General features: G+C 29.7%; 5 protein-coding genes across 6 annotated transcripts; 2 read left to right on the forward strand and 3 right to left on the reverse strand.

Moving 5' to 3' along the window:
- Nucleotides 1-4,289: 4,289 nt before the first annotated feature.
- On the reverse strand, nt 4,290-9,470 carry LOC137830277 (probable leucine-rich repeat receptor-like protein kinase At2g33170). The gene is made up of 3 exons (XM_068637527.1): nt 8,810-9,470; nt 5,482-8,446; nt 4,290-4,923 (listed from the first exon to the last, which is right to left on the reverse strand). Exons 2-3 carry the CDS (start codon nt 8,429-8,431, stop codon nt 4,538-4,540), a joined length of 3,336 nt encoding a protein of 1,111 aa, XP_068493628.1. The 5' UTR covers nt 8,432-8,446; nt 8,810-9,470; the 3' UTR covers nt 4,290-4,537.
- Nucleotides 9,471-20,498: 11,028 nt separating this feature from the next.
- LOC137829423 (glycine-rich cell wall structural protein 1-like) lies at nt 20,499-21,359 on the reverse strand. Its single transcript, XM_068636224.1, has one exon. It carries the CDS (start codon nt 21,357-21,359, stop codon nt 20,499-20,501), a length of 861 nt encoding a protein of 286 aa, XP_068492325.1.
- A 15,906-nt stretch (nt 21,360-37,265) lies between these two features.
- On the forward strand, nt 37,266-44,574 carry LOC137830280 (serine/threonine-protein kinase D6PK-like). The gene is made up of 3 exons (XM_068637531.1): nt 37,266-37,556; nt 38,769-40,754; nt 43,126-44,574. The coding sequence occupies exons 2-3, from the start codon at nt 39,010-39,012 to the stop codon at nt 43,973-43,975; spliced, it is 2,595 nt and encodes an 864-aa protein (XP_068493632.1). The 5' UTR covers nt 37,266-37,556; nt 38,769-39,009; the 3' UTR covers nt 43,976-44,574.
- A 1,687-nt stretch (nt 44,575-46,261) lies between these two features.
- On the forward strand, nt 46,262-49,929 carry LOC137830279 (tyrosine-protein phosphatase RLPH2-like). The gene is made up of 4 exons (XM_068637530.1): nt 46,262-47,010; nt 49,040-49,107; nt 49,270-49,446; nt 49,595-49,929. Exons 1-4 carry the CDS (start codon nt 46,488-46,490, stop codon nt 49,763-49,765), a joined length of 939 nt encoding a protein of 312 aa, XP_068493631.1. The 5' UTR covers nt 46,262-46,487; the 3' UTR covers nt 49,766-49,929.
- Nucleotides 49,930-52,457: 2,528 nt separating this feature from the next.
- Nucleotides 52,458-55,518, reverse strand: LOC137830278 (growth-regulating factor 3-like). 2 transcript variants are annotated; one of them, XM_068637528.1, is made up of 4 exons: nt 55,189-55,518; nt 54,880-55,047; nt 54,029-54,269; nt 52,458-53,017 (listed from the first exon to the last, which is right to left on the reverse strand). In XM_068637528.1, the coding sequence occupies exons 1-4, from the start codon at nt 55,391-55,393 to the stop codon at nt 52,654-52,656; spliced, it is 978 nt and encodes a 325-aa protein (XP_068493629.1). In that variant the 5' UTR covers nt 55,394-55,518; the 3' UTR covers nt 52,458-52,653. The 2 variants fall into 2 exon arrangements, with proteins under 2 accessions (XP_068493629.1, XP_068493630.1); XM_068637529.1 differs by having other exon boundaries at nt 52,458-53,204; nt 55,189-55,509.
- Nucleotides 55,519-72,089: the final 16,571 nt, after the last annotated feature.

Raw genomic sequence — 72,089 nt, forward strand, 5'->3', positions numbered from 1 at the left:
GCGATGGATAACATATTATGGATGGTCCGATAACGGCCCGATAGTGGGTAGCCTAATAAACCCAACAAATATTTGTTAGGATAGACTTTAGATCACTCTAATACCATATTACGAACTTTAAACCTAATTAAACTTCATAAAACTGACACATAGATGAGGGTTGCACCCACTTATATACAATAAAATATTATTGCTTATATAAAAAAAATATACAATGAAATATTATTGATGTGAGATGTACAATATTCATAGTTTTTTAATCTTACATATTTGATGTATGCGTTAAGTATGTAACTGTCTACCGACAGGTAAAAATATCATTACACCATATTACAAAATCACGTTATTTTATTTTTTACTTTTTCATGGCAAGTCAGCAGCATGTTAGACATTAAACTAATTAATACTGTGTGGAAAATAAAACTATAATAGTAAAATAAAAAATATTATGACATGAGTAAAATATTTTGTCGGTGAAGGACAAAACAGACTAAATTATTTAAACGATTATTTCGTTAAGAGGTAAATATAAAATATGAATTTTTTTTATTTGAATTATTCTAATGAAAGTGGTCCACGAAGTTTTGTTTTAAAATAAGTTGCTTTTGCTTCAATCGATAGTGTATTGACCAAAACACATAAAATAAAGTATCTGAGAAATAAATAATAAAGCCTCCGAAAATTAATATTGAATAAAGGACACCCACATGCACCAAACTTAACTTTCACTGATAGATGCATGGAATTCTATATTATGGCAACCCAAGTACATACATATCAATGCAAATAAATAAATAAATAAATATATATATATATATATATAACATTTAGGGCTAATTCTCCCAATAACACTTCTGATATGCATCCTTATAAAAAAAATAAAAATTTATCTTTAATTTTTTATATCCATATCTACTAGACAGTTTTAGATATATAAATCTAAAATGAGATATGTCTTTTAGATATGATTATTCACAATTTTATTTCTATACACATAAATATCTTTTAGATGTTAAGATCTGATTTTTTTTTTCTCATTCAAAATGTAAAAATCCAGAAAAAATAACAAAGATAATTTAAAATTTTAAAAAAATAATAATAGGTACATATCACAATTGATCTAAGAAGAATTAGTCTATATTGAGTAGTTTTCCCCCCTTGATTTAGTTGGCCATGAGAGGCCGGTATCAAGTTTCTAAAAGCAATCAATTTTTAAATTTTCAAAATTGTTTTTAGTTCAAGAATTAAAAAATCTGGAATAAACTTTTGGGATTTGGAAATAAAATTCTAGAATAGAATTTAAAAATCAAAATTTCATTTAAAAAATAATTTTGGAATATAAAAAATATATTTTGAAAAAAAAAATCTAGAAGGAAAAATGTTTCAAAAGTGCAAATCCATAAAATATTTTAATCCATATTCTCTCTTATTTAAAAACTAAAAATGATATTTTTATCATTTCAAGAGATCATGTGCGTATTCAACATGGGATGCAATAAGCAATTACCCTACTTTGATGTATTCCTGAGCTCAATTAGGCGTAAAAGGCTATTTTCTAAAAGGTAGTATGACTTTTGAATTATTGGATAGTAACAAAAAAAAATCAGTTGGTTTTAATTAATAAAAATAGAACTTGGCGGATCCCAATAGAAAAAAAAAAGCAATTCCAATTTTGTAATGGGTATTTTCTTATATTAAAGGATTTTCGAAAATCAAAGTTACTTAGTAAAAATAGTATTGTACAATAATATGAAAGAAAACATATTAAAAATATCAAATTAATTATTAATAAAAATGAAAATGAATGTTATATTATAATTAATTAATTAATTTAAATTTTATTATAATTAATAAAATATTTATATTATTATTATTAACTTGTTAATTTGAATTTTAAGTTTAAAAGTATTATTAATAATATGAGTTAATTTTACTTTACAATTATTCATTCTATATTAATAAATTTAAATAAAAAGTATTAATTTAATTATTTTATGTAATAAAAATTAAAATCACTTTTTCATTTCTCTTATTGGTTTCTTACTCTATCATCTCATTTTGTGGAACACTTACATGTGTTACCTTTTCTCTCATTCAATCTTCCATTGCTTCTTTCATCAATATTTGATTGATCGATGAATGATCAATTGTTCGTCATTGACATCAATCAAGGTTAGTGTATTTTATTCTTTCATATATTTAATTTACTTTGTTGTTTAACAACACTTAATCAAAATATGGATGGTTGAATTTTCTCTAACAATTTCTTCTTTCTATTGGACTTTAAGAGTATCTCAAATCTTAAGGCTGTGTTTGTTTCAAAGCGCTGAAAGGCAAAGAAACACTATTTACAGTGAAATGAAGATGAATCCACGTAATAAAAATGAAAATGCATCGAAAAAAAATTTGCTTGCAAAACTTTCTTCGTAAATATGCGAAGAAAGTTGTATATTTAACTTTAATTTTCTCTTTTACCCTTTTTATTTTAAACTAAAATTATTTTAATTTTTATTTAAAATATAATTAAAATTGAAATATAAAAAATATAATCAAAATTATAAAAAAAATAATTATTATAAAAACATAATTAATCATATTATATATAATAAATTATAAATATAAATAATAAAGATAAAAATAAATATATTTTTTAATAATTAAAAAATAAATTTATATAATAATTATATTAATTAAAAAAGGAAAGATAAAAATAATGAAAAATAATTTTTTATCAAATATTTAAATAATATTTTAATTAAAAATAATTATAATTTATAAATAAATATATCAAAATAATTTTTAACCATTTTTAAATATAAGGATAAATATGTAAACTTACATTTTTATCAATTAAAAAATATATAATTCCAGTCACATCATTCACAAACTTTCATAAACTTTTCCTACACTTTCTACTCTATTTACCTTAATCCAAACACCCTAACTTTCTTTACACTTTCCCTTCAAATCATCTCAAATCCACTCTCTCTTTTCCACTCCCTAATCCAAACAAAACATAAGAGAAATTGTTTTGATGATGATATTTAATGATGAAGATGCTAAACTTGTTTAGAATGTTTCAAGTTTTCATTGTACGTGGTTGAATATTTCACATAAGGTATTCATAAGATTTTTTTAATCGACAAAACCATTACTAAAATGAATTAGAAGAAAATATGTTTTAAAGGATTTTATCACCTTATTAGTCAGATGAGATTTAAAATAAGTTAGTTGATTATTTCTTTAATAATTGATTAAACTAGAGAATTAAAAAATCATTTCTGAAAATATTAATCGATTAAAATATTTCACAATCGAATAAATATATGAATGAGCAACCGTTTTGAATTCTTAGAAAATGTATAACTTAATTACGGTATATAAACTTTTACAAATTTTAATAATGAAAAAAGGATAAAGAGTTAAAGTGACACAATAAATATACTTTGGAAAAAGTGTCAAACTAGATAAAGTGTATTTTACACTAAAATTTATCCCAAATATAATATTATTAGCATCAATCATAAAATAATTGAAAAGTTGAATATTTGGTAGGAAGCATTACAATTGTAAAATTATATATAAGACATAAAATAAAATGATAAGTAAGACTACGCAACTATTCCTTCCACCAACTATATGGTTAGATCTATGATTTGATATTATAATAATTTAAATCTAACCTCATATACATGAAGACACATTAATTAAGATACATAAGTGTGCATATGGATAAACCACTAATTACATTAAAATATAGAATAAATAGAATAAAGTTTTTTTTTACACTTTAAACCTTAAAATATATGCTCTTTTTTATATATAAGCATGATACTTGCGAGATAACTTTTGTAGATTTTTTTTCTCAATCACATTATTTTCTTCTATGCACAAAACTTTGTTTAAGAAACCCAAATCCAATACTCTTCTACCAACTGCATGTTTAGTAAAATATATTTTTTGAAGATTAGCATTTCTTTCATAGTGAATAACAGCTTGTATTCATTATAAAATTATAGCAATTTGATGATAGAAACACAGTTTTAAAATTGAAATGCAAAGATCCATCAGAATAATTAATATAAAAACAGCAGCTTTCAACAAATATCTAAAAATGTTATAAGTGGTCCCAATTCAATCAAAGAAGATGAACTAAAATATGTTAAATGCAAATTAATTTAATTGTTCACCAATCAATGAAAGTTGCAGCATGTTATATGAACATCTAAAATATTTATTATCTGTCCTTTCCTTGACCATATAATCTTCATGATGCACATTCCATGACAATTTTCAACTGTACAATCCAGTTACTAATATGACATATATACTGAATTCCAAAAGAAAATACAGAGACGTGGAATCAAATATAAAGAATGCTATAAGGTAAAAGAGTTAAGCCTAATGCCATAATGAAGTGAAACAATGTACAAGAATCATCTCCTATTTTTTCCTGTGGAAAGCAAAAATGAGCAGAAAAAAATTTCATGTTCTGTTAACAAAATGTCATAGAGATGTTGTTTGTTGCATACTTTCTTCACAAGCCATCTTTGGAAGGAAGATCATGGTATGTTTGAGTGAGTGTCAAGTTTCCTTCTCTCTCATTGGACTCAATAAGCATCTTCACAACATCCCTCATTGATGGCCTCTTTGAAGGAGACACACTTGTGCATACTAAAGCAAGCTTCAAAACAGTGAGCATGTGATTCACTGTGGTTTGGTCTTCCAGATCTACACGAGTATCAAGTATCTCCGGTGTCAGAGAATTGTTGTGATCCTTGATATAGTTCCTCACCCATGAGACAAGATCTCCTCCTTGTTCTAGTGGCTGAACTGGTGTTCTTCCAGTGAGCAATTCCAAGAGCACAACACCATAACTGTAGATGTCACACTTTTCTGTGACCTTCATGGTATATGCATATTCTGCCACACAGGATAAAAATGGTTCACAAAACAGTATTTGATAACTAGTCAAATTTAGTCCTAGGTATTCAATAAATGGAAGAACAAAAATAAAAAAAGGAGACATCAAGTGGTGGTAATGTCCCAAATGACATGAACAAAATCCATGTGGTATAAAATTCTTTTTAATAAACACTTAACCATGAAGATAAATTTAGGTTTGTCTCATAAATGAGGATGAAAAAGTTTCAAGGATGAGATTTATTAGTAAGCTGATAAAGTCAGAGCCAGTAAACTGATTGTAACAATATCAGATAGTCTCTATAGAAACATAAAAAATTATAGTCAGAAAAAGTAATTTGAAAACTGATTAATGCACAAAACTCACTTTCTTCAATAAGGAAACTAAAAAGTAAACATTGTTTGAGCATGGAGTTTAATAACAAATCATATAATAAGCTACAAGACCCTACTCGCAATAATATGATCTACCTTGATAAACTAGACTATCTATGTCAAAACAAGATACAAAATGAAGTTTATAATACATTAGCTAACTACAACAGAATAGGACATTACCAGGAGCAATATAGCCATAAGATCCAGCAACAGCAGACATTGATTTTGACTGGGGCATGTCAATCACTTTTGCCAAACCAAAATCACCAACATGAGCCTCAAAATTTTCATCCAGTAGAATGTTGTTAGATTTTATATCGCGGTGGATAATCTTTGGTTTACAGTCATGATGCAAGTAAGCAAGACCCTCAGCAGCTCCAAGAGCAATCATGAACCGAGTTGACCACTCCAAACTAGATGCAGAACCATGCAATAGTTCACCTAAGCTACCTCTTTCCATGTACTCATATAGCAGGAGATTGGAACCCTGGTGGTAGCAAAAGCCATACAGTTTCACTATGTTCCGATGCCTTATTCTTCCCAGAGTTGATATTTCAGCTCTGAAGCTATTCTCAATGTTGTTCCCTTCCCTGTTTGATGCTAACTTCTTAACAGCAATGGTCTCACCAGATTTCATCACTGCCTTATAAACGGTTCCACATGCTCCCTTACCAATAACATAGCTTTCATGAAATCTTTTTGTAGCTTCAACTAGATCATGGAATGTCAAACCTTCCTTTGGAGGGAAATAGATATCTGAATCTGGGGAGGGAGCCTCAGTGCCTCCAAAGGAATCAATTGATTCCCGAGGACGTCTCATAAAATATAAAATAACTAAGATGAAAATGAGTGAAATACCTCCAACAGAAGCTGCAATGATCATGACTATTTTAGCTCGAGGAGCATCAAAACTTTTCCCTGAAGTATCAGAGTGAGAAGCAGAATTGGTGCTGCAGTCACCGAGAGGTGCACCACAGAGGCCATTCTTACCACCAATATAGCTGCTCAAAGCCATACTTCGGAAAATTTTAGTGGAAGGAATAGGCCCAGAGAGGTTATTGAATGAGAAATTGCATCCCAACAAGCTTGATAGCTCTTCAAATGTGCTGGGAATTTCACCATCCAAATGGTTGTTATTGAGATAGAGATATTCAAGCATGTTGAGACTGCCAAGCTGAACTGGTATTTTTCCCGAAAGGTTATTGTAACTGAGATCCATTGCAATTTGCAAGCTTGAAAGATAACCTAACTGAGGAGGTATTTCGCCGAAAAAATAGTTGCCATCCATCAACAACCAGTTCAAATGAGACAGATTGCCTAATGCTGCAGGAATACATCCAGACAGCCTATTGTTTGAAACCTTGAGAATCTCCAAGTGCTGAAGTGTTCCAATCTCATCAGGCAAGGAACCAGAAAAGTTATTCTGGCTGAGATCAAGCCTTTGTAGCCTTTGACACGAAAAAATTTCAGGTGGGATTGTTCCAGTGAAAAGATTTGACGAAACATTAAAGGTCACCAATTGAGAGAGATTACCTATTTCCTTAGGCAACTCCAATGTGAAGTAATTGTTGGCAATATGAAGCCTTTGCAGTCTGTGGCAGTTCCCAATATCATCAGGGAGTGTACCACTGAACCTGTTTTCATTCAAATCAATGGCAGTCAAGTTCTCCAGCTTACACAATTCTAAAGGGAAGCTTCCAGTAAGCCTGTTTCCAAGTATCAACAACTGTGCCAATGATTTACAGTTTAGTATACCTGTTGGTATATTTCCATAAAGATGATTAGCTGCAAGATTCAACAACATCAAACTGGAATTTCGGCACAGATGAAGAGGTATTCTTCCTGTCAAGTTGTTGTCAGAAAAGTCAACAACCCAAAGGGGACTATGAAGTCCAAGTCCCGGGGGAATAATACCACTCAGGGAGTTGTCAAAAAGTTGCAACTGCTTCATTTTAGTCAAATATTGGAAGCCAAATGGAATTGGCCCTGTGAGATTATTTATTGACAGGTCTAGCTTTGACAGGTTTTTCAAGCTACTTAACTCATTTGGTATAACACCAGTTAGATGGTTCTCAAAGAGAAAAAGCAAACTTAGATCACTTATTTTACCAAACTCTGAAGGGATACTACCTACTAAAGAGTTCTCTGAGAAATCAATGTCTAAACATGAAGTAAGATTTCCAATTTCCCCTGGAATGGTTCCGTTCAACTTGTTTCTGTAAACATACAGCCACCTCAAGGATTTGAGGTTGCCAATTTCCTTAGGTAAAGGTCCAATAAGATAATTCCCATATATAGCAATGTTCTCAAGACTGCTACAATTCCCAATCTCTTTAGGAATAGGTCCTGACAGCTGGTTTCCCCATAAAACCAATTCTTTCAAGCTGGCAAGCATCCCAATCTCCCTTGGTATTTCCCCTCCTATCTGATTTTGTGCAAGACCTAGACGCATTAATCTCTTACATCCACCAATTTCCTTTGGCAAGTTACCAGTAATGTTATTTGCCCCAGCTCTGAAATTTACAAGATTCTTAAGATTTCCAATGGAACGAGGCAGGGGTCCCTCAAGAAAGTTGCTATAGGCTACTAGCTCAACCATTGAAGACAAGTTCCCAAACTCATGTGGAATCAAACCAGTGAGTTTGTTGTTGTAAATATTCAAACTTCTCAAAACAGACAGCTTACCCAATTCAGCCGGAATAGTGCCCTCAAACTGATTATTGTTCAAATAAAGATATTCCAAATTCAAGCAATCACCAATCTCCTTGGGGATATTTCCAGTCAACCCATTGTAGGCAAGATTGAGATAAGTCAGATGGGTCAGACCCCCAATGCCAGAAGCATTTAGAGTTCCAGAAAGATCCATTGAAGTCAAATTAAGAGATGCAACCACTGGATTGTTATACTTATCATAAGTGCAATTTACACCTTTCCATCCACATGGGGTTTCATCAGTACGCTTCCAATTTTCCAAAACATTAGATTTATCATGAAGTCCATTCTTAAGCTCTAGCAAGATTTGCCCCTCAGTGTTCAACCCCTCACTGCTACAAAGAAGTGAAGTCAATAGCAGCAAAAGAAAAGAATACCCTATTGCCAAAGCTCTCCCCTCCTTAATATCGCCGGCCATCTTACTATTCAAGACCTGCACAAGTAAGCCATCAATCAATCACTTTAACAACAGACAAAAAAAAAATCTGTCATAAATGAAATCAATTACTGTCATTTGAAAAAGGCTACTTTGTTCAGAAATGAAATAGTCCAAATGTTTTGGAAAATTCTTGCTTCTATTGGAGCATTTGTACAAACCAGAAAATTTTTGGTAACTCGTATAATTAACAAAATCTCAAAATTCAAACTTGGAGTAGGTCCAATTAACTTAAAGTCGTATACCACAATAACAGATCACCATTGCCAGGTTCAAAGGAAAAAACAAAGACACACATGTATATTACACAGAAAGCCACCTCAAAATGGTTAAAACAATAGCACACGAAGAAAAACACACCTTTCATTCAAAGACCGCCATCACTCATAAAAAAAGAGATGTTAACAAAAGCAGCAGGTCCAGCACTTGGGATCAACAACTCCTTGTGAAGGAAAATTGCGAAGAACCATGAAGAAGTTAATAAAACTTTAGCCAAAAATAGGATAGACCCACGTGGCCTTTGGACATGAAAAGTGGGGATCTTCGATCTGAAAGAGAAAAGGCCAAGATTTCGAGGAGAAAAATCCAAACCCGATTTTGTTTTCAGGGACCGAGGAAGAAGCAAGACTAAAGGTTCAATGAATCAGTGAATGAATATCCATCCTCCTGGGGTGGCACTATTTGTGGCTTTTCTCTGCTGGGTGGGGTTTGGCACAAGGGAATGAAAGAATGAGTGAGAAGGATCAACCTTTTTTTGGGGGTGAAGTTTTAATGGCCGACAAAGCATGCTTTCACCTTTCACTTATTTGGATCATTTTCATTGTCTCTCTCTAACACCAAAAGGGTCTTTCTTTGATGTTCTTCTTGTCTTTGTTGTTGATATTGTTAATGTTTGATGATACCCTTTTCAAGTGTGATACAGGAAGAGGAAAGAGAAGAAAGTTTTATAAAACTTTTCTTGACAGAATTTTGGTAGTTTTGTGTTTGTTTCCTTTGTTTTTTTTTTCCTTGTGATGGTGATGGCTATGGGAAAGTTCCTTTGTGGGTTAGTAGGTGCTGAAATCCTTGTAGCTGTAGTAGTACTATCGACGAATAATGTTTTGCCACGTGGGTTCTCAGTAAATCTTCTGACTCGCCATATCTATTTAAGGCTGTTCTAAGATTTATCTATCAGGTCACTATGAGAAAATGAAATTTTTCATTTTATTAATACAGAAAAGGTAAACAAGATTGGTGAGGGTGAGAGTTATGAATAATTTATAAAATAAAGTGTAACATAGGAAAGTAATCATTTTGATAATTTTTTGAGTTGTATATTTAGAAATAAATATATAAAATAAAGAATAAATTTATAAATAAATGATATGAAAAAATATTAAAATAATAGTATTCAGAGTTGTAATGTAATTGTATATAAAATATGAGTTGTCAATGTATTATTATCCAACAAAATAAGGTCTTGATTTTATTGTTTTATTTTTATCGAGTTAGGATTATTGGATAGAATGAAAGAAAAAGAAGAGTTAGTGAGTATGACGAAGTTCTAAAAGCTAATTTAAGAATATAATTGCTTAAACTTTTGGAAAAAATTAATTATTATGGAAAAGTGATGCATAATCAATTACACTTTCTTTTGGATCTATATTCATCTGAATGGGAAAAGGTCATTGAAAATCTTGTTTGGATTATTGGTATGCGATGATTTATGAACATTCATTTGTAAGAAATGTATGAGCATGTTTCCTCTTCTAGTTGTGAAGAAAGTTAAAGAAACAGACACGGCAAATGTGAAAAAATTTAATTTACCCTCATTTTATTTCATTGTGTGTGTTTAATGTGTTCTTTAGGTTGTAGAGATTCTTGCACCATGCATGTCGCATTCCTGAATGTATTCATAGGAATCCTTTGACTGGGTTGTTCAGTATTTGAATTCATGATTAAAAACTCATTAATGCATAAGCGTGTTGCTCTTTAGTTCTTTAGTCGATGCTTTGAGGATTTAGCTTGAGCTATTGTCTTCGATTTGGTTGAGAGTTGGTGTTGTGTTGTGTTGGTTGTGTGTGTTTTCGTTGATTGCTTGGTGCGAGTTGAGTTTTGTTGATGTTGGTTTGGGTTTGATTAAGTGTTTTCGTTTAGTGGTTGGTGTGAGTGGAGTTCCTATTGGTAGTGTGTGAAGTACAACGTGGAGGTAGTCACGGTGGTTTCGTAGTCCTTTCATGGTGGTTTGATGCTGATTTGGTGGTATTGATGCATTGAGGTAAGATGTGATGGATAAAAAAGAAGCACCAAGGTGAAGGTAATTGATTATGAAGAGGCATAACCAATTATTAACTACAACCTAATCGATTAATACATTCACAAAATCAATTATCACACCTGCATAATCGATTATTCATTAGCCATACTTAGTCATATGACTCTTTTTTTTCATAGGATAATTAGTTATCCTTCCATATAATCAATTATGGCATTTTTTTTCTTTTGTGATTTTCTTCTGCATTGCAGCATATGGTTGTATGTTATGAAATATTTTGAACCAATTTTTTGGTTAATTGCAAGGAGAAGGAAATTTGAGGTTGACAAAGTTATTCATGGCATAAATTTTGGCAACTAGTACTCGTGAGGAATTTGTTAGTGTATTTTGAAAACCAAATTGTTCCTCCAATTTCTAATATTAGTAGCATCAGTGGTTTGGGTTGACTGTATGTGTCATTTTAAAAAGATCAAAAGTATATGTATTAAAAATAAAAGTTATGTATTATTGTATGGAATTTTTTATTAATATTTTGATTATTATTTGTTGGTGTAAATTTATATATGAATGGAAGCATTATTATTATTGTTGCATTTTAAATTTTTTCTGTAAACAATTTGATGTAAAAGTTTGTTTTGCTAAAATTTGAAGTATGGTTATGCATTTTTTATGATGTAGGGGTTGAGTTCAAATAAGGTATTGGATTGTATTGTTATTGATGTTCTTCGCTTGATTGTTTTCTTGTTATTGAATGACAATTAAACCTTCGCATAGGTTGGACTAGCTTAGATGAAGGTTGTAGTGTGGACCTTGTATTGTAATCCTAACCATTAATTATTAACCTTAAGACTAATCATAATCCTAAACCATATCACTAACCCTAACCTTTATTCTTAGACCATATACATTAATCCTAACTATAACCTTAACCACAATCCTAAAATTAACCTTAAACTTAACCATAACTTTAACCTTAATTCATAAACCATATACCTTAATCCTAACTCTAACTCTAACCCCAATCATAACTCTAATGTTAACACTAACCTTAACCTTATCTTATTCCAAAACCCTGACTATAACCTTGATTTGTAAACCCTAGCACACAACACTAATCTTATCCCTATCCATATCCCTAACCCCTAAACAATAACCCTAACTCTAACCTTTTTGCATATCCCTAACCTTAATACCTAAACCTTAGACCATAAGTATAACCATAACTCTAATCCTTACCCTAATCATAATACTAACCTTAAATCTGGAAGCCTAACATTAAACCATAAGTGTATATTGTTTTTAAGTATTTAATATAAAATGAGATTAAATAAGTTTTGTAAACAAAATATTGAATTGATGGATGTTTTTACCTTAATTCATATTGTCTTGTTGTATCATTCAAAGACATTTTCTACATGGATAATGGTACTCATTGGTATGTGTATTTCGACGACATAAATACGGATAACATGAATATCATGGATAATGATGTTAGTGGTGTAGACTTGAACCTAATTTCACACCTATAACAATAAATAAAATTATAGACAAAGATTATAGCATTGCCGATTCTTTGTATTGTTTCTTATGTATTGAATGTATTGCGTCTGTTAAGTGATACGACTTCCTCTATTACGGAGTTTGTACCCAAAAAAAAAGAGCGAAGTCGACAAAAATTGATGTCATGCTTGGTCAACATTGAACAATATCGGGACATTATTCACATTGGGCCCGAAGCCTTCATTAACTTATGTCAACAACTAAGGGGAATTGGGATTGTTAAAGATGCATTTTGGTCACCTATGGAGGAACAAGTTGCTAAATTTCTCCACTACATAATGTTAAGAATCAAAGTGTTTCATTCTTCTTTCATTGCTTCGAAAAAACAATGTCCTGTCACTTTCATAATGTGTTGAATGCAGTTTTGATATTAAAGGGACCTTATATCTTAAACAACAATCGATTTTAGCCATACTTTAAGGTAACAATGTGACAAATTGAGGTTTCACTTGTCATACATGATGTTTGAGTTTGTTGTTATTTTTAATTGTGATTTTTGTAAACCCTTAGGAATGTTTAGGTGTCCTAAATGACACTCATGTACGTGTGAATGTCTCACGATCATAGGCTCCTCGTTTTCGAGGCAGAAAAGATTGGTCAACTCAAAATGTATTTGGAGCTTGTGATTTATACATGAATTCACATATGTTCTAGCTGGGGGGGAAGGAACAAACCTTGATTCAAAAAAATTGAAGGATACTTTTGTATGAGAGGATGCATTGGTCATGCCTGAAGGTTAGTTTAAAATGTTTTAGTGCGCAATTTTCAATTGGGATGTAGTACTTAGAACTAATTAATATCAATTCAATCATTGTAGGAAAATATTACCTTGGGGATGTTGGCTAAACTAAAAATAATAAAATTGTATAGTGGCTCAGATACCATCTCAAAGAATACTTTCGAAGAGGTCCATAAAATGCTCGTGAGTTGTTTAATCTTTGTCATTCATCACTAAAAAGTATAATTGAAAAAACATTTGGTGTGATAAAAAAAAATGATTCCAATTATAGCTAGTGGAACCGAGCTGCATTACTCGTTTGAGAAAAAAAATAGTTTTAGCATGTTGTATTTTTCATAAATTTCTTCGCGGTGTGGACAATGATTAATCATTAGTTGATGAAGTTGATCGTGAGTTGATGGAGCAAGATCTAAATGTCTCGCTATCCCAAGTTTGTGAGGATGATTATAAGCTCGACTCACACGTTAAGGACATTATAACTAATGAAATGTGGATAGATTATGAACACAATCTTATGTAATAATTTGTATTATGAATGAAAATTTATCTTGCTTTCATGTTCAATTTCGTAAACAATATATATATCTTGTTTTATCATCACTAGATGGGTTGTGTTTGCAATAGGTTTCAACATGAATTGAGGAAAAAATGTTGTCCACAAGTCATCAACAAATATTCGTGAGTTCACAAAACAGATCGTGGAGATGGATCTACAACTAATGACAACAATCGTGGACAAGACACAACTGGGCCATGATCAATGGAAGTTGAGCGACCCAAGCTTATAGTAACATTATTGACGCTCTCTGTCAATATGGATTGGTGGATATTTCTAAAAATAATTTTAAAAATAGAAAAACAAATTTGAAGGATAGATGATGCGAGGTCCACGATCTATTTAATGAGTTAAGCAGATTTGCCTAGAACGAAACAACTAAACATTTCGAGGTTGAAGATGAAGTTTGTGATATCTTAATCCGAGTAACGTATGCAACATAACATAAATACTTCTATCATCCAATATTAACAACATACGCACACCTTCATTTTACAAACAAAGTCTTGTATCGTTAAATGATAAGTTAATCACATTAAACACTATGATTTGATGGAGGAACTATGGAGAGCTGATCGAACCACAGAACAAAGGGTCAGAACAACCCGCAAAGTCGAACGCCAAATCTGCACCCAACATTTCACTATGGACCCAAATGATCATAACATAGAATACATACCAATACCAAAAGAACATCAATTTGATACTACACCAGAACAAGCTCCTAGGTCATTACCGCAAATGGATTCATACAACTCCAACCCAACTAATTCAGCATCATCTAGTAGTACTTCTTCATCATGAGATTCAAAACAAAAAGTCTCATGATTGATTTCATCGACACCTAATTCAACAAGTTAAATACGAACCTTTTATTCATAACCATATATACCTAAATCGAAATCTTAATCATATATACTTAAATATCTAATTATTTACTAATTGTGATATTTTTTCGTAGTTATGTGAAATCTATTGAATTTATTTATAAAGAATAAGTCTAATCTCATTTAAAAATCTAGTTAATCATATTTAATTAGGTTTCTCCTTTCATTAACCTTTTTCATTAAAATAATTGGAGTTCATAATTTTACACAAGAGTTCTAATTTTATAGTATACTTAAGATCTAAAGTATCTCTTACTTTTGTCGTCTTCTATACCACATATATTATGTAAAAATATTAACTGACTTTATAGATAAATAATCATTCTAATCTTCATAAGAAAAATTCTGGGAGTAATTTTAATATTTTTTTTTCTAATCACATTTTTTGATCAGCACTCTAATTTAAATACTCTTTTAACATGTTCTAATTTAGTATGATATTGATAAATGTGCCGCCCCTTTATTTGTATAATCATTACCTTTAACACTATGGTGAGTGTAAGCCACAAAATGAATGTATATTATATAACAAAGACTACTACCCCTTTCTATTAAAGGAGAGAAAAATAAAAAAGCACAAGCCATAGCACATAGGGTTTGGAAGGAAAATGGACCCTACCAAATATCTAGCAAAGGCCCTACTAATCTGAAAGACACATACTTGTGGTGGTGTGTTGGGTGAGATAGTTGCTTAAGCCAATTTCCATCCAAATTCTTTGTGTCCCAATCAAAGGACCCAATATATTTTGTGGGTGTTTCCTTCTCACTTTCCATCATGCAATCTTGAAAAGGTTGACCCTTTGGTCCCACAAAGAGATGCTCCATAAGCAATTGGAGCACATGTGAGGACATCACTTTCTAATAACTTTATTGTGTGTGCCTCATAGGATGAATGAATTTGTGCACTTCAATTGTGCATGCTTCTCTGGGGTTAGGCTTCGTTCCACTTAAAACCCTTCACACCATGGAATACCACTCTGCCTAAATGGATACATCACACTGCATGATGTTTCTCCTTTTGAAATTCTGGGCTCTAAACGCCAAAAATTTCAACACTATTAGCCAAATTTGATATCTTCGTAATCGTACCAAGGTTTAGATAAGGATTCTAGGTGGAAATTGTGATTCCATGAAGTTGGACATTTGGAAGTATAGTGATTCCATGCACATTTTTCAAATTTTTGCAGACATCAAAGCAAATTACAATAAAAGTGTTTAGAATTGTAAAAACATACGTAAATAGTTTAAACAGATTAATTGAAATTATAAATGATTATGTAGAATATGAATTTAAAATTTAAAACGAAGGGAAGTTAATAATTATGTAGAAGAAAAGGTCCAACATATGATGGAGTGCGAGACATCTATAAATAAGAGTTTTTACTTTGTAAAACTCACCTTGGATTGAATTATATATCACTAAAAAAAATCAACAACTAAATTTAGAAACAAAATTTAAATAGTCACTATATTGATTAAATTAAATATTATTTTAGATACTATAAAATTATTGGTATTTAAAATAATTTTTATTATTAATAAAAAATTATAAAATAATTTCTAAATTAGTATTTAAATTAATTACCAAAGTTTTAGTTACTAATATTTTATATTCTAAATTAATCTCTAAAAGACTAATAGAGACTAATTTAGAATATAAAGTAGTTAGTAGTTAAAACCTTGGTAAGTAATGGTTAGGTATCAATTTAGAAACTACTTTAGAAGACCAATAATTTTTTAATTTATAAAAAAGTCTCTAATTTAATCAATATAGTGTTAATTACTTTGGTCTCTAAAATCAATTTCTATTTAATGATCTTCTTATAGTATATGAATTGCTTTAGGCTTTGTTTGGATTGAGAAGTGGAAAGTTGAGGGTGTGGGAGAGGTAGAGTGAGGGTGTAAGAAGAAAGTGTGAAAAAAGTGAGTAAGTTTGGATTAGGTTATGTTAGAGTGGATGTGTGAAAAAAGTTTATTGAGATAAGTGAGTGATGTGATGGTTGTAAGAGTATTTTAAATTATTTTAAATAGTGTGTTACAAATTTACCCTTATATATAAAAGAAGAATAAATATTTATTAATTTTGTGCATAGTTAATTAAAATAATTTAAAGTTTCATTTATAAATAAAAGAAAAAATATATAAAATTCAAAGAAATAATTAAATATAATTTTAAATGTAAGTATAATTTTATTATTTTCATTTTATTAATTTAAATTAATTTTGTTACTTAAGTTAATTTTTTTAGATAATTTTAATATTCTTTATGATTCTTTAAATTATGTTATATATATATATATATATACACACAAAATTATTATTAATAATAATTTCCATTATTGATATTATTGTATGAAGGGTACCATGGTCTTTTCATCTCATTTCACTATCTTTTCTCTTCAATTATGAGAAGATCCTAAATACCCTCAACTTTCCATTCACCCTCAACCTCCCCCTCTCATATAAGCACAAAAGGTGACACACATTCACCCTCACCCTCAACCTCCATCACCCCCAAAAAGCAAACACACACTTAAAGTTTTCTTTGATTGTCTTAGGTCATACTTGTGAGTAATATTCTCCTATTTCTTTAAAGATCTTTCTTTGAAATAGAAGCAACCTGGTAGCCCTTTTAGACGAAACACTTTGTTGTAAGAAGACGATTTTACCTCATAGTCACCTTCTTACACAAAGTGTTTTATTGTAAAAAGACAACTTTACCTCATAGTCGCCTCTTTAGAGTAATTTAATTTCAAAAATGTCATCGCATTTTGAAAGATAGTGTCTAGTCGTAAAAGCATTGTGAATGTAGTGTTGAAAATAGTCCTTTTTGCACTAGTGTTAGTTACGAATTATTTAAATTCTAAAGTTGATATATAATAGATACCAATTTAGAAACTATTTATCAATAATAGAAACTAATTTAGATATCAATAATATTTTTAGTTTCTAAAATAGTATCTAATTTAGTCAAAATAGCAACTAATTTTTTTTGTCTCTAAAATAGATTTCTATTTAATGATTTTCTTGTAGTGTTTGGTAAATAATACTTGTTTAGCCAAGAGTGACTTGATAAAGAATACTCGATTAGTTATGAGTGACTTAGTAAAGAATATTCGTTTAACTAAGAATGGCTTGATATAGAATACTTGGTCGAGCCAGGATTGGCTTGGGAAAGAATATTCTTTAACATGTCAGTCAAGAGTGGTTTTGATTCAAAAGAATACTTGTTGATCCAGGAGTAGCTTAAGAAAGAATACCTAGTAAGTCAAGAGTTGCTTGGGGAAAAGAGATTAGCTAGGAGTGAATGTGAACCCAAAGAATACTTAAAGTGTACTTAGTCTAGTGGAACTTAGTCTAGTGAAACTTATACTATAATATGAATATATAATAGTGTGTTTACAATTTATTATAAAAAAATACTTAGGTCCGACTACTACATTTGATGAGTATTAAAACCTAAACAATCTATGCATTTCAGAAAGACAAAAAAACTTTATTAAATAAAAAAACATAAAGCCTTATCGAAATTTGTGTAAATGTTATGAATTAGGAATTGAGGGGGGTTTCTTCCTGCACCTCTATGTTTTTCTTCCTACACCTCATACTTCAAAAAATACTCAAATTACCTTTTGACATTTTTCATTGAACATTTTTTATTTAATTATTGATTGTGGAATTTGGAGACTTCCCTGCTATAGAATCGACAATAAATTTTTGTTCTAAAATACATTCCAGAATAAAAAAAAATTATTTCGGAATATAGAATCTAAAATGGATAATGTTAGAATTTTTGGGAATATGAAGGTGCATGAATTTTTTTTTCACATTTTGAATATGTGAATTATGTGAGTTAGCCTACTCACTCTATACTTGGCCCATGTGAATTACAAGTTATGCGGGTAGGCTTAAATAAGCCAATGGATTATTTAAAACTCTAGTTTATACTTTTACTTGCTTAACTTTAGAGTGGTTCTGTAAAAGGTTTGGGATACCCCTTAAGTGTCTCTAATTATTCTATTAATTTATTGCTGATAAAAAAAAAAGTCAATGGATTATAAATATCCTGTGTTTTTTATCGAATCACATGTTGACACACACGACTCGTCTACCATAACCCGTCTCGCATTACCAGCCCATGAGTCATCTACCGTAAAAAAAAATAATACAGAAAAATTTTAAAAGAACAAAAGGCAAGCATGAAATAAGATAGGGACTAAAAGAATTACTAAAAATTTAATTCAGCGTAATAAAAAATGCAAGTTCTTGTTTTTATTGTCTGCGTCTACTATATACATATTAATCTATATTCGCAATTATTATTTCGTCTATGAAATAAAAATGATTTAATTAACATATACAGGTTTTATTATTTCGTCTGTAAAAGAAAAAGTTTTATTATTTTGGAGAGGAATAAGCAGTGACATGTGATGCAACTGAATGTTTTTAATTTTAATTTTTTTTAATTTACAATGTAATTTCAAAAATACATTACAACTTGTTAATATTTCTCTTATTGCCGAAAAAAAAATACTCTCCCGTTACTTTTTGTCCATGCTTTTGGTGGAAACTGAATTAATGTACGTGTCACACAATCATACTTATATTAATATGTAAAAAATTTACAAAAGTGTGTAAATTCATGTTAATGAGACGAAAAAGTATCTAATTAACTTTTTATTACATTAGAATATAAAGATTGTTTGAAATAACTATAACTAGTTTTGAGCCCATATATGATCCATACATGTTTATTTTTCATAATTAAATTTACAATAAAATAAATCGTCTTGAATGTATAAATTATAATCTAATTAAATTTCTTAATAAATAAATAATTTGAAATATGTAAATTATATTTGATATTTATGAAAAAACAAATACATATATATATATACAAAGTTATTTTGAACCATTCATTGTAAAATTTAAAAGTTTATTTAAAAGTAAAAGAGAAAAGAGGTGATCCACGTGGTGAAAACATTTCTGGTGAAGAAAAACTTATGAAAACTGCTTTGATTCAATAATAACTCAAAAAAATACTTTCACTCAAACATATCTACCGTAACTTTTATACATAGAGGATATACCAAAAACTTATTTATTTTTTTGTTACAATATAACAAAAAATTGTATATACTTTCAGGTGCATAAACTATATTATAACTCAAATTAGTAACAACTATTTTTTTACATATAAGTTATAATTTATATTTATGATAAACAGTATTATTTTAGTTGAATTATATTTCTATTATACAATTAAGTTATGATAAACAAAATTATAAACATCTCTCATATGTAGAACCACTTCGATCTTCATTTATGAATAGACTTAAATATGTTGTTTGTAGATAGTGTTAAACAGTTTACAGTTAGACTAAGATTATTAACATACGTACAAGTTAAGAAGTCAATAAACAAACAAAATAGTCTTCAATTTGTGAACTTGATATTGCATTTTATTCTAGTTTTCAAATTAAATTTATCGTTAAATATTTACTTAAGAATAAACATTGATGTGAAACAAGTCGTGAACTCGGTTCCAAAATTGGTTTAACTTATTTTTGTCCTTAGTAATAATAAAAAGACTAGTTGAGCTTTTAATTTTGAACTAGATTGATTTTTTATGTTGAGGGGAGATTAAAAAAATCAAAACCTGATGACCAAAGTGATGAAATTCTCAAGAGACAAATAAAATACTGTATTATTTATTAGTGTACACTCCAAAGGAACGTACTAAACTGGCCTGCCAAAAATTACAACACATTCCAACTTGAGCAGTTTTACAGTAAAAGAAAAGGAAAGAAAGAAGAACAAATGGAAAAAGCATTGAAAACACAACAAAAAGTTACAAAAACTAAGAACAACAATAGTGATGAATACAAGAAACCTCAAAACAGTAAAATAAGGAAACGATACAAGAACTTGAAACTGACGAATGACATTACATGCAAATAAAATGGCAAGACTTTCCAAAAACATAACATGCAAATACTAGCAGCCGTACATTAACCAGAACTTCCATGCAATTGCAAAGCCCTAGAATGATCTCATGGATTACTGCAATGCTGAAAGACACCAGCACCAATACCACAACCCAAACCAGCCACTCCAGCCCCAGCTCCACCTAATCCTCCACCACCACCACCCAAACCACCAGCACCTCCTGCACCACCTACACCACCTACACCTCCTACACCCCCTAAACCTCCCACACCACCTAAGCCTCCACCTGCACCACCACCTAAGCCTCCACCTGCACCACCACCTAAGCCTCCAACACCACCAGCACCACCTAAGCCTCCAACACCGCCAGCACCACCTAAACCTCCCGCACCACCTAAACCTCCACCACCACCTAAACCGCCACCACCACCACCTGCACCTCCAACTCCACCACCAATGCCATGGAAGCCACCAATTCCAGCACCACCTGCACCTCCAACTCCACCACCAATGCCATGGAAGCCACCAATTCCAGCACCACCACCAACGCCATGGAAGCCACCAATTCCAGCACCACCACCAATGCCACCAAACTTCCCAATCCCTCCACCTATCCTACCAAACTTTCCAATCCCTCCACCAGCCGCACCACCGATTCCACCGAACTTGCCTATCCCTCCACCGACCCCACCACCGACCCCGCCAAACTTGCCTATCCCCCCTCCTGTCCCACCAATAAAACCACCCATCCCAGCAAATCCACCAACCCCACCAACCAAAAAGTTCTTCTTCTCACCCACACTCTCACCCTGGCTCCTTCTTGGAGACTCTGCATGTACTGCACTTGCATGCACACCCAGAGTTTGTTCTCCATTTTCACCACCACCCTTTGGCACATCACGTGCAGCACTTGCATGCAATGTAACTAGTACAAGCAACACAAGCAGGGCACCCCATTTTCCCATCTCTCTCTCACGCTCACACTCTCACTCACACTCACACTCACACACACAGATCTTCTCTGTAAAACTAAAGTGTTGATGTGGAAGCTATGCATGCAAAAGGGAGTATCTTATACCTGAGAAAGGTAGAAGACAGTTGAGAGCAATAAAAGATTGCAAGGGGGAGTAATTATGACTTGTGAGTTTTCGAGAATTGAGAAATCTTTAATTTTGTGTATCAGAAAGGTAGGTAGAATCAAAAGAAGAGAAAATTTAAGATTGTCATGTGCTCCCTTGCACTAATTGCCACCGCACAAATTTTCAGCCAATAACGACTAAACCGGTCTGATGCTCATATTCAAGTATAAGATTTTAGAAATTAAATCAATATATTTTGATGAAAGATTTGTGTTATGTTTTTATCCCCATTAGTATAAAGTATATTAATGTTATTATTCATTTTAAAATATATAAATATATTTTAGTTTAAATGTTATATTTCGTACCTTCTTTGTATTTAAATATAATATTCAAAGAAATATTACATCAATTTACTGAAGAATTGAGTTGTTGTTATTGAATATGTTATCCAGTTTTTGTAAGATGGGTTTATATTCAAACAAACAACTGTAATAAAAAAAAATTAAACGAGTAATATCAAAGATAAAACCCAACTCATTTTTATAAGGGAAAATTATTTCAACTCAATTTATCTTACAACTCTTAAACATAAATCCAATTGGACTAATTTTATATACATGTCATTTTATTATATGGTGAAATATATTAATAGGGTTGTACAGTATTATTTGCCGATAAAAAAAGTTTTAATTATTGGTGTTAACATAGTGGTTTGTGGATGTTTTTACGAGGATTGAAGTGATCCTGTAACATTTAATTTTTCTCTTTAATTTAGTAGTTTCAATTGAAAGAGTTATTTCCTTAATACTTTGATAATTCGAGATATTTTCTACTTTTTCTTCTTTTCATTTTAGAGATAAGTGTGTCTCCTCAAGTCAACAAGAAACATAGCAAAGTAATAAATGCTAAAAAAATAGGCATGAATGTTAACATAATAGGCCTGAATCATTAATTAATAGAGGGTGAATTGTTTCTTTGAAATCTTTTTAACTATTAACAAAAAATATTTAAATATTTCTTCAAACACTTATAAGAGAGTATGATGGAGGACCCTACAAAGCAACAAATTTGGCTCTTAACAAGGTCCTGACTAAGAGGATATATATGGAAGAAAAAAAATATCTTAAAGAAGACGACTTTATTAATTGGAAATCAATGATATTTCTTATTTCTTCTTCGTCTTCGTCTTCTATATGTGCATATTTTTTTAGTAGGATTTTGTAGAGGCACATGTGAACTTATTATAGTTTAAGCTTCTATAGGGTTTTATTGGACGATACATGAAGAAGAAACACCCAAGCCACTGAAGAAAACACGAAAAAATGAGTTTGGAGCCTCAAGTCCCACATCACTTGGAACATGCTACTTTTAGTTCATTTAGAATGCTAGCTTCCACCTTTGGGGCAAATTTGTGTCATTTAGTCTCACATTGAAATTGTCAAGCTTGCAAGCTATGTTGGAGTTGTGGTATATTTGATGAATCAAATATCTTACTTCAAGAATTTTAAGATTGGATTTGATCATGAACACTTAGATGCGTTTCTAGGGTGTGTTGTGGTGATCAGGATCCTTGTAAGTTTCTCTTACATGCTTTGATCTTCTAATTGCATTAAAAAAGCATTTTAAAATGAATTATAGTTTGTCTTGATCATATAATAGTTTTTAATTAATTAAATAATCTATTAAAATGTTCTTACCATGTTTGAACTGATTGTAGAAGACATTTTAATCAATTAGATTATCGTTTTAATCCATTAGAATCACTTATAACCATGAGTAATTATGAAGTTTTTATTTTAATATGTTAAAACAAAAAGGGTATTTTTGTTTTAACATAACATCTCCAAAAGTGCATTATGCGATGAAGAAGGGAGGTGTTGGTGAAAGTGACAGAGATGACAGCGGCAATGACATAAGCACAGTGCACGAAAAGGGTATTTTTGTATTTTCGTACAGTTAGTAATTATGAGGTTCTGGAAACAAAAATCTTAGTTTTTCTACTGTTAGTAATTAGGTGCTGGAAGCAGAAATCTTAGTCTTTTTTGTACAGTTAGTAATTATGAGGTGCTGGAAGCAAAAATCTTAGTCTTTTTTGTACAGTTAGTACTCATAGGGTGCTGGAAGCAAAAATCTTAACTTTAGAGACATGCTTTAACAGGCCACCTTGTGTTAGTTCGGCCCATTAAGAAGCAAGAGGTGTTTCCGTCTGATTTGTTTTTTTCTTTAGAGAAATGTTTTAAATAATATGATAAAAGCACGTCGCTTCTATGATCATAAATAATATTGTTATAAACTAGTGGAGTGGGAATAGAGACGATATTGTGTTCCTCATCCACTTTTTTATTTTTATCATTTACGTATTATTATATTTAATATTAAAAATTAAATAAAATATTTTAATTAAACTAAAATAATGTATTTATATTTTTTATTTTTATTATTTATATATAATTATGTTTAATATTAAAAATTAAATAAAAAAATGTCAACTATACCAAATAATAAAAAAAGATAAAAGTTATAATTTTTAGGAGAGATAGAGATGTGAAAAAAAAAATATTTTACTGAACATTTTCACATCTAATAAACTTTCTCGTTCCACCTTTAATATCAGGTTTCACTTTCTTTTCTTCTGTTCTTTCATTTTTCGCAATTCATTTATGTTATGTTTATTTCAATTCATTTACTCTTTATGCAGACGGATTTGAAGAAGAAAAATATGTTTGCATCGAGTGATTTATTTAAGTGGAAGTGTAAGATTGGAAGAGACTCAAAGTCTCTTATGGTTATCCTCTTATCGGAGAGAAAAGAAAGAAAAAACACTTGTTTTTTACTTAAAAAAATGGGTATTCTTTCTAAATAATATAAACAGGTAACAGCTGATGCAAATACAAAACCGTCCTTGTTTTATTTATCCCTACACCATGTGACAATAATTTTTCTAGATGTTATTGATAAACTGACATGGGGTGCTGCTTGTTTTTGTGTTGATGTTTTTTTGCTTTGTTTTATTGAATATTTTGTAAAATTATATTAAATAAAAATATGTGTATTTTACTTGCATATAAATATATTTTATATTTTTAATTCAAACTCATATAAAAAAATATAGTCTGAATGTTGACGTGGTTTTGGATAAAAAGTGAAATAAAAAATATACACTAAAAATAAACAATAAATTATTTATATTTAATATAAAATAAATTATTTTAATAGAAATTTATTTTGACATTATCAAGGATTAAAATTCCTTCTTAAGTCATTTATTCATATTTGCAGTTTTCCTACTAATGTACTCTCCGAAATTTTTTTAAACTCAAAAAAAAATTCAAAACTCATGTTAAATATCATGAATTTAAAATTTTCATAAAATATCATGGATTGACCTTTATGGAACAATGAGAATTTTAAATTTATAAAATATTAATAAATTTCGTTTTCCTTCTTAATAAACACACTAGGTGTTGCTTAACAAACAATTGTTACCTGATAATTTGACATATTATTGTTTATTCAAGTAATGAAGTTTACACGAGCAATGTTATTTTGATTTTTTTTCTAATAAAAAAGATACTTTCTTAATCAAGAATTAGTAGGGTAAGAATGTAAACTAAACACTTACTTAAATAACCTTTAATTAGGCTCTAATTTAGGTTAAACATTCTATTTAGGAACTATGGTATTAAATGTGAAATAATTTATATTACTAGGATTTACAAGATTTTAATAGCGTCCTAAAATTTTCAATGTCAATATAGAAACATACAATATAACGTCGCATTGAATACTATATACTAGTTCATAGATATAATAATATATAACATATACATGTTAGGTAACTCTATATAAGTATATTTTATATAATATTGGAATACCAACTTTTCAAAAGAATATACACAAAGTTAAATATTAGGGAAAATAAAAGAAAATTCCTTAGCTTTGTTTAGCCTAGTATCATTATTCGCATAAAATATTTTCATATAAGATATAAATCAGATATACGTATATCAATTAATCATACACTCAATATAATTCATGTTTAATAAACTATAAATAAATCACTTTCAATTAATAAAATATATAAATTCTTAATTATGTTTCAACGAAAGAGTATAATTTTTTACATTCGATACTTTTTTTTTTCAAAAGACTTATATCAAACATGTTTTACCAAAGACTAATATATAACTATACATTATTGGTAAAAAAAATAACACCAGTTTTTTTATGTCATAATAGTTACTTACATCTTAAAGAGAGATGATACAACCCTAAACCCTAAATTTTTCCTAACTTTTTTTCACCTGAATTATTATTTATTTTATTAGGCAAACTTATGATATTTCATTTTCTTAATTAGTTTATTATTTAAACCCTTTAAGTCTAATACCACCGCAAGTATTCATTAGGGATGACAACATGGCAGGTTGGCTCACCTCGCGTAAAAGAGGCGAGTTAGTTTTATTGGCCTATCTCGTATGTGAACTAGGCTGCATAATTTATTTTCCAATTAATGAAAAAAAAATTAAATATAAATTTTGAATAAATTTAATTTTTGTTTATTAAGTTTTTTTTTCTTATTTAGATGAATTAGATAAATAGTCTCACAATATTATTTTCACGACACATGCTTAATAAAATATAGGTAAAAAACATTATAATGATGTTTTTTTTATTTTCAATAAAATTTGAATTCCACTCGTACTAATGAATTGACTAATAAAATATTTAATTAAATATATAATTTTTTAAGATAATCCATGTAGACACATGATTATTATTCTAATTTAAAAAATAATATAAAATATTATATATATATAATTTTATTATATTTAAATTTTATTATAAAAATACTAAGGTCTGACTACCTTTAGTATTTGATGAGTATTGAAATATAAACAATCTATACATTTTAGAAAGACAAAAAAATACTATTAAATATTAAAAAACTATTATTGAATTTCGTGGAGATGTTATGAATCAGAGATTGATGGTAGTTTCTTCCTGCACCTCCATGCCTCTCTTCTTGCACCCTATACTTTAAAGAATAATCAAATTGTCCTTTGATATTTTTCCTGGAATGTTTTTTATTTAAATTTGGAATGTGAAATTTAGAGACTTCACTGGTTATAGAATCTGAAAGTTAAAATTTGTGTTTTGGATTGTACAATATTCCAAACTGCACAATCCATAATACAAATTTATATTCAAGATTGTAAAATTTGAAATGGATAATTTTAGAATTTTTTAGAATATGAGGCTGCAAGAAGAGATATTGGGAGTGCAAAAAAAATTATAAATTTTTAAAATTTATGAGTTTTGCAAGTCAGCCCGCCCCGTTCCACACTTAGCCAGCACAAGTTGTGTGTTATACAGACGGGCCTAAGAGGACCAACAAGTTAAAATAGACAAGTCACTCCACGTTTTTCTCAACAGAACACGGATCAATCCTTATGTCCTGTCCCGCTTTGTCCTCCCTAATTTTCACCACACATACAATAAATAATACATCTATAAAGAAAGTAGAGATTTAAATAGATTGAATTTTAATAAATAAATTTTTTATAACTTATAGAATTTTTATATTTTATCTATTAAATCGGATCTTAGAAGCATAATCCGATGAACTTTTATTTAAATGGTAACGAAAAGGTAAGAAGTGAAAAAAAAGCACTAAAAGTTGAAAGTGTTTTAAATTAGAAAACAATAAGAAAAAATATGTTTATTATTTATTTATTTTATTATTTATATATTATTATTATATTCATATATGATATCTAAAAAACGAAAATAAATCAGCATATATAATCAAAATTATATGATCTCCACGCGATTAAGTGGCTCATAATCAATTATAGTGCCCAATAATTAATTATGGGATTAATTTTATGATTACATGCATAATTTATAATCTATTATATTGTACTATTTTCACTTTTCAAGTATTTCCGTTTACACTTTTATAAAGAACTTCTTACACACACAACTTTCTCTCCATTTCGTAAGATACACATGAAACTTTTATACGGTGATCATCCTAATTTGAAATGATAACTCATAAGAATAAACTTTTTTTGTTGGTAGAATAAACAAATTCAGAGTTGAGTTTTATAATAGCTTAAGTGATTATTACTTTTATGCTTAGGATACATTGTTTTAAGTTTTTTTTTTTCTGGGTAGATACAATGCATTAAGTTTATTAATATAGATGTGAAATAATGTAGTTACCTAATTTCATAAAACTTAGAATAAGCAGTATCTGCAATAATAGTTCTTTGGATTAATTTTCTTTTGTTTTTTTAATACAGTGTGATAGGTTTGTGACCAAACACTAATAAAAGATGATCTGTTGTTAGCTGTATTTTGTCGTAGCAGTTTTAGGCATAGTGCGTACAATTTCAGGTTTCTGTGAAAACTCAGAATCAAATAATTTTGTTTGAGTTCATCAGATGCAATGTCAAATCATGCACCCTCAACACACACACATGTCTAATCTATGAAGTAATTTATCCTATTAGATATGATCATTTTGCAAGTGATTCAGTTCCATCTTAACCAACCATGAAAAGAGATGTGATTTAACATGTTATAATTCAATAAGAATCAGTGATAAATATTTTTAAAATCAATATCCTACTTTAATTTATTTAACATGTTATGATAATGTTACAAGATAAAAACATATTCGAATGGCTATCGAAATAAAAGGGAAGGAAAAAATAAGAATGAAAAAAAAAACATTTTTAAAAATGTAAGTTTTACTAATGAAAAATTATACATTAAAAAATATAAATTTCTGTGAAATTTTTTATGTTAAATAAATTCTTCATTTCGGATTGATATAATTGATTATATAAAACACAAAATAATTGAGTAACCATCTTATTATTCCTCTTACAAATGTATTGTTTCTTTCTAAAAATATTAATAAAAAATAATAAAAGTAATTGAAAATAATAAATAATATTTATTTTTAAAATAAATTATCTAAAAATTAATTTTACATTATTTTTCTCTTCAACTAAACAATGTATATTTTTATATTTTTCTTTCTTTTCTATTTTATCTATTATCTTTTCTTGTTTTCATTTTTTTTCTATCGAACACATCCTAAAATAGATAATGATTTTTCTGATAAACGGCATATGAAAGTATAACTGTTTTTTCTTGAATTGTTAATTTACTTTTAATATTTTTCTCTTATATGGTCTACCATGTAAATGTCATAGGGTCCATGATATTGTTAATTTCTTCTTAACTCAGAGGGGTTCATTATACGAATAGATGTCACTAAATTAGCCAATAAATTGTATTACAATAACTAGTGAAAACACAAAAAACACAGATGTTTTATGTTTGTGTGTCCATATTTTTTTTTATACTATCTTATTTTAGTTAAAAAATTGATATTTATATTAATTTTATTTTATATGTTTATTTAGATAAAAAAATATATGTGTCATTAATTTTTATATTTAATATATAATCTATAATTTAAATAAAAACAATATAAACAAATGTTGGAGAAAAATATAAATAGAAGATTTTTATGAAAGAAAAAAAAAGCTTTATGGTATTATAGAGTAGTGGTCATAAAATTAGAACCAACAAAATGTATGCATAACCAAAAGAAATTAGCATTATTAATTGTTATAAATTAATAAAATCCAAAAATTTGAACATGAAAAGATATGACTTGGTCGGTGGTTCTATAGCATGAATTCCATGGGTAGACATCACTTGCATGGTGGTTGTCTTAAACTATAAAAGCAAACATTTGTTGTCCTTGTCTCTTGTTTTGACATAATAACCTAAACAACAAGACTACTTCTTATGCAATAATCTTTTGTATTACTTTTTTTTAACGTGCATGCTTAATTACTTTCTTTATTTTTTATCAAACTTAAAATTTCCCAAACAGAAGTTCTTTATGGTAAAAGTAAATTGGAAGGTTACAATGCAAAAAATAAAGATTTACTTACATACTATATTGGAAGATCTAAAATGATAATATGTTGATATTCCACTAAAGGAGTTTTTTCTTAAAAAAAATTAACATGGTCATTTTCTCTTTATTTTCCCTGAACTAAATAGTAAAATGAAAACTTAAAGCTAATTTTTTTGTTCTTTTAATAACTAAATTAGAGCATACCCATGAACTAATTAACATAAAGGGCATAACGGTCATTTTTTATATATTACCTAACATTTTCCTCAAATTTCACCCTTACAAATGAAAACTTCAATGAACTAATTTCTTCCTTTTCCAAACATAACCTCAAATAACTTTGCATGAAGGAATCCACTTGAAACCAATGTGTATTCTTATTTGCATCTTATTTTTTATCCCAACTTAAACCAAGCATAGCTTTGTGGTGCAGTGAATAAATGAGGCATACCAACCATGTACTGAAGGTAGAAAAGTCTGAAGGACCACTCTCTCTGTTACCTTTCACTCAACAATTTACAAAAGAAATTATTCATAAGTCCAAAATTGAAATTATATTTTTATATTTTAAATTTTTTCTTCATTTTTATAAAATTGTAAACAAAAGTTAGAATTTGATTTCCGATGAGTCAAATTCTGGCCAGTTTTTTAATATAAAAAATGGCTATTCATAAATAAAAATTAAACTTTTGAGAGTGGAATTCTGAATTTGTACAATAAACATATTTAATTTTGAAAGCAAAGCATGCAGGTCTATTTGGAAATATATTTTTTGGATTTGGTTTGTTTTAGTAAAAAAGTGGTGGAGAGTTAAGTATTTGGATGTATTAGTTGGGTCAGAACTGTGTTCCTATGGTAACCAGCCACAGACTAAATGGTCCATGGAACTAAAAGTTGATGACAAATTGGACAGGAATTGAATAGGTATTGAAGCCCCTTTTGGCATAGTTACTTTCCAAGTAGAATGTTTTTGTTTGTTTTTGGAGGGTGGGAAACATGGAGTTTTTGTACCTTCTTCACCTTCACTTTAAAACCAAACTCCTCAACCATCCCTTTCTCCCCTAAAGTTTTAGGGCATGCCCATGTGGACATTTTTCACCTAATGTTTTTCCCATTCTACAAACTTGCTTCTTATATGCAGTTCTTGGCTTTTCATGACCTTTCTCAATTTAATCCTTCAAACCATAAACTCAGAACTATAAACTTAATATAATACAACCATTTGGCTTTGTAAATTGTATTTATGTGAAAACAACTTCAGACAACAAATGGGAAACATGTTCTTTCTTTTAGGCTTACCCAAATGCCTAGTTTGATAAGATGGAAATATATGTCAATTGTTTGGTTGTTTAAAACTATAATAGAAATAGAATGAGATCAGCTAGTATTTTGTTGTTTTATTTTTCACATATTTTTTGTGTTTTTATATCCATTAATTAACTTGAACTCTTATTCTATTTTCATGTATTTCTATTCACTCAATTGTATTTTTGTTTTAGTTTATAAAGATTGTTTTATACATAATTTTTAGAGAGTGTGAGTGAGAGAAAAAAAACTAAGACAAACGAGTCATATAAAACTGAAAATAAAAAGTCAAAATAGTTTTTAGATGAGCTTTGGCTAAATAAAAATAGTTTTCAAAAATAAAAACCTTGTGAAATAATGAATAGCTAAAAACACAACTAAGTGGGGATGAATTAATTTTAAAATAATTTCTAAAGATATCTTCTTAAATATGTGTTCAAGAGGATAGTTCAGTCCAATAATAAATTATTATAAAAAAAATTAAAAATTCAAGATAATATGTGTAAAACTAAAAAAATACAAAATTTTATGCTTATTTGCTTATACGCAAATATACATTCAGTTAATCAAAACAACATTAAATGAATTTTCCATTAAAAATCTTCAATTTTCCAATTACAATAATGTAACTAGAAAAATAAATACAAAATTATTTATTGAAAATCTTTAGTATCGGTTGGGACTGAGAAAGTTATGTCACTCGACATTATTGACTGACCGAGTGATCAACCACATTAAAAAACAAATTGACAATAAATGACAAGTAAGTAAACATCATATAAATTTGGGGCACATCCCACCAAATCCGAGTGACATCATGAGAAATCAACTAACATTGATTTCTTGAAGATATGTGCTAGATATGACCAATGAATTAAATAACCCATTATCAAACACTATAATAAGCCATTTACAAAGGAGTAAAATACATTTTTATCAATTTTACATCATACCCTCTCAATACAGAGTACTTACTTAATCGTCGAAGAATCTTTTGCAGGTTTATTCTTGGTCGAACACTAAGGAGCTAAAGAATTGAAGGGTTGAAGTCTGAATGAGTGGAAGAGTTGAATAACTAAAATATAAGGGAGCACGACCGAAGACGCGACTATTGGAGGACTGACCGACACCAACAATAATTGTTATAACCAATTTGAGATACTATCTAGGTTCACTTTGTCTATACAAATACACTTTTTAAGAAGATTTATGGAGGTAATTTAATTACCACACACAATTTACAGAAAAGCAACAAATATATTTATAAAACCTCTATGTAATGAGACATTTAACAATTTTGTGTTCAAATTTAAAATGCTAAGTATACATCTTCCAACTTGAAAAAAAAAAATATTTGTTTTCTTTAAAACTTTTTTCTCCCTATAAATCAAAACTCATTCTTATGTTTATATTTCTTTTCGTATATATATTATTTAATATAAGGAACACAAAATATATATTTTCTTTTTTTTAATTAACTGTCATTTTTCTTAGAATTCAAACATGTAATTTGATTGATTTGAATGATATATTCACATTTTCTTTATTTATAAACGTGGAAAGACGTTTGTATTGTTTGACAAAATCTGGCGACCAAGATGGTACACATCTACATAATAGGGTACGATGCATTTAATACGGTGAAAAAGATTTATCAACGGTGAAGTAGTTTACACAAAAGCTGGGGTCGCTAAACCGTCGCTATTACATTGCATAATGTATATACATGTCTGACACTTTCACGCAATGTTGAAGTGCTTCCCTTTTCAAAATTTCGTTTTCTCTCAAACTTCAACAATTCATTAATTCACTACTGAATAAAAAAAATATATACAAAAAAATCATAGACACCCCAAGGAAGGGACTGTCTTTGTGGGGTACCCTAAGGAACAGTCCTGCAGAGAAAAGGCAGAAGTGGATCAGTGAATTAGCGTTCCCTATTTGATGATGCTCAACGACACCATCCACATTTCGTTTTCATTGTCCTCTGCAATTATTCATCACAGTAAAACTACAATTAAAATAATTTTATTTTTGTAATATATGGTTCCTGCCATCTTCTGTGACTTACAAGGAAGAGAACAAAAATGTGTGACCAGTTATTATATACTTGCTTCAATTGAGGCCATGTTATTTTCACACATTGTTAGGTCAACTTCACACATCATTAGGTGAGAATTAAGATTAGTCACTAATTCCACTCAACTTGACTTCTGATTTAAGTATTGGGGTAGGTCCTGCACTATTATGTCCTTTCATTATTTCCTTTTGCCACCAACCTTTGTGAGGAAAACAGGTTTTTAGTCTTACCTAAAAAGATACCCTTGCTATTTAATTTACTAAATGTGTAACTACCTCTTAATTAATTCATTTACATTAAATTAGTCATCACTTTGCTTATGTGTTCAAATTTTGTTACTTTAATTAAATAATTGTATAGTCTAAATAAAGTAAAAATGTTCTTTAATTAAAGATCACTCAACAGTTATGAAAAAATATTGATTTGATATCAAAACTTATAACATGTGTCTTGAAATAAACAAGATAGTGATTACATGAGAAGAAGAGTAAGCAAAGAGGTTATCTTATTCCCAAGGATAAATATTCAAAATATAAAGGTGACTTCGCTTTAGATATTTTGATTTTTCTGTTTATTAATCATATTTTTTAAAAAAATTGTTTTTATTAACTTGGATATTGCAGAAATGTTCATATTTAATTTAAGAATGAGAGAGAAAGTGAGATACAATTTTTTAAGTGTGCTTTTATGTGATGAAGATTTCACCTTAATTCGAATAATGATTTTATAGTACATAAGTGAGTGTAAATTTCACCTTATCAGTCTTTTGAGTTAGACTTAAAGTTTACTTTTTAATATAATATCAGAATCATTTAGAACATATATAGTGAGTGTTTAGACTCGACCCATTATGTCACTTACTAGCCAACTACCCATAAAAATATAGTATAATGTTTGATTAGTTTCAATATAAGAGTGTGTTAAAGATTCTACATCGACTAAAAATAAATAACTTTCATAACTAATAAATATTATTGAATTTGTATTGATTTGATAATTTCTTCTTAATTTAATTAAGATGGAAGAACCATCTTTTATATATGAATTAATTTTTGGGAACTCTCATGTAATTTTAGAACTCAAGAGGAAGTTTACCTTATCTTATCAAAGCAGTATAATTCTTAATAATATTAATTATTTCTATAAGTTAGGTTAAATCCTATAGCACATGTCACCAGTTAGGATTAGCCTAGAGAAGATATCTAGAACAATTGTTTGTCCCCAACTTAATGTTTGTGGTACCAGGGACATGGTGATGGATGTGTGTGCGAGTCTCTTTACCCAAGGTGGAGAAGAAATAGAGATAGGGCTTCCGTTAGTTGTTTCAATTTTGAATGTAAGTGAAAGCGTGGTTACGGGTTTCCTTTTCTATCCCCATCTCACCTACAAAATTTAAGGTTTCACATATACAAATAAAAAATTTAAGGCTTCACATATACAAATAATATATGAGTAGTATTATTTGTTCAATTAAGAGAAATAAAGTAAAATTATTCTTATATATTCTCATAAGCTTTTTTATATAATATATTTAGTTTTATAAAGTTAGTTTTATTTTGATTAGTAGTTATGTCTAATTTAGTTTTAAATTAATCTTTTTATTTAGATGAAAATTTATGGCAGTTTTATCATTAGAAAGCGTCAAGAAAAAAAAAATTAAACTTGGACCTTAAAATTATATTGAAATATTTATTATTTTGGTTTGATATTAAAAATTATTTATTTCGTTGGTAAAATTATTTTTTTATGAATAATTCAAATGGGTTCTAATTACAGGTTGAGAAAAACGTATAGTATAATGAATATCTTTTTAGAATAAAAGATACTACATCTATTAAAACTTAAAATAACGTAGAAAAGTCTCTTGGTATAATATTGAGTACTTTTTTTTGCAATTTTTGGTTGGTTTAAAAGACATAAAATATCAGCTGTGATACTATTTTTAAAATTGTTAATTTCTAATACTTATTAAATTTATGTTTTATAAATTTTGAATGAGATCAATTTTATTATATTTTAATAATCATACAAATCATCCTAACGAAAGTGGAACATTTATTTAAGTGTATTATTTTCATTTTGAACTTGGTTGAAAATACTACAAGATATTGTATAAAATTAATATAACAAATATAATAATTGAAACCAAACAATATATAAGTGAAATAATTTATCTATAATAAAAATGATAAGATTATGAATTTAATTAAAAATATAATTATCCATACTTCAAAATATATTTTTTATAAATGAAATAAATTTGATATAAAAATATCAATTATTTTAATAGATAATTTTGTTAAAGATTTATAATTCAATCAGTTTAAAAATTTTATGTTAGCAATTATATTTACGCATAATGAATGAATGAAAGAACTTTGTAGGTTCAGTTCTTTATTTTTCTAAAAGTGGATCAAAATTATGCTCAAACTTGTATCTCTATAATAAGAAAATTTTCTGAATTTTCAATTAATTGAATCATAAATGATACTATAAAGTTTTGCATAATTTTAACATTGATAGATATTAAATGAAATAATAAAAGTGAGAAGACAAAGTATTAGTAAATTTTGCAATGGTGTAAATCTTTATAATTGCATTCTTATTTAAGGGAACTTTAAATTTAACCGCTAATTCGCATCCTTTGATTTAAAATAATAATTAAAAGTTAAATAATTTTCTCAATTTTGATTATATAATTTAATGATACATGTAAGTGTAATTTTCTCTCTCGAATTATTACTTCCTTCAATTACGCAATAGAAATTCCTTAAAAATGATCAGTAATTATTTAAAAAAAAAAAATTACATTAACACTCTCATTTGTTTTCAAAATATTATACGACATTTTCTTATATTATATATGTATATATATATATATTTAAAATTTTAAAAATTACCTATTCACTATTGAAAAAATGTAAGAAAGAAATGTTATGGTAATTAAATTTGTTTATGAAATTTAATATGGCGTGTATGTGTATACACTAAAGTTTATTGAAGATTTGGTAAGAAATAGTTGGCAATTAATAGAAAGCTGATTGGTTGGTGAACATTTAAGTTGTCTCCGATTTTGGATTCATTGTTTTGATCAATTATCATAGCCATTATAGCAATGGAAAGTGCAGAAAATTAGCTTCATCATGACCACAATCCTTCCCAACTTCAATGGACTTCACCAATGTCTTCTTGATCATTGCCTCTGCCTTCTCTTTTATTCGGTTTTGCTTTTCATCTTAAAAAAATAATTAGGTTCATTTTTAAGTTTTATTCAGTTTTACTTTTCCTCTTAAGAAAAATAAAATTAAGTTATTTTTAAGTTTATTTATTGTTCATTTCATCATGATGTAACTGGACGATTTAAGACTCATAGTTTACATTCAGATAGATTTTATATCACTTTAATATTATATTAAGAAGATCAATTTTCTTCTACTATCATATATTTATCGTATCTTCATATTAACTGTGAAAATTCAGTTTTAATCATTTAATTTTTTTAAACAATCTTAAATAAAACATAATATAATATTTTTAAATAACTTCAGTTACACCCATCGCATTTACATACATCTCTTATAGTCATAACACTTTCATTTTTCTCAAATCGTAACATGTGAACAGTTCCATCATTTAAACATGTGTGAGAGAGTTAATAAAAATATTTATTATATTTAACACTTCTCTAAGATAATTATTTTTTTTAATATTATTTGTACAGTTTGCTATTTTTTATTTTATTTTGTGACTTTGAAAAAATAAATAAAAATAAACAAATGAAACAACATATTTATATGAATTTTATAGTGCTCCAAACAGTTAATTATTTGTTTGGTTAATCGATTTAGTTTTTTATTATTTTCTCTGAACATATGTTTGTTGAGATAATATAATACTTACAATCACAAACCTCTTCCTTGTACCCATCGCATCATCACCTTGATACACTTAAACCAAAAAAGAAAAAAAGAAAGAGCATCGGATACTATATAAAGTATTTAAACATTTAAAATCACGCTGTTATTTAATAATAATACACGAAGCCAAATCTGAGATCTTCAATTTTTCAAACAGGGTGAGTGAAACACGACAAATAACATTGAAGTCATTTTGAATAATATTTATTTTCTAATGATTCTCAAAAAAAGTATTTCTTTTCATATATATTTAAAATAATCAATATGTATTGTTAATAACTCCTTTGATATTTAATATAATTACATATGCGCCGTAATTAATATAGTTATAAATTTTAAATTTCAACTTGATATTTCAGATTAAATCTCATTGTACTCATTCTATGTCTTGGGTACATATTTACTTTTATCTGTGAAATCATTTAAATTTAAATTATTGGAAAATTCTATAATTAATAAATAAATCTTCTTCTACTATTGAAAAATAATTACTAATTCATAATAAATATTAAAAAGTTATTTTTTTTCAGTTTCGGAATATTTTGTCTGTGAGAATGGGTCCGGTTTGTACGAAATAATCAGTGGCAGTGCTGAAAGTGGAACAGAAGAAAATAAACATTGTGCATCTTCTTCTTCTTCATCTTCTTCTTCTTCTCCTTTCTCTTTTTCTTTCTCTCTCCACCTTTCAGTTTCTTAGATCACTTCCATGCTGGCCTAGGGTTTCTCTCTCTATTCCTAATCTGGATTGATTTTTCTGTGCTGTGGATTCCATTTGCCCAAGCACCTGTGACGTCAATGTGCTCGGTCTCTTCGTCTTCTCTTGCTTGCAGGTGCGGCTTCTGTGTTTCCGATTGCGCTTCGTGTCTGAACAGTTTGATTTCTGATATCTCGTTCCGTTAGTCTCTGATGAACGATGTTCTCTGTTTGTTGTGTACACTGTGTTGCTTTGGCTTAGTCTGTTCAATGAGATTTCACCTTCTATTCTTGTTGTTTCGGAACTTCATGCTGAAGAATAAGAAGAAAAATAAGAAGAAGAAGAAGAAGAAGCTGCCGCTCTTGGATTCTACATTCTGGACGAAACAAACACAAACTACATTTTTAAATTTTTGTATTTATTACGCATGTTACGAAAATTTAAATCACTTTGGGATGAAGTTATTGGATTATTTTTATTTATTTTTAGATAGCTGAATGATTTGGTTTAAATTTTTTTTATTTAACTTATCTTTTTAAATCACCCTCCTTTTTGTGTGTGTGTTTTTAAGTTATTTTTCGGAAGGTTTATCGATCCTTCAGTTGATTCGCGTTACTGTCCCTACTTTTTGTTAATTTGACAATGTCGCAGTAAATAGGGACAAGGATTGGCTTACGCCTATGGTTTCGTTTTCATTTGATCTGTTGAAGTCAACGATTGGTGAAGTCTTTGAATTGATAAGAAATTTCGTTCGCTTCACTTCAAAGTATGTAGTTTTTACTTGATGTTGGTTTTCTACGCAGCACAATCAGCAAGGGGGTTGTTTTGCTGATATAAATTGGATCCTGGGCTTAAATGCAAGTCAGTTAGGTTCTGCGCGAACTATCCAGATTGGACGCTTGAATCATTTTTTAAAACCCTGTTATTTAGTCCTTGATTTGTCTCTAATTAATCATCTTTTGTTTTTATAAAAGGACTGAATATTTAAAATGTATTTTTGAGATGGATTGGCTTGTACTCATCCTCACATTAATTACAGGGAGTGCCAAACTATTAGAATGTTGGGTAGGAAAATAAATTAGATTTTTTTGCAGTTTCTTTCTGTTCCATGTGCAATTTGATTTGTGTTCCCTGCAGTTGACACTTGTCCTACAAGTAATGGGATATGAGATTGCTGATTTTGTAGCTTCTGTTATCATTTTGAATTTTTTGTGTGTCAATCTTTGTTTTCATTTAATTTTGTTCTTTCATTTTTTGGGGTGATTTGTGTCCTTTTTTTTTGCTCAATTTACTATTTTATTTTTCCGCTTCGTTTGCTGATGCATTCAAATGTTGGCCTTTGCATCAGGGTTTCAATCTCACGTAGCTCGTAAAGAGGTGGATATGTCGTTTGGACTTACAAATTTGATTTGATCGTAGCAATGATTTTGATTCTGAAAGTTGAACTGCAGGTTCACTGTCCTTGAGTTGTGAGTTTATGGTGTTTTATTCACTACATGTGAAATAAAGTAGAAATAGACTTTTGCACCGAGAGACAAACTGTTTCTGATACCTCTACCACACCGAAGTTAGTGGTACAATTTGTCTCAATGGGTTCATTCTCTGGCACTTGTGAAATTGTGGAAGCAAGGGATGACCTAAATACAGAGAAAGCTGCCGGGATATATCAGTCCAATTCTGGATATAGCTTGGATGAGAAAAATCGGAAGCATCCAGTGCTGAAACTGGGATATAAGGATAATCCAGATGATGATATTAATAAGCTGTTTGAATCAATTACGCTTAAATCTTCACCAAGGGTTTCTGGCCTTTTACAGGATGGTACAAGCCCTAAGATGAAAAGTTCATTGAAAAAACCAATTACAGTGGGTGCTTCTCGGTCCCCACGAGTTGGATATTCTGAGCCTTTGACTTTGAAGCAGGCATTAAGAGACCTATGTATATCTAAGGCATCAGAAATGGCTGCCATGAAAAGATTATCAAAGTCAACTGCTTCTCCAAGAATATCTGAGGTGGGGAAGATACAGACATTGTACAATTCAGTTGTAGTTGAAGGTAGGCAATCTGGGCCTTCTAATGTTGATAGTACAGGGAGTACAAGTGAAATATCTCTAGTGCCAGAAGAGAGCAGCGCACATGCCTTGGATAAAGCTTCCCAGTCTCATCCAACTGTTAAAAACACATCACTAAGCCAAAATGTTCAATCTTCCAAAATTGCTGTTGCAACTACAGAAAATGAAACCGGGGCTTCGTTGATGTCAGGTAACTTGGCTAGTTCATCAAATAATGTTGGGGTGCTATCACAGTCTTCGAAACATGCTCAAATAGAAAAACAAACATCTGCATCTTCTCCATCTAGTTGTGACACCAATGGAAGTAAGTTAGAGCTGTCTGAAAATGCTTCTTCCTCTAATAAATTAGGAAATAAAACATCTGTATCAAAGAATGGGCAGAAAGGTAGGTTACAAACAGTCTGTTCCTCGTCTACTTCAGTAAATGGCAGTAGAGTGTGCAAACTGTCTCGCCATACCCCTCGTACGGTCAAATCAATTATCAAGAACAAAAATTTGGGTAAGAAAAAACTAAAGCAGGATTCCGTTTCTGCTTTATTTGATCCTACATCCAATGAAGTAAATAACAAGTCATTTACTGGTACAACTCAACTTGTTTGTGAGAGATGCTGGTGTGCTATAGAAAACAACAAAGGTATTATATCATTGGACTCTACGAGTTCTGGAGATGGAATAAACTCCGATAATGTGCACTCAGGTTCAGCATCAGCTGGCTGTGATAGCATCAGTGAAGTTACAAAAGTGAAAAAGAATACCGTATTGAAAGAGCAACTTGAATTTTCACAAAGTTCAAAGAGTAGCCAAGGTGACTACAGTAGTAGTACAAGTACAAGTGATGAGAGTAATCTCAGTGGGTCTAGTTGTGGCAATAGGCCTCACATGTCAAAGGATGTTAGATGGGAAGCCATACGACATGCTCAAATGCAGCATGGAGTCTTGGGCTTGAGACACTTCAATCTTTTGAAGAAGTTAGGTTGTGGAGACATTGGAACTGTATATCTTGCTGAGCTAATTGGCAAAAGTTGTTTATTTGCTATCAAGGTGATGGACAATGAATTTTTGGCAAGAAGGAAGAAGATGCCTAGAGCTCAAACTGAAAGAGAAATATTAAGGATGCTGGATCATCCTTTTCTTCCGACACTTTATGGGCAGTTTACATCAGATAATTTATCATGTCTCGTCATGGAGTATTGTCCAGGTGGTGATCTTCATGTTCTACGGCAGAAACAGCTTGGTAGAAGTTTTTCAGAGCCGGCAGCAAGGTATATGCTAAGAAAATCTGTCTAGTAATATATTATGATTTTCTTTTGTCTGGTTAGAATTATATTATGAGCTACCTTCCAGGTACTGCATTTTTAGATATTCAACAAATGCCATATTTGTGGAGTATTTTCTTTCTAGTACAATTTAATTTGTTCAATTCTCCTTGTTTCTGAAGTCTGCTTGAGCTCATTCTTCATAAATTATCAGTTGTCTTGCATTTATGGTGTATCTAGGCAGGTTTTAAACTATGTTTATTTCATATATTATGTTTAGTTTCTGTGTTGTGATATGATTTCATGAATTTTAAAATGGTGCATTAACAATATAAATATGAATGCAGCTTATATAAATGGAAAAATGAAATCTGTTTTTCACCTTTTAAATTCTGAAGTTATGAAATAGTGCGTAATTGTGCTTCAGGATACGTGGTTAAGTAGAAAAGTGACAGAACATCAATTGAAAAGCTAATATGATACTGAACACAAAAATCACACATAATACTGCAATGCACTTGCTATCCCAGAAACTAAGTATTCTATTAGAAGTGCAAATAACAGCACATTTGCCTAATTACACTCCTTACCATCAGATATATACTACTAATGCATAACTGCCATAAATTATTTTCTATGAATAATTGCCATTATGCAGTTTCTAATACAGTACTGCTAATATTGGATACTTTATATTCTATTGCTCATGTTCTTCATAGTAACTACCTCAATTTCATTGATGGATCCTTTTCTTACTCACTTGGATCTCTGTTACCGTCAAATATAGGTTATGAAATCCTGCTAGTGACTTAGGTTACCGATTGGTGGGGCTTTTTAAGGAATATATCATGTTACTACTGCTGTCCCGGTGTCTCCTTGATCCACTTTCATGCAACTCACTTGTGTGATGCATGTTTCTCCTACTAAACAATCAGTATCTCAATGCTGCTGTACCATGAATATTTTAATCCTTGCAGCGGTCACTGCTAGCTAGTGCGGTCTCTGTTCTTGAAGACCACTTTGTTTAACGTTGAAAAAGTGGCTTTTCAATTATTGAATAAATTTGGTAGTAATAACTTCCTCCTGCACTTACTAATAGGCTTCTGCTTTCTTGTGTCAGTTTTTTATGTCAGCTTGTAAATGTTTGAATATGTGGAATTGGGCAATGCCCATGAAAGCATAGCATCTGCGATGACATTGTTCTTGCAAAGAGTGCATAGCTTGCCAGTCGAAACAGTGAAGTTTCTTTTTTTAACCCCAGTGACTGGTTGAATACAATTAGACAAGATGGCATTATTTAGAAATATCTTATGTGTAACAAGAACTGCATGAATTAAGCTTAGTAAATAAATTTCCGTTATTAAGGAAAAGTCAAGATTGATATACACACTCACATGCGAAATTAAAAGTGCTTGCATATTTAAACCGTCCTTATAAAGTCTTATGAAATCTAACCTGTGTCAACTTTCAATATCTTGTTATTATTGTTATTATAATAATAATTTTTATTTTAAGGTTTCTAGTTTCTACAAAGAATTGTTGTTTTTCTTCTCACCATTTTGTCTAATTTAAATATGTTAGACATTCTACATAAACTAGAGATATGACTAAATTATAATATATAAGGATGCAAACCTCACTTTACAAGTCAGTTTTGTAAGGTTGAGTTAAACATAAACTCACTTCTTAATATGGTAGCAGAACCTTTCAGAACCTATCGAGTCAAGTTTATTGAGATTGTTGTGTCATCGGCTTTCAAATTCTTATTGAACCACTCATAAATATCTAAGTCCACATTCGAGATGTCATTCCTTGGCGTGAGGGGGTGTGTTGGTGATTTACATCGACTAGAAATATGACCAAATCATAATATAAGTGGAGTGCAAATATCATTTTATAAATCAATTTGTGAGGTTGAGTTAGATATAAACTCACTTCTTAATAATCTATATATTTAATTTTCCTGCATATATAAACTGTCAGTATTATCTCTGTTTTTCATGAACAAGATTAAGCTAATTAAAAAGAATTGAATCTAACAATATGGTTTTATCAAGTAAAATCTATCGAGATAATTTGATTGAAATTGGGTTGCATTGGTGTGCTGTTAGTCTTCTTGATTAATAATTGCTACCATACATGCATTCAACTTTTAAACAAATATATATATATATATATATATATATATATATATTTGTTTAAAAATTGAATGCATGTATACATGAACTGTCTATTCAAGAGCAAATTTCTTTGATAGCTACCATAATTGAAAGGGATTTCTGTTCAGCAATTTTGTTAGTTTAGTCCAACCTTGTTGGCAACATGGAACGAATATTGGAGCTTGTTTTTGTATTCACAAGAACCTTTGTACGTGCAGGTTTTATGTAGCTGAAGTCCTTCTTGCTTTGGAGTACTTGCACATGCTTGGAGTGGTTTACCGTGATTTGAAGCCAGAAAACATTCTTGTTCGAGAAGACGGTCACATTATGCTTACAGATTTTGATCTGTCACTTAAATGTGATGTTAGCCCAACACTTCTGAAGTCATCTTCTGATGTGGATCCTGCTAAGAATTCTGGTCCTTGTGCACAATCTAATTGCATTGAGCCATTTTGTATTGAACCATCCTGTCAAGTTCCATGCTTCAGCCCTAGACTCCTACCTCCTGCCGCAAAAACAAGGAAATTAAAGACAGATCTCGCTGCCCAGCTCAGATCATTGCCACAGCTCGTGGCTGAACCCACTGATGCAAGATCAAATTCATTTGTTGGTACACATGAATATTTGGCGCCTGAGATAATCAAAGGAGAGGGACACGGAGCAGCAGTTGACTGGTGGACATTTGGTGTTTTTCTGTATGAGCTCTTATATGGCAGAACACCCTTTAAAGGCTGTAATAATGAAGAAACATTAGCCAACGTGGTGTTGCAAGGTCTCAGATTCCCTGATACCCCATTTGTTAGTTTCCAAGCGAGGGATCTCATTAGAGGGTTGTTGGTTAAAGAGCCTGAAAACCGTTTGGGTACAGAGAAAGGGGCTGCTGAGATAAAACAGCACCCCTTCTTTGAAGGCCTTAATTGGGCCTTAATTCGTTGTGCTATCCCACCAGAACTTCCAGACTTATGTGAATTTGGAGTTTCAGAGATGACTCCACAGTCACAGTGCAAGGGTGTTCAGTTTGTAGAGTGTAATGGAGCAGGAGAGCAAGTGGAATTTGAGTTGTTTTAGACAGACTCTTCTTTGGCAAGAGTGGCATTCTTGTTATGGATTCCCTTGTTTTGGCTCTATGCTTTTCACGTGTCGAGCTGCAATAATTATGTAAGCCTCTGTTGTATAGTAGTTTTGATTATATCAGGGTAAAGTGTGTCTTTTGAGGTATAGGAAGTTCACCTTATACAGCAACTTGATACTCGCATTCTGAAGGTATAAATTCCTCAGAACAAAAACATGTCATACTCGTCCAGTTACCATGCTGGAGGGGGAGTGGATTAAAGAATTTTGTTACCTGTAAGCGTATGTCCAAGCAAGATCCTTCTGTAGCAACAACAAATAAGACTAAATCCTAGAAGTAGTTTTATAGACTATTTAAAGTATTGCGTGGACTCGAAAAAGGTCAGTGCAGAATGTGTTAAACATGCACTTGAAAGATAATTTTGGCACTAAATTAGTCATGAAATTACTTTGTAATCAAATCAGTTGGAGGATGAAGTCAACAAAGTATGAAATTGTATATTTTAGAAGTTTGCGGACTCTAGTGCACAAACTTTTCTCTAGATATTGGGATAATATAATATACAGCCTTTAAGTCAGAGGCTGTTCCTTATAAAGGCTGTGCATGTGGGACAGATTGGCTATCCATTCTACCGTGAATTGCCGGGAGGGATTTCTCATGATTGATTCCTTTCTGTCTTCTGTTTTGTGTTGTTTCTGTCTGTCTTTCCATATCGGTGATGATTATATTGTGATAAAAGGTGATAATTAATTAACAGCTGAGTGAAAATTTTAATTACCCCTGGTACCTTCTTGTTTAATACTTGATCATAACCGCTTGTTCGTGTTGCTTCCGACTTTATGCGTTGCATAGTTGAGATTGTGATTGTTTAATTTAGTTTAAAATTATCGTTTGTTAAGAGTGTGTGTATTTTTGCAGTCACAAACTCGAAGAAGTTTGAGCCATTAAAACTGAATGATATATATAGTAAACATAGTTTTATTCATTCTTAATAACTTTAATCCTACATGCTTTGGACTATAGTTATGTATAAATTCACTACTTTATATAAGACTCATCTAAGAGTGTATTTTGACTTTAAGTATTATCTATATTTTATATTTTTAACTAGAGTAGACAACCTACTAATGATCTAGTGTATAGATGGTCTAAATAAGTGTTTTTCAGTGTGAATGAACTTAATCACGTGAAAGTTTAAATTATTTATCTGAATCGAAACGGAAACGAAATTTAAGTAGAAAAATAAGATAATAAAATTTATCATATATAAAAAAAAAATTGAAAATAAATCATGTATGAAAATACGAAAAAACAAAGTTTGCAATAAAACTAGAAATAAAATCAACTAATTCTCTAAAATTGAAAACTCGTCAGCTGTTAAAAATATTTGAACTAACATATATCTCCGCCTTAGAGCTTGACATAATTCATTCAAAGAATAGAGCATAATAAATATTCTTAGTTTTCTTTATTTATTTTTTAATTATTTTGTTTTGACTCTATATTGAATTGATTCTAGTATAATTTTGCAATAAATTCAGAGGTTCTATGTAATTAAAGTTTTGTTCTTTAATATCTTACTGTGTTAAATGTCTAATTAAACTTTTCGTTTAGTTTCCTGAACAATCTTTTCGGTACATGATAGGAGAGGTAAAAGAGTAAAATACTTATGAATAGAGACACACAAAGACGAATAATATATTGAATAAATTAGTTGACACATGTTTCACATAACACCAGAAAGAATGATATATTTATTTGATGAATGATTTATTACTGAAAAAGTTTGAGAGTCAAATTCTTTATTATCTACTTTATTTTATACTAAACAAACTCAACCTCCTTCTACTTTATTGTTATTTCTAATTGTTTTGATTATTTTGAATACGATCTTGACTGGATTTATTATTGGATAGACCGGGAGACAACTTGAGATCTAACCACACTAATGCTATCATCTTTATGACATCATTTAGATAATTTATGAGATTTTTTTTTAATTTGATGGTTAAACTAGAACTATTAATATATATTAAATATAAAATAAAAGAAAAAAAAAATTCTGGACTCTTGGATGATAACCATCGGATTATGGAGTTTATTTGTAAATGGAGGGAATCCTAATCCTTGGTTAAGTGGTTTGTTATCATAAAAATAAAAAATGTGTACTTCATAATTAATTAAAGTACAAATTCGAATTGCAAATTAAATCAATTTTATTAAACTTTAAATTAACCCGCCACTGTCTAGCGATATCCGATTCAAATGTAATGTATTTGTTTAACAAAATTGTGTAGAGAAACCATAAGAAGCACCTTATTTCTCAAGCTTTTCAAAAATAGAATGCAACCAATCCATAAGAACCATAAAACAACCGTAGAATGTGTGATGTGTATTAAGAATCCGAATCCCCTCTAGTTTAAGACACGTACATCAATCAAACTCTTCAAAACCGAAGTGACCAAGTACAACACTTGGAACCAAACCGAAACCCAGAAAATCGTATCAATGTCAGAGCTCCCAAACCCAAAACCCAGGGTCGTAATCTGCGTAGGCGACATCCACGGCTTCGTAACGAAGCTGAAAAACCTATGGTCGAACCTCGAACGCAGCATCGACCGATCCGAATTCGAAACCGCCACCGTAATCTTCCTCGGCGACTACTGCGATCGCGGTCCCGACACCCGCCACGTCATCGATTTCCTCGTGGCGTTGCCCTCCCGTTACCCGCGGCAGAAGCACGTCTTCCTTTCCGGCAACCACGACCTGGCCTTCGCGGCCTTCCTCCACCTCCTGCCGCCGCCTCCGGACGGGTCGCCGTTCTCGGATGGGTGGAAGGAGTACGCGGCGAGCGAGGAACGTGAAGGGTGGTTCAATGGTGAGGGGTTCGAGAATATGTACCTGCAAGGTCGAAGGTGGAGTGGTAAGATAAAGGACAAGATTAACACTGTTAAGAAAACGGAGTATCAAGGATCGATTTACGACGCTGGGCCAACATTTGAATCCTATGGAGTTCCCCATGGTTCCGCTGGTTCGCCTCTCTTGTTCTTTGCTTTGCCTACCACCAACATTTACTTATAACTCACATTGAAACAATAAGATTTTAAGTTTTAATGACCACACACTATATACACTATGAACTTAAATCACACATAATTTCTATGATACTGTAAAACTAATTTATATTTTCTCAAAGTTTTTCTTTAAAGTGATATTCAATTAAAGATTATCATACCCTTGCTCTGAGAATAACCAGCTCAAAAAACTGAAGTTTTGAATGTCTCGAGCTCTTTAAGTTTGTTAATTATAGTTTTAAAACTTGGAATTTAATTTAACTGCATATTAGATAACTTGTTATTCAATCATAAATAATCATGCATGGTAAGTCTACTTACTTCTAAAACTAAAGGTGTATGACAGATAGGATTTATTATCACAGTGTAAACATATATTTAGAATGATTTTGATTAATTTGGAAAGAGAGATTTTAATCGTACCTAAGATATTTCATAGCCATTGCCGTAGGGTGTTACCAAGATCCATTGACAAATTTTAAGGCCATGGTGTTTGGATTTTGTAAGGATGTGTTTAAGAATTGGGTTTTGTAGAAGGAAAGGAGGATATATTTTAATTCCTAATAATGCTTTTTGATTGGATAGATTTTTAAAATGAGAAAAATAAAGCGATAGATTGATATAAATTTGATGCCTTGAGCATTTATTTACTTTATACAAAAACTGAGAATAGTATGACAAATGTCCATAAAGGACAACATATAGAATAATATATATACAAGAAAGAAAGAAGGTCATAATAGATGGTAATTAGAAGAGTAAATTGCTTGAGTTTTAGTTATGTGAAAAGGAGGTGGAAACCAAAAAGGACATAGGAGGAAATTGTCAAGCAAAATATGAGGTTAAATAATATTTATGAAGCTTTAGTTTTTAACAATGTGGAATGGCGTCATGTGATCTGTATAGTTGATCTCCCCTAGTGGGATTGTTGTTGTATAGTTATTACATAACTCTATTAATTTATATAAAAAAAGGGTGGAGTCTGTACGACAATAATCACCAAGACTGGCTTTGACTTTCTTCATGTTGCTTCTTGAGCAAGTCTACTACATTTTCTATGTGTTTCAGTTTTTCCCTCTTCATGGAAATATCAACTTCTTTCTCCATCATAGCTTCTTTAATCCTTGTTTCTCATAGTAATTTTCTTTCACCATTTTTGGTTTCTTCTCCACACAACAAAGGGAGTAGTTCTTGATTACTACTAAACCTTCAAAAGTCGGTAGTTCAACTTTCTTTGCCCAAGAACATGGAAGAAAGTCATGTTCTTCCTCAAACGCACTGCTCTTCCCTTCTTCCATTGATTTCTCACCTATGTTAATTTTCCTCCTCAACAGATGATGGTTTCTTGTTTTTCATCTGCAATAGCAAATATTTGATATAAACCATATCAGTTTTTAATTCTGCTAGTTGCAGACCTTGTTCTGCAAGGTGCAGGCCTTTCTCAATGACAACTTTCTCCAATGGTCCAACCCACAGGCAGGTCGGATTAATTTGTAAAGAACCAAGGATTGAAAAGAAAAAGAAAGATTTGTGTTGAATAGGATGAAAAGAACAAGTGATAGAAGAGAATCTTTCCTCCAAGGTTCTCTCTTCACAAAGGATTTCACCTTTCTCAAAGAGCCAATTTCCAATTTACAACAACAAATCTGCATCTCTCTTCCCTATTTATATCTAACCCATCAATATTCTAACTTTTAATAAACTTCTTATATCCTAACACACAACTTGTGTTGCATTGGTTCCTACATGTGCATGACTATGTTCGAGTATCAATTTGCTAAAAAGTTGTAGATGATTTTTTATCAGGAATTGTCAGTATAGAAGGCATAATTTTATTCATATGGAAATCAATGTATTCATAGAACATGAGTAAAACAAAAAAACTATTAGGTAATAAATTGACTAAAAGATAGTGTCAAAAAAATAGGATGAAAGCATTTGAGTTTTGTTTGCTGGACTGAAGGTCATTCATTTCATTGCATGCAGATTTGGTTAAGGCTGTTCCTGATGAGCATAAGAAATTTCTGGCTGATTTGGTTTGGGTCCATGAGGAGGTGGGGCTTACTTTGTTTGCTTCTTTGTGTTTGTGGTCATAGCATATGACAGATTTTTAAGTTATCTGGTTGCCACTTGATTCGGCAATCCTTGTTTCATTTGCTTAATGATTTGAATTAAATGAAAAATTGCTGAAAATTCTCTGGATCAAATTTTGCTAGGACGATGTCTTCATTAACACTGAAGATGGAGGTAAATGCTGCAAGTTGATTGCTGTTCATGCTGGTTTGGAGAAAGGAGACGTGAACGAGCAGTTAAAACTTTTGAAAGCTCGAAATACTCGGGTGCCTAAGGTGGAGGCTCTAAGTGGGAGACGGAGTGTGTGGGATATTCCAGAGGTGATAGCTTGCTGCATATTATAATACTACTGCCACTTCATATGGTTTTAAATAGGGAAACTTTATTTTTAAGGACTAAAAGGATACTTATGCCTTTACTTTTTCTTTTGTAGAATCTTTAAATAAATTAGCTTATTTTTTCTTTTAGGAGCTAACTGCAAGTCCAACCATCATTGTTAGTGGTCACCATGGGAAACTCCATACAGAAGGCTTAAGGCTGATCATTGATGAAGGTGGCGGATTTAAAGATAGACCAATGGCTGCAATTGTTCTTCCTTCACAGAAGGTTATTCGTGATACAGATGTATTAGCAAAATAGTTTCATACTTGTGATATTTTTGCTTGTATATGGCGTAGTCAAGTTGTTAAGCTTTAGATCTCATGAGCATTTAGAGATGAGACATTTTGTGTTGATCTGAAATTTAGGTGGTTTAACCTCTTGCTGTGATTGTCAATAAAACAAGGAATTATTCCTTTCCTCAATGCCGTGAATCTTAATCTTTCACCTTTTCTATGGCAAGTGCTGTGAATTATTTAAGTTTGGCATGTTAGTATCAACTTTATTATGCTAAATGAATAAGCTTTAGTTAGAATTGAGGGTCAATTATATAAATAATCAAGCTCAAATTTATAGATTTGATAAAGCTCAGGCAGTAAATGTATATTAAGACATTTGGATTCCTTTTACAAGGTGTATTCCTGCTGCTCGTCATTGGACATTTTATATTAAATTCATTTTGCTGCTTAATGACATATATGACTTCATGGCTTAAGACAGACTATCTACTCCTCTTATACATCATGCATGGCATTACATAAAATGATTAGGCTCATTACCATTAAATTTGGTGATGAACGGTATTTTAATTTTCTGGGGAATGAATTTAGCCATCCGGTAAGCATGTGACTTTCTTCTTGTCATACTTTTATGCAGCAACAATGATTTGAGTTGTTAATGTTTAGGTTTTCATTCACTGTCCTTCTGTTCAGAGAGGGTTCATTTTCCTAGGGAAGCTCAATATCATCCTAATGGCATCATAATTCCTGGGAACAATAACAGTTTTGATAAATGCAGGCAAGATTTGACTTGGTGGTTTGTGGGTTACTTGATACTAGTTTATATTCCCTGTGTTTATGTTCTTGGTTCTGTCTGACTTCTTAAAAGAGTTATAAAACTTAATGAAGATATCAATTTAGTACAGCAATTAGTGTGTCCAATTTATTCACTTTAATAACAAGAAAAGTAGGCAAACATTTTTCTGTTCTCCGTGTTTTCCAGTATGGTTTTCTTGTTGATTGAATGGTATCATTTTTCAACTTTATATGTTCATAAAGATCCTTTATTCAATAATGATTCTTCTTTGTCTTTCTGAGCGAACTGATTAGATTGATGAGATTTCTCTGTTTGGGATTCTATCTCTGGATCGTATGGAAGCTAAATCTTTTTTATACAAGGGAACGAATACTTCTATAGGAGTTATTGAATTACAATATAGACCTCACGAGAGAATCCTCCTTCAAAGAATTTCCCCAGTTATGATCAGATCTTCAACAATTAAAAAAAATCCAAACAACTGAATATAAGAATAAATTAAATAAAAAATATCTATATTACTGTTATTATAGACATAGTTTGAACAGTTAGCAACCGTAATATTGCAGAGGTTTCCACCACAATATTGTACTTGCAATTCTAGGCGCACATGTCTTCAGCTACCCACAATTTTGCCAATAAATATGCAAAGACAATTTAAAACCATTAATCATCCAAATTGACAAAGAAATCATTCAAATGTTGTAACTTTTGTTGTAGTCAAAAGTTTCTACACAATTAAAGATAGAGGATTCAATGCCTGTTTGTCATTTTCTAGGAATCTATTTATAAGTTTTCAAGAGTCTTTCTTTTATAATAAATATTGTAAGTTAAGGAATATGAGATGATAGGATTTGAACTCCAAGTTACTTTGTGTACTATCTTGTTTCTATAATTTATACATGTATTCAGGTTACATGATATTTGTGAAGTATTTATATGTCTTTAAAAATCGAACTTATAAGTAAATTATATTGACTAAACAAGAGTCTCGTCCTAATACTTAATGTCATAAGGGGATAGGGTGATACCCATGATATGACAGAACAACTCTGTTTAACCAGGGGAGCAAGAATTTGATCAGGCACCTGGTAGAAAGATTTGGAGTAAGTCCTACTTTTTTGCTTGACTCTAATATTGTCCCTTGGTATTACGTTATCCTACCAAGATTTGATGATGATTAATTGTTGAACCTTGTATATTCTTCTACCCAGAGTTAGAAACTGATATCTTCCAATATTAAGTTTCATTTAAGAAATTAGTTTTTCTGTACGTGTGTTGTTTAATATACAAAATTGAAAGATCAAACCTCTTGCTACATTCATACTTAAATGATGTAGTTATCTACCAACCATATCATATTATAGGGCAGTACCACTTCTTAAAAGGAAAAAATAGAAAATAAAAAAAATTATTCATAAACTAAAATTAACTTAACTAACTACATGAATTAAAATACAGATTTACAAAGTCACTTGTAAAAAAGTTTATTTTGCTTTTCTTTTTTAAAAAACAATACGTATAACTTTTTTCTTCAAGTAGGTCGAATCAACTGCTGAACACAGCCTCTGCTTGTGTTTTTCATAGAACTCATCCGAAAATGTGTGCATGTGCATGTTTACTAGTTTTTTCATTTTTTCGGCTATGAATCACCTAAGTAAGCATACAAGGAGCATTTGTAGTCTTATTCTTTAATCACAAGATAAGTCCTATTGTTAACATTTACTAGAAACTGTTATTACTCAAATTATCAGAACTTTAAAATTCATGAAACTGCTTGGAAGTTGTGACCTTAAAAAATTGGTAACAATTGAAGAACTTTATGGTACGATACTGAAGTTGGTATTTAGTTAAAGAAACAAAGACCATGCTAACATATGCTAAACTAGCTACAAAATGATAGTTCTCTTGACTAAAGTTGGAAGCACTAATCAACTTGTTCATATTAGATGTCTGTTTACTGTTTATTACCAGGCGAATGGTAAATTTGGTTATTCACTCAGTTGGGAGGACTCAAACAATTCTCCTTAGTCAGACATCATCATGCGAAAGTTACATACATGTCCAAGAATTCACCAAAGTAACCCAAAAATTCTCACAAACCCCACCAACTCTTACATGCTAATGAAGTTTGTCTCACAAGCAGAACTAGTTGGCAACTGTAGCAGAACACTGGTTGGTGAAGAAGTGGAGGTGGATGATCTCAGTGCCTCTGCAAGTGGTCCTTCCATTGAAGCATGACCAGTGGACAGTTTCAATGACACATCCGAGGAAGTGATTCCTGGTGTAGACATAGAAAGATATGTTCCATTGTTGTTGCTCTGGATACCATTGTTTTCACCATGGTCAGGCTCTGGCAGTGTCCTTGGCAAATCATCAAAGAAATGCCTCAGGACATGGCCACCAGATCTGCCATCCCCATCCACAGGATCATGGTTTTCAGACAAACTCTTGCTGTCACTCTTGGCCCCAGAGGAACTACAAGGAAACCAGTAAAAACAAAACAGTATAGTTTTCAGGAAAGGGCATTGCAGGAAGGAGGAACAAAATTATGTGGCTATGGAACACAAGGTGCCCAGGTAACATTGTTCCTAAATTTGGTCTAACAACAAAGCTTTTTTTCTTTCTGAAGAATGCATACACATAACAGCTCTCTTCAGGGTCCCTGCCATTTATGCATATCACATAAAACGGTTCATTATTTACTCAATAAGAAGTCATTTTCAACCTCAAGTTTTGAAAGTAAATTAATGCTATGTCTGGGTTCACGTCCAAAACAGGTAAAAAATGGAAACAACATATATTCCAAACTCCCACCATGTAATCTAAGAAACAACACAAGATTAACAAAAAAGAAAAGAGAAAGTCCGTCCTCCTACTCTTTTCATCATACTGTTTTAAGATAATGTACAATCATTGATCATACCATTTCCTATTTTGTACAATCATATATATTATACAGCTATATAGCTATTTGAATACTTATTTCTTAAGTTATTATTTTTATAAAAAAATAATATTTTCTTTTGTACAAGTGACAAAATGGTTCAGATTCACTAGAAGAAACGAAATCAATTAAATGAAATGCAGAAGTCAAGCTTTACATTTCTAATCCAAAAAATGTATTCAGAAAACTACAGCTTCAATTTATAAGGTTTGAAATAAGTAGTGTTTTATCTAGTCAAACAATGAATTAGGTACTTTGAAAAATATACATTTAGTAATTTCTAACTTTAAAAGTATGAACAAGTCTTTCAAATTCAAGAATCAAATTCATAAATATGAAAATATACATTCTTTCTCTTTTTTTGTATATTCTTAAATCACAAATTAAATGAGTGCCACCAAATGAAGCTCATTCATTATACTATGATGAAGCAGCAACTCTTTTTCTAAGCTATGCTGGTTGACCAATTGACATATCATTCCACAAAGTTCAAAATGAAACTCAGAAGGAAAAGTAACAAAGTTCACAATGTGAAGACATACCTCTGATTGAGGTGAAGGAGATGATGATGTTTGAAGAAAGGAGAGGGTGAAGAAGATGGAGCATTAGATTGTTCCACAGGCTTTCTTGAACGGTTACGGCCACGATGCATGTGCCGCTGGCAGTACTTCTGATCATCCATCGCCTCCCTCGAGCACCGCCACTTCTTCCCGTCCGTCCTCCGGCACCGCCCTGGCTCCGGATCCTCTGCTTCTCTTCTCCAATAGTACCCTGATTCCAACACTGATGCCAAAAAATCACATCTTTCATCACAATTTTTCCACCCAAATGGACTAACTTTAATGGGCATAAGGTATTATGGCCTAAAAATGAACCTTTCATATTCTACTACCCTTGTAAAGCCAACACCTCAAGCTAAAACTTGATTCCTATGAATAATAAAATTCTTCTTTTTTTTAATATTTAAAACATTTTGCATATTCAAAATCCGAACTTTACATCATTAACTAAACTGAAACAACCTCACATCACCTTATCTTATATAACTATAAGAAGGATTAAACCTAAATACAGGTTTTTGTCAGAATATCAAAAGAACTCAACACACTACTTTTAACCATTTTTTAAATTCATTTTAATCAATTTCACTTTAATAATTCTCCTAATAAAGACTACTGAAATATAATTCTAACCCTAGTTGAAGAAATCAGAATCAGTCAAAAAAATTGAGAAACAGAAAACTACTATTAAGCTGAATTTAAGATCTATTCCTGGTACACTGAAAACAAAATAAATAATAAATGTGGTATAACAAAAACGGTTCATTTTCTATTGACTACCATTAGTAAAAGAGAAATTTGAAAATATAAGAAAAATGGGGTTAGAAGTTTACATGCAGGGTGATAAAGATGAAGGAAAAGGGGAGGGTAATGAAGGAAGCTTTTCTTGATTGGTTGAAGCAGCTGAGGAGGAACAGGTGCATCGGCCTGCATGTACCTGAATATCAGAGACTGCAACTCAAGCTCTTGCCGCTGTGCAAAGCTGAAACAACTCTCCTTCCCTGATGAGACATTACAGACCCACTAAATGAGACAACAAAAAGAGACAGCCTTTGAAAACTAAGCATATAAACACTATGACCCAATCAATCAAAGTTTGTTTCTTTAGCAACGAGAAAAAAAGAGGATGTGGTAAATCTTACTGGGAAATCTGGGAGGTGCAGAAGGTAGGGTGGAATCAGAAAAAGATGGCAGAATGATGACTTTGGTGCTGGGTTGAGGTAGAAAGAGAGGGAGTGCTGCACAGGCAGGTGGTGGATGGTGTTGAGGGAGAAACTTTGGCATGTTTGGGGAATGTTGTTGTTCTGACTCATGGTGGTTTCTCCATTGCTTCAACTGCAAGTCCATGAAGAGAGAGAGAGAGAGAGAGAGAGAGAGAGAGAGAGAGAGCTGAGGTTTGTTTGTATTGCTTTTGGTTTGGTCGGCTAATAAGACTTTGGATATGAGCAGATCAGGTTTGTAAGACTTTTTGCAGAGTGCTTTGCCGTTTACTTTCTCCCTTAAAATATTTCCTTCAGAATCCTTTCTGTATAAGTAAAGTGGAACTTTTTTAAGGAAAAAAAAAACTTTATCTTTTAGGACATTTTAAACTGTGGCAGTGGTTGTGATTTTTTTATGTTGCAGTCAAAATTGTGTGGTTTCAGATTATTTTTTAAAACCTTGATGTGTGTTAGGATTTTCTCAAAATTATATTCACATTTTTTTCTCAATTGTAAGCAAACATTCCCCTTCTATAATCTCCAATTAAGTGGCATAAAGCTCTTTATTTTGTTTAATTGAGATAATAATATACATTGATGTGTTAATAAAAAACATCACTTGATTTTAATCTACATCTCTACACTCCACAAGAAAACAAAAATAGTTGTATGTTTTAGAATCGAAGTTATGCTTAGTACCCTATTATCAACAATTTTATCATACATTACTGTGTGAAGTGTTTCATCCTTATTGATATCTATTTCCATTTTTTTTTCTCATTATGATCACATTTAAGGGGAGATTTGTATTCAAACCATATAAATTAAAGGGAAATACTAAAACTTTAAAGGAGGGTGTTTCTGTATTATCTAATAAGAAGGGGACATTTTATAAATTAAAAAAATATGTGAGTGTCATTTAAGAAAATCCTAACAAATTTAATGTAATTTCCCTTTAAATTTATTGTATTTTGGTTTTTGAATTTTTTTAATAATTTAATTAAAATACATTCACTTCTTTTACTATCAGTTATATTATATATATATATATATATATAATAGAATTATTAATTTTAGAACAATTATTTTAAAGACATATTACATGAGTTTGCTTTTTAAATAATAAAAAATAAAAAGTTAAAGTGTCTGTTTAAATATAGATATAAAAAAACATGGGAAATAGGTAAAAGATAAGAGAGCTCAGGTTGTGACAAGATTGTCTGCAGGGTTTGTTTGGAAGAGAGAGTGGGGAAGGATTACAGCACTTGGGAAAAGGACAAGACAAGACAGGTGAGATAAAAAAATAACATCTTAAAAGTAACAAAATAAAAAACACTATATTCATAACATTTTAGAATGTGGGAAAAATAAGCCTGTTTTTTTTTTGTAAAAAATTATTAATGCATGTGATAAAAATATTGATTATAATTATTATAGTAAAAAATACTAATATTATTTTAAACTAAAACGTTTTAATTGAAATGTTGTATATAATTTTAAGATATTAACATTTAGGTCAATATCAATTATAAAGATATTTATTATAACCCAATTTTTTAAAATTAAACATTATAAAATATATGGAAACAAATTTAATATAATTTAAAATTAAGATAATAATGCTAGTTCTTTCCATAAAACTTAAGTTAAAATATTAATAATAATAATAATTAATGATATAAAATTTTAACAAATAAGAAAAATATAGAACTTTTTTTATTATATTATAGTGTATTAAAAATATAAAAGTATTTCGTTTGAGAGATGATAAAAATACTCTCTAGACCATCCACTTCGTATGATAAATGATTAATGAAGATCAAACAATAAGTACAATCAAAGCTTATAAGTTGACATGAGTTCAAATCCTGAAACTTAAGCCTATGAAGCAGATCATGTTTTTAGCATTTGTTGTCAAGAAGAATCGCACTAAAACAAAGCTTTATTCAAATATCTCTTGGGATTCGAGTTAAAGTTGAAATCTTCTGTCAACTCTCTTGACAGATACAACATTCAACTTTGACTCAACTATTTCTCATGTACGATACTTTTAACATTGTTTGGTGTTAAAGGATATGCTATTGAGGATGATAAGTATTGCTATAGCAGAGGTTGCATGAAGAAGTTGTATGGAGTGCATTTAATGTTTTCCCATATTTAAGCTCGATAAACCATAGAGGAAGAATAAGAAGACCTTGAAATGAGTTTAAAGCTACTTAATGCCCATATTGGAGAATGCAACAACTACTTTCTCCGAGCCTATAAGTAGTCATGCTTCAAAGATAAGAAGAAAAAAAAAGAATAGTCAATATTTTTGCAAGTGTTGAAACTTTGTCATTTTTGTTTGTGCCCTAAAAGCTTCGAAAGAACATTATTTTTGTTCATCCCAAAAAATTAGTGGAAAGAGAGTTTAAACCTTGTATACGTCGAAAGACGCTACTCTCTCTAATGAGCGAAAACTATGATCTCTGATTAGAAAGACATTATTTTTGTCTTAAGCTAGAATTGACTTTTTTATCCAAAGAAAACTCAGGTTAAGCTAGGAATGGCTTGTTAAAAAAATACTTGGTTTAAGTCAAAAGTGGCTTGTGAAATAATAATTGGTTAAGCCATAAGTGGTTTGCGGAAAGAATACTTGATTAGGTTGACCAAAAGTGGTTGTGAGTTGAAAGAATACTTGATTGTACTTCACAACAGTATTTTGTTTAGTGGAACTTGACAAGTTGGTCAGGAACTAGATATAGTATGTGTGATCAGATGAACCAATATAAAATTATCGTTTAAACTCTTTCTTTCATCTCTTTGTATGTTGCATATTATTTTCATGTAACTAATTTAAGACGGTGAAAATTTTAAATTAAGTTTATGAAAAGCTTTTTTGTTAAATGATATCTTCTGAATCAAACTTATCATCTAATAACACAATATTAGATGATACTTGGGAAAAACTTAAAAACACAATTCAACCATTTCTTATGTTTTTCCTAAATTTCACATGTTTTCACAATATTTAAGATAACACAATTATTCTCCTTTACTAAAACTTTGGTAGCTAATTAGATACCAACTTAAAAACTATTTATCAATAATAAAAACTAATTTGGATACCAATAATTTTTCTAGTCTCTAAAATAGTATTTAATTTAATCAAAATAACAACTAATTATATTTTATCTTTAAAATTGATTTCTATTTAATGTTTTCTAGTAGTATGATTTTTGGTGGTTCTTGTCAAGGCTAGGTGGTGGAAGAGGTAAGACTTTAAAAGCTTAGCAAGAACACAAAATAATATGAAAGAATTGGAATTGAACAAAATAATATAAGGTAGTGAATATGGAAAAAGTAAAAAGAGTACAAGTTAGATAGGGTGATGATTACTTTATCAAGTGTATTTGCCGATAAAAAAAAACTTTACTAAGTGTACACTTCAAAGATGGATGACTAAGATCCTTGAAGGATCACTTTGAACTCTTCTTGGTTCTCCAAGAAGTCAAGAGAATGAAACAACACTCTCACAAGTGAAACATAAAAGGTTTTCAAAGCTCAAATTTATTTATATTTCAAAGGTGTGATTTTATATGAAGAGAAAAAATTTTCATATAGCCTTTAGGTGCCAAACATTCCCACCTTAAAAAGAAATGTGAGACTTCTCTTAACACATAAATACATTTAGGGTTTCTTATTCTAACCTATAATAGTCTTATTGTAGAAATCAAACATATAAAAATATGAAGGAAAATTCTAAATAAGGCCACTTTAACCTATATCCCTTCTCAACATTTTTTTGTTATTTGAGAGGTTTCCTTTTACATTCATTACATGTTTGTATTCTTTAATTTATCTTCTAGAAATGTCTTCTCCAATTTCTTCTCAGATTGAATACTTTATTTTTATGGTTTTCATCAAATAATCTCACAATAAATGCTAGGCAAGTCAACCCACAATCAAATCATGACACGAAAATATTATACTATTAAATAGAAAGAGAGTTGTATCTTGACTATTAGTTATATTTTTTGACTTATGACATGGTTTGATTTAATCAATCTTGGAAATGTCTTACTTTTATCCTCTTTATATTATTCTTAACATTAGTAAATACTTTTGCATATATTTTTTTTCTAAATTTGATTTTTTGTTTTTAAATTTGATTTTACAAAGTTTTTTAGTTTTTAATAAAATTATAATCTTGAGTGATTGCATGTCACTGAAATGTAATTGAAATATGAATTAAATATAAGAACAATACCGTTAAGATTGAGTTCATTAAATTCTTTTATGTTTAATTCCTTGTATTCTTTTAAAGTGTAAACAACATTAGTATTTTAAAAACACAAATTCAACCTTCTTCTAATAATGTATGATCTATTTTTTATTTAGAACAAATAAAAAAGTGGTTAAGAGAAAATAAAATCATTAAAAGTTGTTAACTAGATTTTCGGACTTCATCAACAAAATCAATACTAGGATATTTTCTCTTCAATGTTACAAAGAAAAAAAAAAATAACAGTAAATAATAAGTAATAAAAGCTCGTATAAAAAATTATTACGAAATTGCTCCAAGTAATAATCCATAACAGTTCAACTACCAAAATCAATTATATACGTACTCCCATAACTCAGCATTTTAATTTGTGTACCCCGCTAGGACCATTTTATTGTTCTCATCTATTTGAAAAAAAATAGAACCTTATTATTTTCATCGTAGTTTCTAGAATCTAACCATAGTAAAAACATAAAAGAAGATGCTAATTAAATATGTTAAAAGTAAATGAGAGTGACGTATAATCTTCGAACCATTTTTTCATAAATAAAACTCTCTTATCAGAGTTTGATGAAAACCAATTTAGGAAATAGATTTCAAAATCACATAAAATTGAGAAGAATCCAAACAGATAATAAGAAAAAATAGAACATCTACAATCTAAAGATGTTTTAAAAAAACTTTCAAAGAATCTCTTTTAACACATCATTTTCAACAATTTTATAAGATTTTCTCAAATAGAAAAGTCTCATAACAACCCGTAATTTTTTAATTTTTTATTTACATTTCAATCTTTTATCACTTAAAAAAGTAATTTGATAATTATAATCAAATATTATATTTAATATGAAGATTATTGTTGATTTTAAAATATTATATTTCATTAGTAACACCTATGTTTTTTATAATTTATCAAGCTTAAATTTAATACCCTTTTTAAAAGCTTTGAATTGGAATGTTATAAGAGTGTTAAAGAGAGATAAATGGTATATCTGATGGTTTCTTAGAGCAAAGTTAGCTTGATGAATATGACAAAGAAACTAGCAATGATGAGAACTTTTTATGGGCAAATGTGAGTAGTAACAAAAAGAAAAAAGAAGGCTGCAAACGATCCTCCATGGTCTTTTATGGGCTACTACACTATGGATGGGCTGAGGAATGGAGCCTTTACGGTTTGCACCTCCATAATTTAAAAAGGCACCTTCATATAATTGGAAAATCCAATTTTACTCTTTGGTACAACACCAACTATACATATATGACATCCAGTGACATACCGGGATACTCAAGGGAGAAAATCCTAATATATGGGATTGACATTGCTCAATCTCATATTTAGGAAGTGTTCATATATCCACTTTTCATGTATCATGAACATAACATTATTCATATATTTAATTATGTAAGTTGTTTAAATTATGTATATTATTTACATGTAACATGTAACATTGTGACACAACCTTCTAATTATTCATCTTTACAAATCAAGCATCCCCTAGATAGTCTTATATGTGGGTGAGTGCGCCAACTTCCCATGCATATCTACCACACATCCTTAAGTTGCTTAATAGTGACAAGTACGAAATGTTAGCACTATAAGAAAATTATTAAATAGAAACCAATTTTAGAGAAATTAAATAATTAATTACTATATTAATTAAGTTAGATATTATCTTAGAGACTAACAAATTATTAGTATCTAAAGTAGTTTTTATTATTAATAAAATTTATAAAGTAGTTTCTAAATTGATATCTAATTAGTTATCAAGGTTTTAACTTCCAAACTCGTAATAAAACTAATGAAAAAAAGATGTAGTTATAGAAGTTCGATGTTAAGGTTGGAATGAGATAATATAGGAGAAGAGGAAAAAGTTTTTAAGGAGTAAGTTTAAAAGGAGGAGAATTAAATTAAGAATAATTATGATAAATGTTAAAAATGATGATCTTATTAAATCTTTTGATTGTAGAGTCTAGTTGAATATGAAAAACATCCAATAAAAATGTAGAAATGTCAAGAAATCAAAAGATATAGAGAGATATGAGACAACAAAATTTATATTAATTTATTTTATATTTAGAGTTACATCATGTTACACGGTCACAACAACCAAGCTCATACTTTATTATTAAAGTTTTTTACAACCACACAATCTCAACACCGAAGGAAAACTACATAACAAACCAAATTGGAACCCAACAATACTTGATTTCACACTTAGGACCACCCTCTTACATAACAACCATGAAAAACTCTATCCACAAATAATAAAGGCACTAAAAATTGAATTTAGAAACAAGAACAATATCATCCAAATGGATTAAGCACAACAAAATAAACCCAAGTGAGAAACCATGCTTTCTCTTCAAATCAAGATATTTATCACATAATTGCTCAAAGAAAGCTTCTAGAGAAGTTTCATTGAGTGTATTGAAAAAAAAATTGTCAATAATTTTGATCGATTAACTCGATAGATGAGCTTTCGCAGATCAAACTTTTTTTTTCTTCCATTCATATACGTAAAATATACATAAAATATACAAAAAAATATACAAAAACTATGAGTATTAATGATTAACAAAGAATCAATTTTGTATAAAAGTGAGAACAAATATGTTATGAGATTCGAATTAATAGACCTAATTAATGTCAAACAATGCCTAAAATTTGATTCTTAATATAAAAAATTACTTTTATTTTAGATTTTTATACTACTCTTAAGTCTTATATAGTATGAACAAATCTATATAATATTACTATTATTTTTATCTAAAAAAAATTACGAATCTTCTTTCATATATCGATGAACTTTCTTATTATTTTTTATTGATGATATTCAAACTTATGCTTAGTTTTTTAAGATATACAGTATATAAGATGAACACAAGAAATCATCTTGTGACTCTATGAACGTATATATATTAGTTGTATTTATATGCATGTTAAATAGTAGTGAATGAAATGGAAGAGGAGTGGAGATATTTGGTGAGAAACTACATACCCCATTTGCATATCTTGTAGACGATCTTTGAAAAGGAAATATCCAGAAGAATGTGATGGGCACATAAAGAGAAGGAGAAAGGAGAAATTGGAGAGAGTGTCGTTTTGCCAATATTAAAAGGTTGTGATGGTTTTGTTTTCCCACGACACCATTTATAAATACGTTCAAAGATTTCAATGTCTGCTGTGCTGTCTTCAATACTATTTTATCATACCAACTGTCCTATTCGTACTTTGTACCATTCCAACTCTCCAACTCTACTTCAATCAAATGTTTGACCATAACCTAAATATATTTACTATTTTTTCTTAAATATTTTAATTATATATATGTAAACTTTATTTTATAAATATTTTTCAAAATTAATATGCTGCTAAAATTCGTATTAAATCTATTGTGTTACTTATTATCAAAACTTCTCTATTTTCATAATCCATTTATAATGAGAAAACACATTTTTTTATTTATTTTGGAGGGAAATATAAATATTGGAAAAGGACAGAAAAGTTTGATGAGGGCAGTGTGATCATGCATTGCACCTGAGGGGGAGAGGGGAATCCTATGTAGGAAGAAGTGACACGTCAGCATCTTGGGAGGGGGAATGTTGGGACACGTGTAAGTGGTCCATGCGTTGATGCACACGTGGGAAATGTACTCTCAGCATTGGCTGCATTGTGTGGGGGTACATCGAATGACGGTGCATTCATTACACACTGTCCTCTCTGCGTTGTCGTTTTGCCAAGCTTTTATGTGGGTCCCACCTTCATTCATTTTACAGATAAAACTTGCTTTCCCATCTCTTTCCCTCTTTGTTTTTTTTTTCTCGGGATGAGAAAAAAAACATGCAAATTAATGTTCTTAAGTTCTAGGACAAACTTAGACTAATATAATAAAAGTTAAATATCTTTTGTATGTTCCTCTTATTATTAGCCTAACTTATTATATTAATTATTCTTCATTTAGTTATTTAAATTATTACTCATTTAATCCCATTATTAATAAAATGTTTAATTAAATATCTCAATTTCTAAAATATAATATATATTTACATTTCATTCAGTTGGCAACAAAATTATTAACTATGCATTGGAAGTTTTAGTTTATTGATAAGAAGGTCAGATTAAATAACATAAATAAATAAAAACAAAAGATAATTAAGTCCTTATTATTCTATGTGGGGCGAGTTTGATGCATTCGGTGACATATTTAATGTAACTTGCTCATGACTCGTATTTATTATAATTTTGGCTATCTTAAGAAGTTCAAATTAACTAATAGTATCCTCTTTGAATTTTTTTTTTTTTTAAATTGTCTTGAAATTAGTTACTATTTCTTTCTCGGTCAAATAATAAAGTTTATTGGTTAAACTACTTGCAAGAGATAGGTTTATTTTCTTATTTTTTTACGAAAGACAAATAGTCATTTCAGTATAACATTTGGGTATATTTTATTTACAGTATAATGAAAAAATATTATTCTTAATAGAAAAGTTTTCGTTTTGTTAGTCTTTAGTCAATTTCTTTATTCATTGATGTAATTAAACACATGTTTGGTGTTTAATATTTGTCATATGTGTTATTTTATAAGATAATTAATATTAACTTGGTTCTTTGGTTTATGTTTTTATTTGTTGATGGATATAATTCTATTCATATTTAATAATTTTAATTATAATTTTTTGGATTATAATAATAAATAAATTTAATATTTTAATTAACATTCATTTAAATGATTTATTTGAGCTTTAATTTTTTGTGTGTGTTAATTCTGTATTTTTGAGGTTGACAGTCTACTATTTTTCAAGATAGATGGTCAGAAGAAAGTGAATGAATTGAATATGTAAAAGTCCAATTTGTTTTTTTGAATCAAAACAAAAAACAAAATATGAGAAGAATAATGAGAAAACAAAATCTACACTATCTAAGAAACAAGATTAGAAGCAAATCTTCTATAAAATATGAAGAAACAAAATCGTGATAAAATTGGAAACGAAATTTGAAAATTTTGGAAAGTTAGAAATTGAAAAACTATTAACAAAATCTGAATTAGAATAATTTACCAAGATCCTTAGAGTAGAAAAACCTATAAAAAGATACAAGTTTCAAGGAGAAATCATCAAGCTTAAGAGCTTGACAATGACGTTCGAAAAAAACATTAAAGTTTTCTTAGTTATATTTTCTTCTTCTTTGTAATATCTTCATTTGCCTTCAAATGGAAGGCTAAACTCCTTTGGGTTGATTTTATTGTAATTTCACAGTGAATTATGAGGTTCTATGCAATTAAAATTTTGTTCTTCAACATCTTATTGTATTAAATATATGGTCTTATGAGTTTAATTGTTTTGAGAAATAGTTTTGAATGCATGTTGATGATTCAACTTTGTTTTTAATTAGACTTTTGTTTAGTTTTTTGAACAATTTCTTGGACGCAGATTCAAGAGGTAAAATATTAAAAATCTTATGAGTAGATGCATGAAGATGAGTAAATTACAAAATAAATTAGTGAACACATGTTTCATTAGTGAGATTCAATTGTTCTTTATTGACACGTGTTTGGTAAATTTACTTCTATTTAAATAATTGAATGAATGATATATTCATGAATAATTCTTTGTTGGAAAATCTTAAGAATCAACTTACTTCTTTTACTGTTTTAATCTTTACTTTATTTTTTTTCTGCACAACAATCTCAACACCCCTTTTAATTTTCGTTGTTATTTCTAACTCTTTTTTATTGCAGATAAGTTTTGAATACTGTCTTAACTGGATTTACTATTAGATTCCTTGGGAGATGACTTGAGGTCATCTGACCTTATCTATATTGTCATCTCTTTGATGTTAGATTGTTTAGCACTGCGTTAGATGGTCTCCATGAAATTATTTTAATTTGACTACTAAACGACAACTATCAGCCGTCAATGACTTTTCCCATTGTGGTTTGGTGTGAATTTGTTCATGACAAACACAAGGATGAATATTTATTGCACAAAGAAGGGTAACAATGATGAAGGGGAGAAATTTGTCTTGAAACTATAAGGAATCTACTAAGGGGGAAGTTCACAATTTTGTATTATGTTGAAATACCTTTTGTAGAGAATGTCGTTTTGTGTGTGTCCCATTTCAAGGAAAATGTTGCCTTTAGGGTGTAGTTGATTTGATCTAGTAGAGTGATCAATGAAAAGGGAGATTATGTTGTTTAGTAAAATGACAAACATCATAATTATTTATACAATTAAAGTTAATCTAAGAAAAGTGTTTACACTTATGTTTGAAGGATATTTGAGCCTACAATGTCATATATCAATTTGTGATTCTTTACAGTTTTGAACATTGTTTATACATGACTAATTAAAAGAAAATTATTGTAAGTATTATAACCCTTTACTTATTTCAACAAGAATAATCGTCTTGAATTAAGCTTTGTCCTGAATTTAACAATTCTTACAAAAAAAAAATTAGTTGACAATTCATATTTTCAACCAAACGTTGTACAAAAATAAGATTAAATGTAAATTCAGGTATATAGAAAACATTGAGAATGATAAATCTTTTTGTAAATTTAATAGTCCTTGCATAATTGGTTGTAACTATAGTATTATTTGGAAAATTTATGCATATAAGTTTGATTTTGTAAAAAGTGATTTTTTTTTAACATAACATGACCAGTAACACCTATATTAAGGACCCAAAAAATTTGTTTGTGATACATGTTTCATGGACTCACCATTATAGCTCTGTATTTGAATGACATTATGATGGTCATATCTTGTAGAAGACTTAATAACTTATGTACTTGTTCGTGAGTAAAAGAATTTTGTCTTGAGTTTAGGCTATTGTCTATATCAACATATTCTTTGCTATTTTGCATTTTAAGATTGCACACTTGTTCATTTCTTTTGTTAGAATCTTTTGCAGAAAAATCTTGGTTCTTGACCAAGGGTGATACCCTTGTTTTGCATAACTTTCTTCAACGCGTGGAGAACCGTCCTTTTCCCCTACCATGATTCCTCCATCCACCTCCTCTTCCTTGAGATTTCCAATAACTCTGTTTTTTAGTATTTTAATTGTTTTACTTTTCCACTACATTCACAATGAACTCCATGTCTTGCAGCATACTCATATTACTAGTTAGTCGTTCTTGTTGCACAACCAAAGAAAACACACAATTAATACCTAAAAGAGGTTCCACAAGAAGAACCTAAGTCTTTATAGTGTTGTAAACATCATTTAATCATTTTAAGAAACACATATAACATATTCAACATCTGCATACTTCACGATAATTTTGGATAAAGCACAACTGGAAGGTATATCACAAACAAATTATAGAATGTGTCTCAAAAACGCTAAAGAAACATAGTTAGGGGATATCCACTAGACAATTTAGATTATAAAACCTCTAAAACGTTTAGATTAGACTATCTAAACCATAAAATCTCTGGTTGAATACGAGTTGCATTTGTTTCCATTATCGATCTATTAAAAAAATATGTATAAAATTAGAGATACCCATTAATACATAACCAACAAATAAAAAAATTGAGATAAATTATATATGATATTATTGAAATGAAGTGTTAATTATTTATAAGCAATTACTCTTAATAAAAAATAAATTATTATTAACATAGGTTGGTTAAATCAATATGCCTATGCATTTGATTTATTTCTAAGATAAGTAGACATGTGAGTTTCATTAAAAAATATTGATGAAGGTTTTCTTGGCTTTAATAAAATAAAAAGGACATTATGTTACTTTATAGAGAAATATATATCATTTAGAAAGATATTATTGTAAATTTTTTGATAAATTTGATAACTTTTGTATTATTAAAATAATTTAATAGTATGGTATTTTAAACCGCCCTACACTCATAATTTGTGTAAATAAAAGGTAGAAACGGATAATAACAAACTTTTCACACTAAATCAATTATCAAAGAATCATTGTAAATTTTTATAAAATTATTAATAAAAAATAATTTTAAAATAAAAAATAATTAATTATTATATTGACTAAATTATATATTATTTTAGAGATTAATTTTTTTTGTCTAAATTAATTTTTATTATTGATAAATAGTTTATAATTAAATATTTAGTTTTGATTAATAATAATAAGTTTTTGATAGATTTTTAAAATGTATTCACCCACTAAAATAAAATAATAAAAAAAATGTAAATGTAAACTGAAAATGGATGGTACATATTTTGTTTTCCAAATAGGTGTATGTCATACTAACACCACCAGGATTCTTCAGGATGCTTCCTTATTAATTAATTACCTTTTATATATATAAGATCAAACAAACACCAAACACAAAGGATGAGATAGAAACTTTTCAAAGGATGAGATAGAAACTTTTCAAAGTTAAGTCACCATCATGACTTGTTATAAATTCAACATCTTGTTCCACCACTTTCCAGCACTAAAGCTGTAAATGAAGGCATGCAAAGTGATTCCTCCCTCTTCACATATTAACTTAACAAAGAAACAGAAATTTTTTTTTACTTCCAAGTCATATAGACTTTGAGTTAAGTTATATCATGCACTTTTACATGCATCTACAAGTACTTTACTCATTATTACACAAAGAAAGAGATATATATACATTATCCATCATTAACTAAATGGATCATATATTATGACAACATAGTAAGACACAAGACTGAAGATTCTCACTAACTTTGTTTGCCCCTTTTAATTGACCATACGGAGGTGTCTATGAGAACCCCACTAATTTATCATGTTATTTCTCTTCTAATTATACATGGTGGGTGAATAGATTAAAATTTAGGTCATGTCCTATATGAAGGTGAGTGAGAATAAAAATGATAAAGATCATGAAAAGACAAATAATAAAGTGTAGGTGACTTATTTATACAGTCAGATACAGACAAATTGTCTTTTCTGCATTTTGAATCCAGTCACAGAACATGGGCGTGCATGAGATTTGTTATTTTATGCTTTTGTTTCTTTTGCTGTAACTTATACATGTGCTACTTTATGCAATCTTAGCAGTATAATTAACTACACGTTTACGTTTATATATTTTTTAAGTATCTTACTTCAAACCTCCATGTTGAATGCACAAAAGGACTAGGGTAAGTCAAGATTTGGAATTACTCTATTTTTGTTCACATCTTTGCATAGGTGGTAATCTTGTTAATTAATTTTCATTTTTTTATATTAAGTGAAAAAAGAGAGTTAAATCCACAGTTAAAATTAATGGTCATTTTTAATTAATCTCTCTTTTGTTCGGTTTAAAGCTTTGTTGGTTATAGATAATTATGATGAAGTAAGTGAAATGTAGTGTAAAAATAGATTAATGAGAATATATATGAGGAAAATGGGAGTGATTTGCAAAGTGCCAAATTCAGGTTCAGCAGTGTTGTTTGACGAATAATGATAGTCCCGAGAAAGTGTGATTTTGTTGTTGTATTCGAACAGGCAACAGAAGTCACCAATACAGTTACATACAGGTACTGCTAGTTACCTATAATCTTCTCGGGTGCAGCATTTTTAAGTGAGACTAGTTTTGATAGTTACAAAGCCAATAAGAAGTCTTTTCGGTCAGAAAAAAGAGAGAGTTTTACTACTGTTAAGTGTATCTTAGAACATAAATTATTCTTTCAGAATCCAGATAATTGTATGTAATATTTGATGTGACAGTTTTAAAAAAATATATAACAAAACATAAATTTATAATTAGTCAAAGTAGAAATAATTAGTCAACTTAAATTTTTGATTTGTTTAAATTAAATGTGAAAATATTTTTTAAAAATAAAATACATTTTCTAAATAATCAAAATTAAATAAAAAATACTAAAATATATTTATAAACACAACTTTATTATAAATAAAATTGACTTAAGTCCTTTTTAGAAAATAATATTTTATTTCAGTCCATTGAAGCAAATATATACATCAAGTTATTCATACATGTAAGATTGGTTAAAAAGATTGAGAGACATGAATTCTAAATATTAAAAATAACTAAAATCCTATTTAGAAGTATAAATTTTAATTTTTAAAGTGTAATTTTAAGTGATCATGTGAACTATATTGAACATACATTCTTTCTCTAATAAAATAAATGAAATAATAGTTCCAGTTTGAATTCATTTCAGATCCTCTCCCAAAGTTTTTGTTTTCCCATAAAAAAAAACTCACTACAACAAGCACACAAACAAGTAGCATAACCAAATGTTATTTTTTTAAAAATTATTTTTGAAATGTTTTGGTCTAACTAATGTTGGCTTACTTAGTGAAAATTAATTATCAATTTTTCTGAAAAAAAATAATAATAACTATCAATTTTGAAGAAAAATAATAGAAGTGTCACTATGTTAATTTTCATTCACTTATTTGATGGACCTATCCTTTCTACCATTTTCATTCTAAGAATAACTTTATTAAGGTATAAACGGTTTCATAAGTATTACTATAAGAAAATCATTAAATAAAAATTAATTTTAGAGATAAAAAATAATTAGTTATTATATTGATTAAATTAGATACTAAACCAATTATACTAAAAAATTAAATTATTCTCCAACAATAATTCAAAACCTTGATGACTTCTCTAAGACAAGTGCATTATGTTGTCAAAAGTAATAATTTATTTATAGGGACAGATATTGAACTCACAAAGAACAGTTGAATAATGAAGTAAAAGATTCACTAAATAGAAAACAAAATGATAAAGTTTGTTGAAGTTTGTTATGATTAAAAAGAAAACAAGTCACAGAGTTTGTTGCTTCAATTGAAAAAATAGGGATTGTAGTTCATCTTTCTCACTCTTTTGTATTTTGATTAGCATGACAATATTGTGTCATTTGATTGATATTAATGTCCATATAAAAATCATTTATATCGTTTTCTCGCATTTAAAATAAAATTATTAAGATGTCTCCTAAATATCAATTCCTTGCATATTTATAAAAACTTCTTATTATTGACGTTTTTTTTCAGGGATTTGTTCTTTTAGGTGGGTTCGGTGGGTCTAGTCAAGTGAGTTGTTTTTAGGAGTCTAGTGGAGTGGTTTGAAATTTGGTGGAAGAGATTTATGATTAGAGTTTTGTATAAGTGTTGAAGCAATTTTGAAGTAGTTCACATTTATTTATTTTTTATTGTTGATAAAAAAAATTAAAAAAATGTTGAATTTATAAAATTTTTGAAACTGGTTTAAAATTCTTTCCGCTACAAATAACTGATTATTTTAAGCTGGTAGTCGATTATTTGAAGAAAAAAAAATGTTCTTGTGAAGTATTTTCACTGTTTTAATCAATTATATTACCATTTATTTGGTTAATTTGTTCTTCGTCATTTTTGGAAAAACTCATAAACATATTAGTCAATTAACATATATTCTAAGGGATTAAGTTATTAAGAAACAACTAACTATCTTAAATACTTAACTAATTATCCTAATCACTCTCAAACAAGTGTATAAAATGAGAAACAATGGTCGGTTATTACTTTTTCTAATCAATTAATACAAAAAGGGGGTAAAATATTGTTTTAGTTATACATCATTTTAATTGATTTTAAGAACCTATTAATTATTCTGTTTTTGGTGAATTTGGAAAGACGTCAAGGACAAATTAATCAATTATTTAAATGTTTAATTGTTAAACTAGAATTAAAATCTATTGAAAAACATTTTAACCTTAATCAATACTATTTTAAATTAATTTTAATCACAAAAACAAAAATTATAATATTACAATTTCATCCATTAAAAAAATTATCAATCACATTCATTATATCACTCACTAATTTTCATAAATTTTCTCTTTATCTTCCTTATTTTCTATTGTTTTTTTAATCTAAATAACATCATACTTCAATCTCTTTTTCTTCAAAACCATCATTTTTTTCTTCATTAAATTCATTCATCAGTCCAAACAAAAGGATAAGGGTTAAAGGCCTCGTTAAACTTTAGAAACTACGTTTTTTCTTATTCTTATCCGAATATATTTTAATCTTAAAATGCTTTAGTATTAGGCTTTTTCTTATACGCAAAGTTGGAGAAATTAAAATTTAAAAGATTTATTTATAATAAGTTTGAAAGTGAATAACGATAAAACTAAATTTAAAGTCTGTGTAAAATAACTCTTGCAACATGATTTCTGCTGGCGCCTTCGGTTCAAAAAGCACCTAGGTTAAGAAAAAGTGTTTTAAGATAAAAAAAAATGACTAAACAAATGAAGAACATAAGAAAATTGTTGTCTAGTTATGGTGAAAAGATAAATATAGTATATTTAACTAACCTATTACAGAAGTGGTAAACATTAGAAACGAAGATATATTAAAAAGCAGAAAAACGAAAGTGATGCAACGGAAAAGTGAAAACTGAAAATCAGGGTTTGGGTTCAGAGAGAGGACAGAGGCAAGAAGAGATCCAAAAGGAGAACAGAAACGGGTCTCAATCACCACTCACAAGTACTGTGACGGTGACTGCCTCTTCTGTTTTTCAGTCACCGCGTACGAATCATACTCCTAATAATGCTGCAATCTAATTACCACAGCTGTTGCAACATTGACAACAATTTTTTTAAATCGCTTCTCTGTCTGAT

This window comes from Phaseolus vulgaris, chromosome 7, assembly GCF_000499845.2.
Source record: "Phaseolus vulgaris cultivar G19833 chromosome 7, P. vulgaris v2.0, whole genome shotgun sequence".
Lineage (NCBI taxonomy): Eukaryota > Viridiplantae > Streptophyta > Magnoliopsida > Fabales > Fabaceae > Phaseolus > Phaseolus vulgaris.

What these genes read in the sequence shown, in the direction of transcription:
- LOC137830279 (XM_068637530.1), top strand. Translation starts at nt 46,488, where the DNA reads ATGTCAGAGCTCCCAAACCCAAAACCCAGGGTCGTAATCTGCGTAGGC. An exon ending in AGTTCCCCATGGTTCCGCTG is followed by an intron (nt 47,011 to 49,039) that starts GTTCGCCTCTCT and finishes CATTGCATGCAG; the next exon opens with ATTTGGTTAAGGCTGTTCCT. An exon ending in GTGTGTGGGATATTCCAGAG is followed by an intron (nt 49,447 to 49,594) that starts GTGATAGCTTGC and finishes TTTTTCTTTTAG; the next exon opens with GAGCTAACTGCAAGTCCAAC.
- LOC137829423 (XM_068636224.1), bottom strand. Translation starts at nt 21,359, where the DNA reads ATGGGAAAATGGGGTGCCCTGCTTGTGTTGCTTGTACTAGTTACATTG.
- LOC137830277 (XM_068637527.1), bottom strand. Translation starts at nt 8,431, where the DNA reads ATGGCCGGCGATATTAAGGAGGGGAGAGCTTTGGCAATAGGGTATTCT. An exon ending in TTATGGCTATATTGCTCCTG is followed by an intron (nt 4,924 to 5,481) that starts GTAATGTCCTAT and finishes CCTGTGTGGCAG; the next exon opens with AATATGCATATACCATGAAG.
- LOC137830278 (XM_068637528.1), bottom strand. Translation starts at nt 55,393, where the DNA reads ATGGACTTGCAGTTGAAGCAATGGAGAAACCACCATGAGTCAGAACAA. An exon ending in TGCACCTCCCAGATTTCCCA is followed by an intron (nt 55,048 to 55,188) that starts GTAAGATTTACC and finishes ATGTCTCATCAG; the next exon opens with GGAAGGAGAGTTGTTTCAGC. An exon ending in TCATCTTTATCACCCTGCAT is followed by an intron (nt 54,270 to 54,879) that starts GTAAACTTCTAA and finishes TTTTGGCATCAG; the next exon opens with TGTTGGAATCAGGGTACTAT.
- LOC137830280 (XM_068637531.1), top strand. Translation starts at nt 39,010, where the DNA reads ATGGGTTCATTCTCTGGCACTTGTGAAATTGTGGAAGCAAGGGATGAC. An exon ending in TTTTCAGAGCCGGCAGCAAG is followed by an intron (nt 40,755 to 43,125) that starts GTATATGCTAAG and finishes TTGTACGTGCAG; the next exon opens with GTTTTATGTAGCTGAAGTCC.